The sequence below is a fragment of the Musca autumnalis genome, unplaced genomic scaffold, assembly GCF_047663935.1.
Source record: "Musca autumnalis isolate F117 unplaced genomic scaffold, ASM4766393v1 scaffold_3, whole genome shotgun sequence".
Taxonomy (NCBI): Eukaryota; Metazoa; Arthropoda; class Insecta; order Diptera; family Muscidae; genus Musca; species Musca autumnalis.
The window spans coordinates 36,333,935-36,406,023 of NW_027411866.1; the positions used below are offsets into that span (position 1 = coordinate 36,333,935).

A 72,089-nucleotide genomic window follows, 5' to 3' on the forward strand; every position below is an offset into this window, starting at 1 on the left:
GACCGAGCTGACCCCTTCGGGAAAATCAGCGAAAGTCACTGGTTGCTCTTCGAGACTCGGCTTCGTTTAGCCATTGTGTCCACTGAGGCGAACCAGGGTGACCGTCAGTTTGGTGGCGCCTTCCTTCACAAGGGAGTTAAAGTCATTAAATGTCTCAACAGGAGCTCGCAAGAGTACCTTAAGAAGACAGTTAATGGCTTTGATGAACTTTGGGAGGGGGCAAAAATTGCTGCGGTGTCTATAACGGAGATTCCGTCCAGGAAGGTATTCCCAGCATGGGTTCCCCCACCTACCGTGGATAAGGAACTTCTGCTGAGGATGCTGGAGCTCCAGAACCCCGGTCTCCTTACTAAGTACTGGACTGTAATGAGTCTCACCCCTTGTAAGGAGAATGGAGGGATGGACATTAAGATGGCGGTAGACTCCTCAGGAGAGGAGTACCTTAAGATTCGTGAGGGAAAACTGAACTTCGGTTCAGGATGGGTTCGGTTCCGACTGAGTCCACCTCGCGGAAGTCAGTAGGAGTAGGCAGGCGGCAGGTGCTACGCATTTTGCAGATTAATCTGCATCATTGTAAAGCAGCTGCCGCCGAACTACTCCTGTCCCTCACGAACTCAGAGGTAGACATTGTTCTAGTCCAGGAACCTTATATATAAAAAAAAACAAATTTGAATCAAAATGTAAATATAAATGGTCTGTTCCAGAACTGCAAGAATCTACTAATTTTTACTATTTTTTCCGATAACATAAAGGAAAAAGTGTTATCGTAGTAAAAAATAGTAGCTTCTTGCAGGTTCTGGAACAGAGCAAAAGCATTCAGAACTGTGGTAGGTCATTTTTATTACACGTTTAGAAGGAAAATAAGTATTTGATGGTAGCAAATTTCAAAGTTTCAAATTTCATGAGTGTACCCTATTACATTTTGAAAGCCAAATTTACAAAAAAAAAAGTAAAAATACAAATTAAATTAAAATACGGATATGATTTAAGGGGTTGTTACACTAGCCATCAATGTCATATGACCCGAAATAAAAACATTCCTTATCTGCCCACACAGGCAATGTGGAGACGTAATTTTTGCACTGCATTTTTGCTGTTGTTGATGCAAAAACTAAATGGCGTAAGGAAATCCCCATATTGCACACAGTAGGTGTGTCTTTTTACTTACTAAATGTTGCCGAAACATTTTTTTCAGCAACTTTTTCTTTATACAACTGTCAAAATCTACAACATTAGTAGGTGTATCTTTTTACTTATTAAATGTTGCTGAAACATTTTTTCAGCAACTTTTCCTGTATTAGAGGTGTCTTTTTACTTACTAAATGTTGCTGAAACATTTTTTTCAGCAACTTTTCCTTTATACAACTGTCAAAATCTGCAACATTAGTAATAATTATTACTAATTATCACGTAAAAAGACACAGCTATTAGGGGTGTCTTTTTACTTACTAAATGTTACTGAAACATTTTTTTCAGCAACTTTTCCTTTATACAACTGTCAAAATCTGCAACATTAGTAATAATTATTATAATTATTACTATTATCACGTAAAAAGACACAGCTATTCTGTAAGTTTTATCATTCAAAAGTAGTTAAAATTTCTTTTGTTATTGTAACAACTACAAAACAAACAAATGAAATTGTTATAAAATAAACAATGAGTAAAGTTGTTAAAATGTTACAGAATAGGCACCATGATGTATGCATGTAAATGATAATCAATTTTGGCGCAGGGAAAAAAGTTGTTAAAGCTAGAAATTGGAGATCTAATTACTTTGATTACGGTTTGCTCTTGCGTTTTTTTTTTTTTAAGAAAGTTCTTCATTCCATCGTAGCTACTCCAATGTTAAGACAATTCGTAAATCGAATACAAATTATGATGCTGTATATAAATGAAAATCAATTATGCCGCAGAGAAATGAAGAATTGGTTAAGGCTGTATAGATCTGGAATAGTGTTGAAGCAGTTTTTTCTTGAAAACGGTATAATTATCACGAAAAAAAGACACAGCTAGTAATAATTATTACAAGATATCACGTAAAAAGACACAGCTATTAAAGACGGTATAACGATGGAATATACCATTGACGGTTAGTGTAAACAACCCTTAAAGTCTAACTTTTAACTGGGTTCGGTAGCATCATTCTTTTATTCAGTTATATGTATTTCCAATTTTCTGTTTACATGCCCGTTTCCAGCAGTATGGCCTTTGTATAGTTGCAGCTTATTTGTTCCGTCGACGTACTCGACATTGCGTCTTCTAAAATTGCTTTTGCACAATCACAGTACTTTTCCCTTGACACTCCTTTTAGAGTCTTAAACTGTGGAATATTCCACATTGGATTCGAAATAGCTGCGTCAATGGTAACAGCCATACATACAGCTGCAAATGCTACATTATTTATATAGTTGATTGTAAGTTCATTAAAAGCCCCTTTATTAAATAATCTTGCCCAGGGCCAAGTGATTTGATCAGTTCCTGTTTCGCCCAAATATTCAAGAAACTTGTTGATTTCTTTGCAAATATTTTGAAAAATTGGCCGGCCTTGGATATGGTCATCTAAAGATTGCTTTAGGGGTTTATTATTTTTTTGCGAGGCCTTTGCTAGCCATGTTAGACAACCCAGTAACAATTTGTACAAATTTTGAGTAAACGAACACACATAATAATTGAAATGTATTGAAAACAAAAGACAATGAAGAAATAGAAAAAATGTGAACGGAAAACAAAAACAAATAGATGATTTTCATTCATAATTTTACAACTGTTTTTGCAGTTGTCGGGACGCCTACGTCATACAGGCAAGTTTTTGGATTTTGACAATCAATACATGAACTCAACTGTCCTGTCATTTGTAAACGCAGGGTAAGTGACAAAAAAAAAATGACAATGCAAAATAGGTATTCTCCTGTTTCTGTATGTCGAAAGAAGAATGTGTGCGAATGAAACACGCCCAAACTTTAGTTTTCGAAATAATTTTACCTTTGCTTTTGCTTCAAAACAAAAAACAAACTTGAAAAACACACAAGAGTTTGGAGTGTTTCATTCGCACACATTCTTCTTTCGACATACAGAAACTGGCTGTAAATACTCCAATGCAACACGCGTTGTAAAAACAACAGCCTTTTTAGCATTTTCATCGATGAATTTTATATGAGCGTGGAGCTCAAAAAATGCTATTCATTTTTAAATTCAGAGCATGTAATTTACACCAATGCTTTAGCATGTCATTTTCAGCAACATTTGGCAATGACATTATCATTACGGCGACAGTTTTAACAAGATTGGTTGTGATTTCGAGTCTCCGACTAAACAAGCTATTGTAAAGAATTAATCTTATATATTTAGAAAAATGTGTATAAATAAAAACACAAAATTCATCTCTATTGGATCGATGGAATGGGTTCAAATGCTGATGAAAAGATCGGATCTTTCACGACTTCCGTTGCATGGGTTCAAATGCTAATAGAAAGATCGGATTTTTCACGACTTCCTTCGAACCAATGCATAAGATGCAATGAAATCACGCCATCGCATAGAACCCCTTCCTTCAAATTTTTCTGGGTAGTCGTAAACATTGTACAATAAAGTAGAGTATTCCAGTAGTGGAACTAATTTTTTGACTTACCGGCAAAAATCGGTAACATTAAAATGCAAAATTATGAATGAAAAGCATGGTTTAATAAGAAATGTTAGCCAAAGCTTTCTGTCAATTTAAATTTTTTCATTCGAGTATTCCTAAAACTTCAAAACAATATACACAAACTGTGTATGTATGTGTGGTGTTTGAATAATATGTCAAACAATTTTAAAAACAATCGAATTCAATGATTTTTAAAATTATTTTTGGAACATTTGTATGGAAATAATTCGTCAGGTTATCATTGAAACAAACATTTTATCATATCCACAACTTGATTATGCGGAGAAACCGTGGCCCTTCATTCATTTTTCGCGATTTTTATAAAACGCTCAAAATTGGTGTTGTAAACAAACCCACTTGTTGCTTAAGGGTTGTTTACACCATCTATCAATGTCGTATGAGATGCCAAATTTTCTACCTGCGAATGTTGTACACATAGTGTAACCACTATGAAAATTTTCATCTATCAAAATGATTTGGCAACTCATGTGTAATTTTTTCATTTAGGGAGCGCTCTATTTGATACGTCATTCTCGTATGTAAACATAAATTTATCAGCTGTTTTCTGACATTCTCAAACAAAAAATGAAAAACAAAATCTTTTAAAAAAGAAAATGGAAAGGTATTTATATTTAAATATTCAGTAAAGTAAAAAATGGCGTTTACAATGTTATTTTTAGATAGATTGGTCGAAAGAAGCAGTCTTTGAAATGATTGTTTGGTGGCAAAAACATGAATGCCTCTATAACTCCAAACACCAATTCTACCAATTCAGTTTCCTTCAACCAAAATTAAAATTTGCGCAAAATTGCAACTCAACAATAAATGTAAATAATGACAAAAACAGCTGTTTTTATATTTTTAGGTTATGTCATACGAAAATAACACTTGCAGGTATGAACGCACAAATTGAAAATTGTATGGATGACGTCAATTTTGACAAACATAGAGAATGTCGAATGGGTGAAAGAAATGGCAGCTCATATGACATTGATAAATGGTGTAAACAGCCCTTTAATTTTGAAGTTTCAGGAATTCAGGAAAAACAAGGGTTCTATAGATTTTTTTTCATTTAAATCTACCTCTTTACTTATACCATGATGAAAAGTATAAATAAAAGTTGACAGCACTGTTGCTATCGGTAGGGCCAAGGCATATTCATATAAGGTAAATGCATGAATTACAACAACTAACAAATTTACAAAAACAACATTGTTGTTACTGAAAATTAACAGGAAAAACATAAATATATTTTGAAAATCCACTAAAATAGAACAAATTTGAATCAAAATGTAAATATAAAGCATACAGAATTGTCGTACGTCATTGTTATTACACGTTTACGGTGAAAAGAAGAATTTTATGGTAACAAATTTCGAAGTTTCAAATTTCATGAGTAGATCCTATTATATTTTGAAAACTAAATTTACAAAAAAAGTAAGAATACAGCTGATTGTCACTTCTACCTTGTATAAATATGCCTTGGGTAGGGCTAAGCAACAACTTTATTTTGATTGTAAACTTATACCCCATTTATATATAACCGGATTTAACAAACCGACTGGGTTTTAAATGTCAATTCCATTGCTTATATTTCAAACAAATCCTCATAAAGAAGGTTAACCCTGCAAAAAGCTCTAATATAAACAGCATATAACCGAAAATTTTCGTTAATTGCCATTGTGTGCCGGAAGGTTTTTTAAATGCTTCAATCGGATTGATGGTTGTGGATACTGTTTCTTTAAACATATCATTTGGCACCACATATACTCCATTTTTAATTTTCATACCTTGTAGAACGGCATGAAACACATCATCTAAATTTGACAGGTTTTCACCGCACATGTAAAAGTATAAAAAATGCCGGCATATATTTCCTTTAGTATTCGGAAGAATGTGAAATAATCGCCACAGATAGTGCTTTTTATGCAGATTCCAACGCTGTACGCTGTATTTTTTAATTTTAATTTAAAAGAAAATTTTGTTCCCTTTCCCGAGATTGGCTCCTGTCCATAGGAGAAAGTCTCAAATTCCCGGCCGAAGGCTGGCCATTTAAAGAAACTTACGATTTTTGAAAAAAAAATTGTGCAAACTGTCGGTAAAGGAAATTTTTTCCAAAATGCCTTGTAATGGGTACTTTAAGTACCCATAAGTAAAATGCATTTATTATTTGTGTAAAACAAGAACTCAAAGAACTTTATTATATTTATTATACAAACACAAATTTATTATATAAACACAAATTTAAAAAAAAAGTTCCATTCATGGTATAAGTAAAGAGGTAGATTTAAATGAAAAAAATCTATAGAACCCTTGTTTTTCCTGAATTCCTGAAACTTCAAAATTAAGCAACAAGTGGGTTTGTTTACAACACCAATTTTGAGCGTTTTATAAAAATCGCGAAAAATGAATGAAGGGCCACGGTTTCTCCGCATAATCAAGTTGTGGATATGATAAAATGTTTGTTTCAATGATAACCTGACGAATTATTTCCATACAAATGTTCCAAAAATAATTTTAAAAATCATTGAATTCGATTGTTTTTAAAATTGTTTGACATATTATTCAAACACCACACATACATACACAGTTTGTGTATATTGTTTTGAAGTTTTAGGAATACTCGAATGACAAAATTTAAATTGACAGAAAACTTTGGCTAACCTTTTTTATTAAACCATGGTTCCATTAAATTCAATCACATTTGAGCTTACTTCCTCCGTTCTCAATTTAATCCAAGCGCATCTGATTTTGCTTCATCGTGCAAAAGATTTTTAATGTAGCCTTCCCATCACTAGTTCAGCTTTCGACAGGGACTCCAACTCCGCTCCATTAAAAATTTCCGTCTCGTGAATTACCGCAAAAACGTTCGCAACTTAATGTTTGGTTTACATTCGGCGTCTTTTCGTGATTTCGAAGGCGTTTCGTGATTTCGCGCGGAATCAAGCAAAAATTATCATGATTTCGCATAATTTATAGACATTTCCTTGTTTTGTTTACATGTGCGTTGACACCAAGGTTTACAAACAAAAACAAGTTTCAATGTGGTTTTTGTTGAGTTATATTTGTTGTAGTATTTACTTTACCTTATATTTGTTCTACCATGGCCTGCGTACATAAGCTGCGTCGCCTGGTTGCCTTGCTTGCTAAAATACATTAGGGGTTTTTTTACTTACTAAAGGGTTGTTTACACCATCTATCAATGTCGTATGAGATGCCAAATTTTCTACCTGCGAATGTTGTACACATAGTGTAACCACTATAGCTCTGTTCCTTTACGTTCAAGAATCTTCAAGTTTTACCACTTTTTACTCGAAAAGCGTTCAGTAGAATATAGGAAAGGATTCAGAATCAATTAAAAAACTCAAATTACAAGTCATATAGTAATTAAAAGTATCAAATTACATATCTTAAGTAAACAAATGGGGTAAAAAGGGTCGCAGACTCATTTATAAAGTAAACAAACAGCATACCATGAGATGGGGTGACCGTGGGAAATTCTTGGAATTCCTTATGCTGGGGGGAAGCATGTCCACTATCAACGTGGGTGGCTTCGTTTGTCCGTCCGTCTGTCCGTGAGCATGCTGGATCGTGTCCATGATCAATGTGGGTGGTCTCGTTTGTCCGTCTGTCTGTTGATTGATCTAATTATGAAGCATTGACCGTCGTTGAGGCATTGTGTTTATTGTATGTTTGTGTGTATGTCGTTTGGTTCCTTTTGCTTTGCATTGGATCAGCAGCCACGATAGCTTTATTGTATGTTTGTGTGTATGTCGTTTGGTTCTTTTGCTTTACTTTAAGTCAGAGGACAAGTGTACTGAGTATTTACTGTGTGTTTGAATATGAATTCGATCGATCTTTTCGATTTGTTTATTATTATTATTCGATGAAGGCGACAAAATCTTTAATATTGAATTGAAGGGTGGATTGAATTTTTGGTTGCTTCAAATTGATCTTTGCAATGGATTTGGATATGTATGCAAATATGATTGGGAGAGTTAAGGGGGAAAGGGAACCAATGTGTACAAATGAGAAATCGATGACCATTGTTGAGGCATAGCGTTTGTATGTATGTTATTGAGCTTCCTTTAAATTTATGCTGTGTATGTTTGCATTAAACCTACATTCAGCATTAGACAATATCGGATTTGTTTTGGTTAAATGTTATGAATCTGGGTTATTGATTTTTTTTTAAAGACGACACCCCGTCTTGTTCTTTAAACCATATATGTATGTATAGATGTATGTATGTTTGTGGTGATATTGACCTTGAAAAGGAATATGTTTAGATTATGACTTTGATTTCTTTACGTCTGTGTATGGAAAGTGACGATAGACTTATTTTAGGAGAGTGAAGGGGGAAAGGGGAATAACGAAAAAAAAGAAATCAATCTTTACAAATAAAAAATCGGCAAGAACTTTTAGTTGGCTTAACATATGTATGCTTAATGAATTCCACAACAATATTGTGAAATTCATGTTCTTTTCGATTTGTTTATTTCAAGAGTCAAACTAGGAATCGTCAAAGACTTGAATATGGAATTGTAGGGGTGATTTGGATATAAGTGGATCTTTGCAGTTGTGAAGAATGTATGACATTAATGCTACACATGAATTCGTTAGATTTTTTAGATATGTTTGTTTTGGAAGTCAAATTAAGATTCGGGTTATTGGAATATACAAATGTGGGTGCGTTTGTATGTTTTATTCTTTACAGTTATAAGGAAAGTATGGAATTATGCTGCAACACTGGTTACATTATGATTAAGGGATTTCAAGGGGGAATGCAGGGAAAGAATAGAATTAGCTTTAAGCTTTGTTTCAAGCTAGAGCGTTAACCATGAATGTTGTGTCTGTTTAAACGTTAATAACAAAAGTAGGAAGCATTGTTCTGCGACCATTCGATTGAAGCAATGATCATTGTTGAGGCATTATTATGTATGACCATCAACTTTATGTTGTTATATGTTTACATTAAAACAAAAGGAGGAATCATTGAACTTTCATTCAGTATTACTCAATATCCAATTTGGTATTATTGAATGTTCAGTATGGATTATTGGACCTTTTTTAAAGATATGAAATGTGGCTGGAACATCAAATAGAAGCAAAAGTATGCTTCAACTTGACCTTGAAATAACATTTGAAAATATGCTTATGTTGCTTTTCATCACAACATCTAAATGTCACCCCATTTCTCTGCAATTTAATACACAAATTATGAAAAACATAAATCTCACTCTTCATTCAAATTTTCGATCTATAAATGCACACCTATATTATAATAATTTTATTAGTCAGAAACATACTTTCAAACTGTTACAATATGGATTCTCAATATATACTTCCTGAAATCTTCAAGGAAAGCACATTAAGGGAGTCGAAGGATATCGAAGCAGACAATTAAGAATAATGGATGAAATTCAGGCGGAATTCTATATAACACATGGTTTGAAAACGGTCAGAAACAGAATCCTTAAGCTTTTAAAAAGGATGGAGAAAATCACAAATGCCAATAATAATTGAATTTAAATGATTATTAATAAATAAGAAACAAACAAATATATTTTTTGCATATTTTTTGGGGGGAAGAGAATGCAATGGTTTATGTATAATTGTCATCTTCTAATCTAAAATTTTGTCTCTGTGTTTAGAGAAAATGTGACAACACTATACACAGTTACTATTTCGTGTCACAGCTCGCTTTTCGCTTCAACAAATTCTTATTATAGCTCACAGTTCTCTCTCTTAGAGTTAAACAGCTTCATATTATAACTTAAGGGCTCCCTAATCTTATTCAACAGGCTCCTACTCAACCCTCATCACTTAAAATCGAACCTCTTCATACAAGGAACACATTTTGATATTTCTCAAGCATACCATTTGATTCAAATTTATGAAAGTTAAAAAAAGCAAGCAAATAAATATTAGTGTACCTCACTCAAATTGAAAATTCGAAGGAAAAGAAACTTAAACAATGCCATCTAGGGGTTGAGCTATCGATACCTAAATTATTACGAAGATGTTATAATTGCTGACTTGTGTACATAACTGTACCATATTACTCATTAAAACAAAAAAAAAAAAAAATGAAATAAAAAACAATGATATTCAGAAGACCATAGATTGCATTTATTATATATAAAACCCTATATGTATATAGTTTTGTCGTCTTGGACAGTCATTTCTTTTGATGTATTCCTTTTATATTTAATATAAACATTAAACCCCTATAAAAGTTTGGTTAGACTCGGAAACTATATTCAGTTTTCAAAATTCCTTTAAAGGAGTGAGACATTTCATCAAGAAAAGTAAGAAACCTAAAAATGGTCAGTAATATCAACGGAGAGCTAGGAGTTGAGTTCGAGAATGAAACAGAGTTCGAAAACATTTGTTGCAATATGTTAGACCATTACGAGGCAACACAAAATACACCACAACAAATTGAATTATTTGAAATGGATTATGAGTTCGAGGCTGCTTGCGTAAAAGCTGTAAATGAATTCGAGGCAAAGTATAATGAGTCTCTGCGAGTGGAAACCGATGCTGAAGGAAAGGAGAACGAAACCCGAACAAATCAATCTTTGGAGAATTCAGAAGAAGATTATCCGTATATACCAGAAGCACAAAACGTATGGGCATTGGATGAAAACGATCCATGGTTTATAGTTTAGCCGACGACACTCAAGCTTTTGATATGTATATTAGAAGTGCCTATAGCACCACTCTTTGTTTACTTCTGCATTTGTTTCTTCTTGAAAAATGTTGACATTTAAATAAATGAATAATATTGTTTGTATACAAAAATATATCTTTATTCTGGGATAATAAACAATAGAAAAGGTGAATACACATTTGTGGGACTGTAAGTTTTAATAATCTACTACTGTTAATCATGCAATTATGACCGTCTATGCAATGTTATAAAATATTAAAGATTGAACAAATGTATATGCTGTTGAGTTGGGTTCGGGTTATGTTGGGTTCAGGTTAGGTTGGGTTCAGGTTAGGTTGGGTTGGGTTCGGGTTACGTTGGGTTCGGGTTAGGTTGGGTTCGGGTTAGGTTGGGTTCGGGTTAGGTTGGGTTCGGGTTAGGTTGGATTCAGGTTAGGTTGGACTTAGATCAAGGGATACACTATTTATATTGTGACAATGTCCCACATTTAACAGTAGAACTCTAACTATGGACGAAGAAATGTTAAAACGATTGGTTCAATCCCGCAATGTTTTGAAAAGAAAATTTCAAAACATTAAAAGGGGAGAACAAGCAAGAACAACGCAATTGGAAAATACCTTCAAACCTATAACAGAAGAGTTAAACAAATTAGTTAAAACAACAAGTGAAAATGCATCCAAATACATTCCTAAAACAGAAAATATACCCGAGTATGGGAAATCATCGTTTTCCAGTATCAAGAGATATAAGGAAGATTTTAAAAACGAAATCACTGCAAACGATGAAGAGTACAAAGAAGATAATAATCAAGATGAGTCAAGCAACGATGAGGGTGGAGAAGAATCTTTTTATTCTGATCATGATGATTATGATTATGAAAACAATCTTCTTCAATTGAAAATCAATAATAATCTGGACACTGTATACGGTCCACATACAGATGTTAATGGGGAATGGAAATTTGGTGATAAACCTTTATATATAAATAATGAGAAAATTGTCGTAGGAAACCAGAATTGGGCGCTCACACCAGGCTTATTTGAACTTCTATTTCATCAAAAACCCAAAAACTACGATGAATCAGAGTTGGAGATATATAAGAAAATTTTACTCAACTCCAATGCACATAAAGTAAACTACAGCCATAATGAACGAGTGAAATCTAACAAAGGATATAAATACACCAATATAATAAAGAAGATAATCGATGGTACTCACACTGGTAAAGGCCTAATGAGAGTAAATTCCGAAAAACCTCAATATGTATATTGGAACGATCCCAATGTTCTTGTTGAACGACTAAAGCGGTTGGTGGAATCAAATCAAAATGGAAAATATGACCACACAAATGAGATGGTCTCTATAATTGAAGAACTACGAGAGGCAGATATTATATATTAATCATATTTTATATTATATCAAATGTGTACATTGCGATTACGAAATAAATGCAATCTATGGTCTTCTGAATATCATTGTGTTTTATTTCATTTTTTTGTTTTGTTTTAATTAGTAATATGGTACAGTTATGTACACAAGTCAGCATTTATAATATCTTCGTAATAATTTAGGTATCGATAGCTCAACCCCTAGATGGCATTGTTTAAGTTTCTTTTCCTTCGAATTTTCAATTTGAGTGAGGTACACTAATATTTATTTGCTTGCTTTTTTTTAACTTTCATAAATTTGAAGCAAATGGTACGTTTGATAACTATCAAAATGTGTTCCTTGTATGAAGAGGATCGATCTTAAGTGAAGAGGGTTGAGTACGAAACTGTTGAATAAGATTAGGGAGCTCTTAAGTTATAATATGAAGCTGTTTAACTCTAAGAGAGAGCTGTTGAACCAAATTAGGGATAGGGTGAGCTATAATAAGAATTTGTTGAAGCGAAAAGCGAGCTGTGGCACGAAATAGTAACTGTGTATAGTGTTGTCACATTTTCTCTAAACACAGGGACAAAATTTTAGATTAGAAGATGACAATTATACATAAACCATTGCATTCTCTTCCCCCCAAAACATATGCAACAAATATATTTGTTTGTTTCTTATTTATTAATAATCATTTAAATTCAATTATTATTGGCATTTGTGATTTTCTCCAACCTTTTTAAAAGCTTAAGGATTCTGTTTCTGTCCGTTTTCAAACCATGTGTTATATAGAATTCCGCCTGAATTTCATCCGTTATTCTTAACAAATATTTGTCTGCTTCGATATCCTTCGACTCCCTTAATGTGCTTTCCTTGAAGATTTCAGAAAGTATATATTGAGAATCCATATTGTAACAGTTTGAAAGTATGTTTCTGACTAACAAAATTATTATAATATAGGTGTGCATTTATAGATCGAAAAATTTGAATGAAGAGTGAGATTTATGTTTTTCATAATTTGTGTATTAAATTGCAGAGAAATGGGGTGACATTTAGATGTTGTGATGAAAAGCAACATAAGCATATTTTCAAATGTTATTTCAAGGCCAAGTTGAAGCATACTTTTGCTTCTATTTGGTGTTCCAGCCACATTTCATATCTTTAAAAAAGGTCCAATAATCCATAATAATAACAAAATTGGATATTGAGTAATACTGAATGAAAAATCAATGATTCCTTCTTTTGTTTTAATGTAAACATATAACAACATAAAGTTGATGGTCATACATAATAATGCCTCAACAATGATCATTGCTTCAATCGAATAGTCGCAGAACAATGCTTAAACAAAGCTAAAAGCTAATTCTATTCTTTCCCTGCATTCCCCCTTCAAATCCCTTAATCATAATGTAACCAGTGTTGCAGCATAATTCCAGACTTTCCTCATAACTGTAAAGAATAAAACATACACATGCACCCACTTTTGTATATTCCAATAACCCGAATCTTAATTTGACTTCCAAAACAAACATAACTAAAAGATCTAACGAATTCATGTGGAGCATTAATGTCATACATTCTTCACAACTGCAAAGATCCACTTATATCCAAATCACCCCTACAATTCCATATTCAAGTCTTTGACGATTCCTAGTTTGACTTTTGAAATAAACAAATCGAAAAGAACATGAATTTCACAATATTGTGGAATTCATTAAGCATACATATGTTAAGCCAACTAAAAGTTCTTGTCGATTTCTTATTTGTAAAGATTGATTTCTTTTTTTCGCTATTCCCTTTTCCCCCTTCACTCTCCTAAAATAAACCTATCTTCACTTTTCCATACACAGAGGTAAGGAAATAAACGTCATAATCTAAATATATTCATTTTCAAGGTCAATATAACCACAAATATACATACATTTATACATACATACAGGGTTTAAAGAACCAGACGTGGTGTCGTCTTTAAAAAAGTCCAATAACCTAGTTTCATAACATTTAATCAAAACAAATCCGATATTGTGTAATACTGAATGAAAGTTCAATGATTCCTCCTTTTGGTTTAATGCAAACATACACAGCATAGATTTAAAGGAAGCTGGACTGACGAACATACAAACGCTATACCTCAACAATGGTCATCGATTTCTCATTTGTACACATTGGTTCCCCTTTCCCCCTTAACTCACCCAATCATATTTGCATTCATATCCAAATCCATTGCAAAGATCAATTTGAAGCAATCAAAAATTCAATCCACCGTTCAATTAAATATTAAGATCAAACAATAACAAACAAATCGAGAAGATCGATCAAATTCATATTCAAACACAGCAGAAAGCCTCAGGCGCTTGTCGCCTTTTGCTTTCGTTAAAGGCGACAATTACGCCTGCTGATTTAAAGGAATGGATAAAGAACCAAACGACATACACACAAACATAAAATAAAGCGATCGTGGCTGTTGATCCAATGCAAAGCAAAGGAATCATACGGCATACACACAAACATACATAAAACTCATTGCCTCTTCAATGGTCACTGCTTCAATCGAAGGGCAACATTCATACAAACATATGGTTAATGCTCTAGCTAATCTTAAAGCATTCGATGCTTGCTTCCCCTTTCAACCTCTTACTCATAACAAATTGCTAGAACTTAATGCCAATACATTCCTCATAACTGCAAAGAATCAAACATACACAAGCACCCACATATGCTTTAATATCCCACACCATCCCTTCAATCCAATATTCAAGTTTTTGCTAATTCTTTACTTGACTTCTGAAATAAAAAAATCGAAAAGATCCAAATGAATTCATTTGGATTGTTTCGAATTCTGCACTCCAAGAAATTCTTGTTGGGTACAGTTTCATTCATTTTTTATTTAAACCCAACTGATGACGTCATTTATTTCATAACATTAGGAAATTAGATCAATTAACTGGCAAACCGACGGAGAGACGGACGGACAAACAGGGCCACCCACGTTGATCATGGACACGATTCAGCATGATTACGGACAGACGGAATTCCAAAAAGTTCCCACGGTCACGCGGACGGGCGGACGGACGGAATTCCAAGAATTGCCCCATGGTAACACGTGTTATTTGTTACATTACGGACAGACAGACTGAATTCCAAGAATTTCCCACGGTCACACATGCACACATATTTTCCCAGTGTACCACCACAAACGCTATGACTCAACAATGGTAATCGATTTCTCATTTGTACACATTCGTTCCCCTTTCCCCCTTAACTCCCCCAATCATATTTGCATTCATATCCAAATCCATTGACAAGCTCAATTTGAAGCAACCAAAAATTCAATCCACCCTTCAATTAAATATTAAAGACTTTGTCGCCATCATCGAATAATAATAAACAAATCGAGAAGATCGATCGAATTCATATTCAAACACTCAGTAAATACTCAGTACACTTGTCCTCTGACTTAAAGTAAAGCAAAAGAACCAAACGACATACACACAAACATATAATGAAGCTATCGTGGCTGCTGATCCAATGCAAAGCAAAAGGAACCAAACGACATACATACAAACACACAGTAGCCACCCAGGCACTTTAGCTGTTGTGACTGCTGATCCCTTTCAAAGCAAAAGAACCAAACGACATACACACAAACATACAATAAACACAATGCCTCAACGATGGTCAATGCTTCATAATTAGATCAATCAACAGACAGACGGACAAACGAGACCACCCACATTGATCATGGACACGATCCAGCATGCTCACGGACAGACGGACGGACAAACGAAGCCACCCACGTTGATAGTGGACATGCTTCCCCCCAGCATAAGGAATTCCAAGAATTTCCCACGGTCACCCCATCTCATGGTATGCTGTTTGTTTACTTTATAAATGAGTCTGCGACCCTTTTTACCCCATTTGTTTACTTAAGATATGTAATTTGATACTTTAATTACTATATGACTTGTAATTTGTATCGTGGCTGCTGATCCAATGCAAAGCAAAAGGAACCAAACGACATACACACAAACATACAATAAACACAATGCCTCAACAATGGTCAATGCTTCATAATTAGATCAATCAACAGACAGACGGACGGACAAACGAAGCCACCCACGTTGATCATGGACACGATTCAGCATGCTTACGGACAGACGGACGGACAAACGAAGCCACCCACGTTGATCATGGAACGATTCCCCCCCAGCATAAGGAATTCCAAGAATTTCCCACGGTCACCCCATTTGTTTACTTAAGATATGTAATTTGATACTTTAATTACTATATGACTTGTAATTTGAGTTTTTTAATTGATTCTGAATCCTTCTCAATACTCTACTGCGTTCCTTTACTTCAGACACCATACAATTCATATGGGAGCATTTTACAACTTTTACTACCTTTGCCGGTTTTACAATTTTCTAAAGTAAAGGAACAGACCATATGAAAATTTTCATCTATCAAAATGATTTGGCAACTCATATGTAATTTTTTCATTTAGGGAGCGCTCTATTTGATACGTCATTCTCGTATGTAAACATAAATTTATCAGCTGTTTTCTGACATTCTCAAACAAAAAATGAAAAACAAAATCTTTTAAAAAAGAAAATGGAAAGGTATTTATATTTAAATATTCAGTAAAGTAAAAAATGGCGTTTACAATGTTATTTTTAGATAGATTGGTCGAAAGAAGCAGTCTTTGAAATGATTGTTTGGTGGCAAAAACATGAATGCCTCTATAACTCCCAACACCAATTCTACCAATTCAGTTTCCTTCAACCAAAATTAAAATTTGCGCAAAATTGCAACTCAACAATAAATGTAAATAATGACAAAAACAGCTGTTTTTATATTTTTAGGTTATGTCATACGAAAATAACACTTGCCCGTATGAACGCACAAATTGAAAATTGTATGGATGACGTCAATTTTGACAAACATAGAGAATGTCGAATGGGTGAAAGAAATGGCAGCTCATATGACATTGATAGATGGTGTAAACGGCCCTTAAATGTTGCTGAAACATTTTTTTCGGCTACTTTTTCTTTATACAATTGTCAAAATGTGCAACATTAGTAATAATTATTAGAAATTATCACGTAAAAAGACACAGCTATTGCTTAAGCTGGAAACACATACAACGTTTGGGTAAAGTTTTGTGTCGTTTTGGCCGTTTTTACACTGTTGGGCATGGTGCCGAAAAATTCAAATTCATTTGAAATATATGCCGACAAACAGATAAACGCTGGACTTTGGTATCGTCGTCGCCCTGTTGTTGTTGTTTTTTTCTCGACGCCCAACGCAAAACTTTAATCAAACGTTGTATCTGTTTTCAGCTTTATTCGTGTAAACAAGAATATTAACTTTATTACACTAACCCCCATTTTTACAAGTCTTCTTTTGTTATATTTTGGATTTACCGAACAGATTTAGAGCGTTCTGCTTGGTTTAGATTTACGAAATCCACTCGATTTCAACTGTCAAATACATAGGTTAAACGTCAAATGAAATCCAGATGAGATTTCATTTGACGATTGACAGTTGAAATCGAGTGGATTTCGTAAATGTAAACTTAGCATTCCGCTTAACTTAAAGTTAAAAGTGTTGATTGTATTTCAAGGAGGATCTTCTTGGCATTAACTTTCAATGTAAAAACTATATTTTTAATGCCTTCATATTGGTTTATTTTGCGTTTTCAAATCCATCAGATAGGTTAGGTTAGGTTTAGGATGCGCAGCTGCCGTGCTGGCAGCCACTCCACTCGGAGACCTTGAGGTCCATTGTGATCATCCTGACTATTGAAGTATATATGTTGTATTTGATGAAGTGATTATAGATGCTGCTGTATGGTGAAGTGTACATAGTAGGTGATGGTGTGAAGTAGAAGTGTGATATGTTGTTTATTATTATGGATTTGTTATTTGATGTTACGTGTGGTGATGATGGTGTACAGGAGTCATGAGTTATGATGTATGTTTTGAATGGTGCATATGTTGATACAAGGCTGTTGATGATGATAAAGTGTGCGGTTGTGGATTTTATGGATGGATGATGGATAGTGTTGAAGGGAAGATTCAATGTGGACTATGGATGAGATGATATTAGATGCTGCTATGTGGTGATGTGTGAGTGCTGATGATGTTGATGTGTAGTGGAAAGTGTGATGTGATTCTTGTTATTGGCGAGGCTGCATAATGTTGCGTGACTACAGATTATGGTGTTGTGTGACTGATGGGTATATGGTGATTTGTGCATACGGTATACGGTGGTGCGTGAGTGCAGATGGTGTGATGTGTTCCTTGTTGTGAGCGATTCTGTATGATGTTGTGAGACTGCAGATTATATTCTGAACGGTGCTGTAGGCCTGCAGATGATGATGCAGGCTGTTTATGATGATATGGTGAGCTATGTGGGAGGAGATTGTGGATTAGGTGGAAAGATGGGAAGGAGGGAAGGTGAAAATGATAAGACAAAAGAGAAAAGAATAAGAAGAGTGAGTAATTGTAAAGGAGAGTAACAGATTGTTTTAAGAAGAAGAGAAAGAGATTATTTTCCTAGACTGTGTTAAGCCTGTTCTGACCCGCCCCAGAGCCACTTTAGACTCTTACAGTAAACCACCAGGATAGTAGGGTCAATAGAGGAGAAGTAAGATAGAGAGTCAATCACATGTACACCAAATAGTCTATGCCTTTTGGCCATCAGTCTAGGACATCTACATAAAAGGTGTTCGATTGTCTCCGTTTCCTCCTCATCCTCGCATAACCTACAGTACTCAATGTTATTATCATCCCACTTACATGTCAAAGATCTTATTCTACAGTGGCCAGTAATGACCCCTGTAGCTATTCTGATTTCCGACTTGCATAGTGAGAGAAGGGACGCAGTTCTACGCCCTGAGATTGCCGGCCAGATTGACTTCGACACCTTGCAACCAGGTGCGTCTTGCCAAATTCTTACGGTTTTCTCTGCATAGAACTGACTGAGTTTGCCGAGGAAGTAGCAGAGCGGTGGCCTGACATATTCCTCTACCGTAAGGTCAGGGGACTGGGAACCACGCCTTGCTAATTCGTCAACAATCTCGTTTCCTTCAACATTGCAGTGTCCTGGCACCCAACAAAGGTTTACGCTTAAATTACATGTTTTTAAGGTGGACCTACAATTTTGAACGATCCTAGATTTGATAGTATATGACCCAAGCGCCTTAAGGGCAGCCTGACTATCTACGTAGACTGTGACTGTCCTACCTGCTTGATCCGTCAGTCCTACTACCAATTCCAGGGCCTTCAATACTGCGAAGACTTCCGCTTGAAAAACACTGCAATTTGTATTGAGTTTATATGAACGCCTAATGTTCAACTCCTCACAGTACACCCCCGCTCCAGTACCTTCAGCCATCTTAGAACCATCAGTAAAGATGGAGAGGCTATCGGGTAGTGGCCTGCCATGCTCCCATTCACTTCTGTCAGGGATAGAGACCTTCGCTGCATCGAAATCCAGCGAAGGCGAAATGTAGTCAGTTACACTCCCTACGTCACTGAGTCCGATCAGACCGCTGAGCTGGTGTAAGATACTAGCATGTCCAGACCCAGAGGATCGCCAAAGATTAAGCTCCTTGAGCCTCAAGGCACTACGGGATGCTAGATACTGAACAGAAATGTCCAGTGGCTGGATGTTCAGTATTGCACTCAGTGCCGCTTGAGGGGTGCTTCTCACTGCTCCTGTAATAAGAACTGAAGCAGATCTTTGCACAGTAGCTAACCTGGACAAATTGGACTTGCTATTCAGGGCCTGCCACCAAACAAGACACCCATAGGTCAAAATGGGGCATACCACTGTCAAGAACAACCAGTGTATGATATGTGGTCTCAGACCCCAGCTCCTACCTATTGAGTTCTTGCAAGAATAGAGTGCAATTAGACCCCTCTTAGTGCGCTCCTCCGTGTTCCTTTTCCATCTAAGTTGATGGTCAAGAATCACTCCCAGGTACTTCGCCTCTGTAGAAAGATTTAGCTGCACTCCATCTAGTGTTGGTGGAACGAACTCGGCTGTCTTTCTTTTTCTAGTAAAGAGCACCAGCTCTGTCTTTGCCGGATTCACGCCAAGTCCATTGGTGTGAGCCCAGCGTGAGAGTTTGGCAAGTGCTCTTTGCATTAAATCAGACAATGTGGACAGAAATTTCCCGCTAATCAGGATGACCACATCATCCGCATAAGCAACTACCTTAGTTCCTAGATTGTCGAATTCCCTGAGTATCCCATTTATCACCAGTAGCCAGAGCAAGGGCGATAGGACTCCCCCCTGCGGTGTGCCTCTGGCGACAGATCTCCTAATGGAGCTCTCCCCAATATTTGAATTGATAAGCCTGCTTCTAAGCATGCTGTCAATCCAATCTATTAGGATAGGGGGGACACCCAGCGATTCAAGAGAGGAGTGGATCGATTCGAGTTTCACGTTGTTAAAGGCACCCTCTATATCCAGAAAGGCAGCCAAGGTGAAATTCGATTCAACCATATTCTTCTCTATATAACCCACGACACAATGTAGCGCTGTTTCTGTTGATTTCCCTTTAATATAAGCGTGTTGTGATTCGCTAATAAGGTCTCGTCTGAAGAAAGTTCTAATTTCTAAGTCTAACAACCTTTCCAAAGTCTTTAAGAGAAAGGAGGAAAGACTAATCGGCCTGTAGTCCTTCGGCAGTGAGTGACTTGGTTTCCCAGCTTTGGGAATATAGGTCACTGTTACCTCTTTCCACAGTGCCGGTATGTGCGATAGTAGTAAACAAGCCCTAAAAATCTTCTGAAGAATGGTTATCAAAACAGTCGGTGCGTTCTGAAGCATCGCTGGAATGATTCCATCAGGTCCAGGAGACTTATATGGCTGAAAAGTACTAATCGCCCATGAGATTTTGTGGTGGCTTATTAATCTATTGACAAGAGCCACTTCCCCCGGAGTGCGGGTCCTGCTTCTGTCCACACAAGGTGTACTCGAGCTGGCATCCTCACTTCCGGGGAAATGTGTTCCTGTCAACAGATCTAGAGTCTCTAGAGCGGAGTTAGTCCAGGTACCGTCATCCCGTTTGATGCTCCCAAAGGGTTTAGGGTCCTTCGAGATCACCTTACGAAATCTCGCTGCTGCATTAACCCCCTCTATGGATTCACTAAAGCTTTTCCACGAGTCTCTCTTAGCTTTCCTGATTTCACTTTTATACCGATTGAAACTCTCTCTGTAGAGGTTCCAATCGGTATCAGATTTGGTGCTGTTAGCTTTATTAAAAGCTTTCCTGCTATTTTTCCTAAGCTTTGCTAGCTCGTTGTTCCACCAGACTGGTTGAGTTCTCCTACCAGGATAAGATAATGGGCAAGACTTCTCATAACAACCCTGGAGGACACGCGTGAGATCTGCAACTTGGCCATCTATTTCCTCCGTTGTGCGTGGTTCAGGGAACTCACACAACCTCGAGGAAACGAGGGAGCTGTAGATTTCCCAGTTTGTCCTCCTTGGATTCCTATGAGGCGGTTGCCTTTTAATTCCATGGTGGACTTGAAAGTGTATCGCTCTGTGATCTGAAAAGGAGCACTCCTCCGATACCCTCCAGTCCACTATGGCTGTATCTTCCATATTTGTAAGGGTGAGATCAATAACCTCCTCCCTTACCCTATTATGGAAGGTGGCAGTGTTACCCCTATTACATACTCGTAGATTATTAGCTAAAATAAAATCGAATATGGACTCACCTCTCGCATTGGTGTCTCTACTTCCCCAGTGGAAGTGATGTGCATTTGCATCGCAGCCCATCACCAACCTGCATCTGCCCGTCGTCTCCTCCACTAGTTTGCGCACCAATCCGCTAGGTGGGTCGGGAGCCTCATACGGCATGTAGACCGAGGCCAGAACTAAAGCCCTACCGGTAACTTCGTCTAGCCTCACTACAGTCGTATCGCCATCACTGTAATTGTAGAGTTGAATAAGGTTTAGACTTTTCCTAGCTACAATACAGGTTCTTACCTTGTCTCCATTATTCGTATAGAATAATGAGAAGTGCTCATTGTTTAGTCCAGAAACCCTATTTTTATACAAATAGGGTTCCTGGACCAAACCAATATCTACTGCAGAGTCTGTGAGGGAGAGAAGGAGTTCAGCAGCCGCAGCCTTACAGTGATGCAGATTGATCTGCAGCACCCGAAGGCCATGCTGCTGAACTACCTTACTGCGACTTCGAGAGCCGGAACCGAAGTCCTCCGGACCCGAAAAACAGCACTCCCCCACAGTCTCTGATGTAGTCCGCACTCTCATCATCTATGGTGAATCGCATCACCATGCCGTCTCTCTCCTTAAAGTGCTTGAGGAGCCTCCAGCCATCCACAGAAAGGCCCCGGTTCTGCTTCCTCAGCATCTTGACTACTTCCCCTGCATCAGAGTCAGGAGGAGGCACCCACGTTGTGGCTACACTCCTCCTGGGTATCTCGTCAACAGGGACAGCAGCCAGCATGCAGCCGTCCCAGAGGTCACCAGCACCCTCTATCAACTGGATGAGGAAGTCTCTCGACTCCTCATCCTGGCAATAGAGGATTCTGATTCCCCTTTGGATAACCGCCCTGCCGAAGCCGGTCTTGCCGGCGTCAACCTCATCGGAGGTGATGGCCTTCCGGAGAAGGCGTTCCACTGCGATCCAGTGCGTATCGCTGATCCTCCCATCCAGATCAGCCTTATTGATGATTGCCACACGGAGATTCTCCGGGGCGATCACCCCTTCTAGGCTCGCTGGCTTCGGTGTCCTGTCATTTGAAGACCGTGAGGGCATCGGACTTGGGTCAGCTTTACTGGCCCTCCCAGGTTGAGCCCCTACTGTCTTCATATGACCGGTCCCCTGTGATCGCGGGTCCATTAGGTTGGTCGGTCGACGATCCACCACCCTCTTGGCAACAGGATGCGGATCCTCAGAGGACCTGACCCTCTTAACGCATTCCTGCGCAGATGTCCTTGAGTATCCGCTCTGCTTAGAGGTCGATGGTCCATCTTCCGCCACCACCCCATGGCCTTTCACAGTGCCAGCACCGCCCTTCACATCAGAAGGGTGAGGTCTAGCAGGTGACGATGGCTTAACAGTGGTCTGTTGCCCAGTCCTCTGCACAGTCGCCCCTACTAGATCCGCACCTTTCTTTACCCCGGCGGGTCCGATGGCAGCCACCGACGAGACAGTCGACATAGGCGGTACCTTTGGCGGCTGTCTAGCTTGTGGCTGCGATCTTCCCTGCGCCAACTTCGAAACGGAAGGGATCACACCAGTGTTTCCCTTGCGTTCCGTCGTTTTCGGGGCCGGTGGAGCCAACCTGCTCGATCCTACCGCGGTCGTCAAGGACGTCCGCAAAGGGCTCGAGCAGTTTGACAGCACCGGATTTGCATTTTTCCCTGTAGAGGTTGCCTTTGTCTCAGCCGCTGGGCTGGAGACTGCAGCCTCGACAGGGGTCGGAATTTGGTCGATTGGCAGGAAGATCTTTTCAATGTGAGGGTATTTCCGTTCGAAACGCCTCACAAATCGGATCTTCAGGCCAATTTCCCTAAATTCCGACTGGGTCACCTCGGAAGGGTCTTTGCCAATAAACCTCTGGCAGTAGAAGACAGCTCTACGATAGTTGTATCTATCTTTTTTCTGCCGAGATTTATTGGCTTTGGTTGAGGGAGACTTTGGAGAGGCCGTCGTCGTATCCTCCTCCAAAGCATCCTCCACCAAGGCATCTTGCCTGTTTAGGGGGGGTTTATCGGAATCGACCGACACTTCAGCCCCCGAGGGAGCCGGATCCCCGACCGTAAGGTTGGAGCTCTCCAGTGCACGAGAGAGAGTAGCGGTGGATGATTGAGATGGGATAATTGTAATATCCATCTCATCATCCTCCCAACTCTCCCAGTCCCATGGAGGGGGGCTCTCCTGACTTAGTCGGAGACTATCGCTGTCCCTCAGGAGCTCGAGCAATTCCCTGCTCTGCTTATTGATGGCGTCGTTCACACTGTCCACTGTCGTTCTATCAACGTCCCCGCCCAGGGATTGATTATTCGCACGAGGTGCAACATTGTCCGGGTTCATAGCCATGGTCGATGATGAGGGTGTATCGGAATTGGGGTTGTTTGTTTTTATATTAAATTCTTTATCCATAAGTAGATGAGTTTATGGGGGAACTGAGGACGGACATGGCATAGCCCTCCACTACCATGACTAGGGCACTGACTACTCGCTGAGGTACCCAGGTATCAGCGAGGCTCCGTTCGAATACAGTTGGTACCCTAACTGCAAACCTTGAGAACACCGATGAGCACGAGGTCGCATAACACCCCGGTGTTAGGGGATCTCACAATTACTTTGGTAGGAGATCGCTGCCAAATATATGTCACTCAATCCAGAGATACACTTTGAATTCCAGTGCACTAAATTGGTGCGTGACAGAGAGTGGATAACCTTTGGTCGATCACAGCCTCCCAGTTCAACACTACAAGAAGTCAAATGAGAAGATGTGACGTCTAGCCCCCGCATCGCTTCAAGATTGTTATCCCCGGCGGGGGAAAAAAAAAAAGAACACATATAATAATGGCCCTAATACTACCCAGCAAAAAGTTTGCCTCCAAAGAGGCAGTTAAATGATATGTACAAGTGATCTGGAAGTGCATCAAATTATGCATTTTCACTCATGATTTTTACAAGAGCGTGACTACGGAAAGAGGCACTCCATTGCACTGCATTTTAACTGACCCTTTGGCACTGCATTTTAACTGACTCTCTGGCACTGCATTTTAACTGACCCTTTGGCATTGCATTTTAACTAATCCTTTGGGGTAGAATAGGAGGCAGTCCAAAGCACGTGTTTTGATACAGGCATTCTGCGGAAATTGTACAAGCCATTACAAAATATGCCAGAACAAATAAAATGCATTTATTATTTGTGTAAAACAAAAATATTAACAACTTTATTACATTAACACAAATTATGAAAATTCTCCATTGAATTCAATCGCAAGCATGCGTGTTTCCTCCGCTTGCATTTGTTCCAAGCTGAACTGTTTTTGCTTCATTTGCTAAATGGGTTGTCTTCCCATCACCAGTTAAGATTTCGACACGTACTCCAACAGCATTTTCTTCTCGTGAGTTGCCGGAAAATTTTTCACAAATTAAATATTTTTTAAATATTAAATATTATTTATCTCTTTTTGGAAAATGTAAGCCGCTGCCTGTAGAGATGTACAATCTGATTTATGTACATGTAGGGATCTCTAACAACTGCTAATAAAATGTAGCGAACGGAGTGCCTTTTTCACGACTCCGTTTGGACTGCATCCGGATGCTGTTAAATTGTGAGGAATTGGAGTGCCTTTTTCACGACTCCGTTGAACTGCATCCGGATGTTGTTAAAATGTGACAAGTGGATGTGATTCTTTGGATTGCATCCAAATGCGATTAAAATGTGAGGACTGGAGTGCCTTTTTCACGACTCCAGTTGAACTGCATCAAAACATGCCGTGACAGAACTAGTCCACATTGCACTACTTCCAATTTATTTTGCTGGGTAATTATAAAAACTCTCCAATAAATTTGATCATAACTGATAACTTCCTCTGCTATGCTTTTTGTGACACCGCAATATCAGCTTCATCATCAAATGGTTTTTCATTTTTCCTCCAACTCCAGTTCAGATTTCCAAAAAAACTCTAACTAACTTCACTTCAAAAATAATTTGCGTCTCGTGAATTACAGCAATGTTCGTATCTTTAGTTTGTATTTCTTTATTTTTTTTTTTAACAAGTTCTTATAATTATAGACACTCTTTCTTGTGTTCAGAAAAAAAAGACTGCGACTGTAGGGATCATTTTTCAAAGTAAAGGAACAGACCAGTTGTTGGCTGATGCATCTATCTGGTAATTGTGCCATGAGCCAGATATGTACGAGATAAACGAAATGAAAGAAAGAGCCTAGTTCCAAGTTTTCTTCAAGAGAATATTTCAGTTGAACTAGTTCGTTGCTAAACAAGAAAGCTCACTGTCAATTTTGTTTATTGCTAAAAACATTTATTATTTTTTTAAGAAATATTTATAAAAATGCCTCTCTATGAGACAGCAATGCAGGAAAAGCCACCGGTCGTGCTAGATATTGGATCGGCTTATACAAAGTAAGGGAAAGCGACCGCTAACAATGACGTCATGGTGATAGTTTTAATATTTGATGATGCATCCACATACTCTCTTCTTCCACAGATTTGGATTTGCGGCAGAAGCATATCCGCGGAAAATTATACCCACAGAAGTCATCTTGTCATCGAATGGCGAGACAAAACATCTATTCGATTATGGTGACAAATTGCAGTTCTATGATCAAATGGTTGATTTTTTGCAAACCATATTTTTCAAGTGAGTCATTGTAATTTTATTAGTCTAGCAAGGATTTCCTTTTTTGTAATATACCATTATGGTTCCTTATTTTTCCAGATATTTATTGGTTAGTCCCAAGGAACGAAAAATAGTCGTGGTTGAAAATGTGTTTGGCCAAACAATTATACGTGAAACATTGGCCAAGGCATTGTTTCGACATTTTGAAGTTGCTTCTGTCTTGTATGTACCATCTCATATGATTGCCCTTTCCACGTTGGCCATACCTCACGGCGTAGTTATTGATATTGGTTATAGTGAAACAACTGTCATGCCAGTTTTTAGTGGTGTGCAGGTAATGCAAGCATTCCAAGATCAAAAATATGGAGGTCGTGCAGTCCACGAAGAAATAAAACGCATGCTGGTGGCAACTGGTGTACGTGAGGAGCTACTTAATGAAACCGTCTTGGAAGATATAAAAGTGCGTACATGTTTTGTAACAAAATTGGAGCGTGCTCAGGCTTATGTGAAAAATGAACCACCACAAGCTCCACCAAGTGTGGAATATCCCATTGGCGACGAGGCAATAATTGAAGTACCTGGAAAAGTACGCGAAACAGCATTTGAAATATTCTTTGAGGAAAACAATGATCGCGATAGTTTGCCACACCTCATTATTAAATCAATACTCAGTTGTCCAATGGACATAAGACATTCCTTGATGGAGAATATATTTGTTATCGGTGGTAGTGCAATTATAATGGGCCTATTGCCAAGACTGCAACAGGAGCTTAAACATCTCGTGCAAAATGATAAGGAATATAAGGAGAGATTGCATGGAGATGTTACATTCAAGTTTCACAAAACTATTGGTCGTCCAAATATAACTGCATGGATTGGTGGTTCTCTGTGTGGTGGAACGGATTTAGTTAATACCCGTTCTCTCACCAAAGAGACTTATATACGTTTGGATCGAGTACCAGATTGGGTGTGTTTGGATGATAATCGCACAGCAGGTTAAACCGAGTCATGAAAATATGTTTATATTGCCTCCTTAAATGAGACTTAACAGAAGAGCAAAAGTACTTGTTTTAAGGAATAGTGTAAACATGTGTATAATTATATTTATTAAAATATTTCAAGTATTTATTAAAATGTTGGAATTATTGTATTTTGTCTAAAATAAGTAAAAATTGCAAAATGTAGAACTGTAAACTAATTGTATACCTTAACTACAATCTATCCATTGGAACTTTGTGGGCTTATGTTCAGTAAAGGTGCTCCGTAAAAATGTTCTGGTTTTATGAAGGACAATCTATGGTATTCCATAACTGTTCTAATCTGTCTGCTAGGCGTCGCATTTTCAGAATATCGGAGGATTCCTATCTCCGAAACATACCTACATATGGCAGAGGATTAAATTGTGTCGTTGTGAAATGTCCACCACATTTAATCTAGTTAAGTTTATGTCGGGGTAAGGGTCAAATAGAGATTTTCCAAATTTGGTTATTGATCGATGTCTGCATATTATTGGAACTTTTGAGTTTCACATTTCGGTGTGAATTTTTCGAGTGGGTATCTTTTACGGGACTCGCTTCACTTCATGGAATATTTTATATGACATATCTTTCCATTGCACTCCCTTCATGTTGGCACCAGGCCAAATTTCATTTGTATCCTAAGCTCATCATCTTTGAGAGCTTGTAGATTCTTTTGTTTTGTCTCTTCATCGTCATTTTTATGTGTATTGAAATGCGCTCTCAAATCACTTTGTAGACGAAATCCCTGCGGACACATATTACATTTATAGACATTGTCTGCACCCAAGTGACCTCTCAAGTGTTTTATTAAATCATTTGATTGGGCAAAGGATCGAATACAATATTTACATTTATAAGGTTTTTCCCCGGTATGAGTTCGCATGTGTCTACGACATTGGTCGGCAAGGACAAATCTAAAAAAAAAAAAGATTTAAGAAAAATTTGAAAATTTTATTTTCTCGGTACATACCTCTTTTCACAAAAGTCGCATGAGAATTTCCTTTCATTTGTATGGTACATTTTATGTTTCTTCAGAAGATAGGGTTTTACAAAACCACTTCCACAAATATCACAAACGTGAGCTTTTGTTTTCGTATGCACCGCCTTGTGGGAAGCCAAATCACTAAGGCAGGGAAACTTTTTCGGACAATCTGGACATTCATAGGGACGATCGTTGCCATGTCGCAAAAAGTGTTGTTTCATATTACTTAAACTTTTAAAGGCTTTACCACATTCCGAACAAAGATAGGGCTGTTCACCGGTATGGACACGCAAATGATCTTTCAAGGAACTGGATTGATGGAAAACTAAAATGAAATTCAACCAATGATTTAAGCCAAGTAAACGAATGTTTTAGCAACTCACTCTTTTTACAAAATTCACATTCATGTTTTGCCGATTTGGAAATTTCTTTTTGCTCAGCCGGCCCTCGCATATGTATACGTAAATGACGTTTAAAACTTTTGGGTGTTTTTAATTGCCTACCACATTCACTGCACACGAACTGTTTCATATCATCGCTATGATTTTCCGTTTCACAACCATTATCATTCACATTATCAATAGCGTCTTCAAGGTCATCTTCCTCAGCCTTTTCCTTTTTACACATCCTACAAGTTTTCACAATAAAAGTCTATACAAATATTGACCAACATTTTAGAAACTGTAACAGTATTTTGTATCTTACATGTCTGTGGTATCATGTATTTGGGATTTGTTTTCCAAGGCTAAAGAATCGATTCCATCATCGTCCTTTCTTTGAACTTTTCTCATTTCTTTTATTGACTTATGCGTGATAAGATGCTTTCTAAGAGTTGCCAATGTTTTGAATGCTGAAAATAATTAAGTATGAACGAAGAGTTAAGAATAAATTAAATTTTTTAATTCCCTTACTTCTTTTACAATCTTCACACTCAAATGTTTTCTTGGGCATGTAACTTTGCTTATGTTCTTCCAAGTTTTCAGAAGTTTTTAGTTTAACGCCATACTGTTCATCAGTATCTTCTCCTACAACGTTATATTCTTTTGTGACAACATTTAAATTCGTTGCTGCATCTTCAAAAGAAGAATCCCTAGAAGAGAAAAAGTATGTATGTTAAGTAGTGCAATTAGTTCATATTTGGTTGAAAAAAGGTCTAATATTACCTTTCATCACAACTACTTGCACTCAAGACATATTGAGCATCGAATTCCTCATCTTTCTCATTTTGGTCTATTTCAGCTCCGTTTGCAGCTACAATCTGGACAGATGGATCCAAAACTTCAGTTTTCAAATCGTCAGTTTTCATCGTATTGAAAGGATCTGTAGCATCGAACTTGATGTCACTACTGACTTTGCAATGATCCTGCTGGTAATGCCGAAAGAGATCTTCCAATATTATTGCATAGTATCCATCACATTCAAAGCACTTGAGTGCGTATTCCTTGTAATTTAATGCGGGAGACAGCAGGATTTCACCACATTTAATGTATTCCAAGTATTTGGTCATCATAATGTCTAAAATGTCTCATTTACTTCCAATTCGTCGTACCAAAATTCCTTCCGAAACCTGTCACAATGGAGAGCGAAGCGAATAGTGATTGATAATAAAGATCACATATAAAGCAAAATAAACAAATTAAAAAAAAAAACAGTTTTGTTTAGAATGACAGAGAAAAGCAAAAAGTTCCAACAATCAAGTTAGATTTATACAGGTAGACGAATCTGTGAATTGTTACAACAAAAATATGTTCAAGGTACATTTAGTCTTATGTCAGACTATGAAAATTTTCACTGAAAACGTTTTGTCATTTTCTTCCAAATTTTCATTGACGTCTACACACATGTATGAAATCATATGAAAATTTTGATATTTTCATTGCTTTGCATTGGTTTGAGAGTTACGAATTTAAACACAAAGAATAATTTCAGATTACAGAACCTTGTGTACAGAGTTTCACCCCCTTCACACCTCTTGCCTATAAACTCATTTTCACGTACATGAAAATTTTCATAGTCTGGCATAAGACTTATACAAGGTAGAAGTGACAATCAGCTGTATTCTTACTTTTTTTGTAAATTTAGTTTTCAAAATGTAATAGGGTCTACTCATTTGAAACTTCGAAATTTTCTACCATAAAATCATGGCAGAACTACCAGGTAGTGGTATCACATCAGCTGATCGAATATGAAAAGTCAAATCCCTTTATAAAAAAATTATTGTTGTTGTAATTTCCCCAACAACATAAAGAAAGTTTTGACATAACATATTCAAAATTTTACGATGCCACTACCTGGGTAATTGTGCCATGCATAAAATACTGTTTTTCTTCCTAAACGTGTAATAAAAATGACCTACGGCAGTTCTGAATGCTTTATATTTACATTGTCATTCAAATTTGTTCTATTTTGGAGGATTTTCGAAATGTATTTATTTTTTCCTGAGAAAATTTTTGGAACGATCCTATTATTCAATATTTTCTTTGACAATTAATTTTCAATACCTGTAAATGTAAACAAAATAAGAAAATGTCTATAAATTATTGGAATTTAAAAACTAATATTTTTCCACATTTGATTGAATATTTTGCAAAACATGAATGAAAATTCGCTAGATGTTCAATTTGAATGTTTCCATATCATTCCACTAAATGCATAATTTCTCGCAGAAAGTAGAATTCTTGCAAAAATGTTTGGGGTCGCTGGTAATTCATTGAAAAAAGAGAAGGTTTTTCAATCGTTTCCTTTTGAAAATGTCGTATGGAATTCGACACCAACTTTACAGCTCAGTTCAGTCAGCTGGGTATTGCTGCTACCATGGTACAATTAGAAGGGTAGATGCCTCAGCCCAGCTGATCGAATCTAAAAAGTCAAGTATTAAGTATTATTTTTATTGAGTCTTCTTCTTTTCGATTACATATATATGTATTGTATTGATCGAATCTAAAACGTCAAAAAACTAGGAATTCGCCATGAAAAATCAAAACAAACATCTTTACATCTTTATTTCGAAAATTATCGTAAAATTATCTATATATCGTAGTAATTGTGTATAATACTAACAAATAAAAAATAACAAATGATTTTATCGTTGAAACATCAGAATAATAAATCTTGATAGATTATTTCAGAACCTGCAAAACTGCAGTAGTATTCCTGTTTAGTGCTAAAATTTTTTCACACAATTTTGGCCTAGTAGAACCTAGCAGCATGTTCATTGGCATCTAAATACGATAGCTGATACGTTGATTTTGACATTTCTGCTGGAGTTTTTGCAATTTCTGTCAATTTTCCGTTCCCGTATTTTTTAAAAAATCTGTATGGGAAAGCAATTCTTGACAATTCGATCTTTCTTCTAAAATTACCATTAAAAAGTACGGGAATACAATGAATTATAGCATTGTAACAAAGTATTTTAATTTTTTTTTCACAGTGTTTACAAATTTTGATACTAATGCTTGGTTTACATTCGGCCTCGTTTCGTGATTTCGAAGGCGTTTCGTGATTTTGTGCGGAATCAAGCAAAATTTATCATGATTTCGCATACAAAAATGAAATCATCTCATTTCGTGATTTCAGCGAAAACAACATCGAAATCACAGTACACATGATATACAACCTTGCTTTTGCCTAAAAAAGTACCAAAAGTTGCAACACTTTTCACGTATGACAATAAACAAGGTAGATGTGCGAACTGCTGCAACAAAAAATGTTAGTATCAAAATTTGTAAACAATGTGAAAAAATATTAAATTACTTTTGCTCTGTTTCTTTACGTTCAAGAATCTTCAAGTTTTACAACTTTTTACTCGAAAAGCGTTCCTTTACTTCAAACACAATACAATTCATATGGGAGCAGTTTTCAACTTTTACTACTTTTGCCGGTTTTACCATTTTCAGAAGTAAAGGAACAGACCATTTGTTACAATGCTATTTTTCATTGTGTTCCCGTACTTTTTTAATGGTAATTTTAGAAAATAGAGCGAATTGTCAAAAATTTGTACCCCATACAAATTTCCTAAAAAAATAAGGGAACGGAAAAATGACGGAAATTGCAAAAACTCCAGCAGAAATGTCAAAATCAACGTATCAAAATCAACGTATCAGTTATAATATTAGATACCAACCCAGCAAAAAAAATGGAAGTGGTGCAAGTTGGAGTGAGGATTTCATTACATGCATGGATGCGCTTCCAGTGGACTAATGAAAAAGGCAATCCTTTTCCTCACATTTGGATTACATCCAACAAGCACTTTTATGTATAAACGATAAAAAATTCAATTTTCATTCAACAAATGAAATTAAAGTAATACGGCGTTTATATTATAGTTTTTTTGCAGGGTTAATCTTCTTTATGAGGATTTGTTTGAAGTATATACAATGGAAATGACATTTGAAACCCAGACCCACTGGGTTAACCTTGTTATATATAAACGGCCTATAAGAATAAAATTAAAATGTCTTATTAATGGCCTGTTCCCGTACTTTACAAAGTGGTAAAAGTCGTAAACGATTTTCATACAAATTTTGTGTACGGGAACGCAAAACTCGTAAAAGTGGTAAAAATTTTAAAAATGGAGTGCTTCCTAGCTGCTTGCTGCGGAAGCAAAATGGAGTGCTTCCTAACTGCGTGCTGCGGAAGCAAAATGGAGTGCTTCCTTTCTGCGCGCTCCCTTGTAAAATTCACTGAGGAATTCATAGAAAAAGAAGCACTTCGTGACACTTGCACCAGTGATTTAACTGCTTCCGTGGATGCAAACTTTTTGCTGGGAATGAACATATGAACATGTTTGCTGCTGGTTTCTACTAGGCCAAAATTTTATGGCAGAAAACAGGAGAAGAGGGTGTTATTCGTCACTATTTTTGTTTAAAGAGAATTGCAAGTCTTGCTAGATTTCGGTGTACAGGAACGCATTTTTAGCACTAAACGGTAAAACTATTGCAAGTACTAATATTTTGCAGGTGCTGAGCAAAATTTTTATTTATCAAAATTTATTAGTATGATTTCTTAACGATAATCAATTATTATTTTTTTATTTTTTGGTACTATACACAACTAATACGATATATAGATAATTTTACGATAATTTTCGAAATAAAGTTTTAAAGTTCTATATTGTCGTATATTTTTAAAGTTTAATTCAATTTACAACAACTTGTTTGGATAATTCATGTTCGATCAGCTGCGCATATGCATCTACCTTGATCATTGTGATATGTTTGAAATCAAGAAAAAATAAGTGTAAACACCGGGGTGTATTTCAGGATTTCGTGAAATCCAGTGGATTTTGGAGCGCAAGTGTAAACTTGGCATAAAATTTGTTGTTGCAGCAATTGACAATCTACCTTTTTTATGTCCAATTTACATTAGCAACTTTTTCGTCATTTAGAGCTGTTTCGTCATTTATTTGCTAAAACAGGAAACATTTTGCGTCATATAACATACAAAATTAAATTACTATAGCTGCGTCATTTATTCTAAACAACGCACAAAAACACCATACTATTATACGCAACCCTGCTTTTTCGTCACAAAAACTACCAAAAAATGCAACTGTTTTATGATGATTTGTTTGTTTGTGTGTGTTGTAGAAAAACAAAAATACTCAAACGATGACAAAAGTGAAAATAAATGGTTAAAAAACTTGCAAAAATTATGTTTTTTTGTTTTTGGAATTAATTTAAGTTATTTGATATACATTTGTGTTGTGAAATTCCTATTTTTCTGAAAAAATATATTGTGTGCGTGTGTTTGTGTTATTGTATAAGTGTGTATGTGCGATTGTGTGCGTAAGCAAATGACGCAAAAAACAGACGTAAATAAACTTCATTTCATTCTAGGATTTCGTAAATTGCCCAGCAAAAAGTTTGCATCCGCGGATGCAGTTAAATCACTAGAACAATTGCCGCTGGAGTACATCTTTTCCTATGAATTCACCTATGAATTTTACAAGAGAGCGCGCAGCTAGGATGCACTCCATTTTGCTTCCACGGCACACAGCTAGGATGCACTCCATTTTCGATCCAAATCACAGCCTTTGATGTAGTGTTTTTGATTGAATTTAAATGCAGTCTAAAGATATTAACTTTAGCTTCGTTGCCGTACTTTTTAATAGTAAAACTCGTAAAAGAGAAAACTGCAAAAAAATTGTTTTCACACACAAGTTTTTTGAAATAGTTCGGGAACGGAAAAATGGAAAATACGTCAAAAAAAACTGGAACAAATGTCAAAGTCGGCGTATCAGCCAATCAGACGCCGGCAACCATGTTACTATTTTTTTACTCGCCCAAATTTGTCGTGTAAAAAGTTTTTAAAGAGAGCGTCATTCAGCGCCATTTTTGTTTAAAGAGAAGTGAACATTTTACGACTTTTTTGTGTACGGGAACGCTTTTTCGAGTAAAATGTGTAAAAGTCGTAAAAATTGTAAAAACTTTTTAGTTCTGGAACACAGCTTTTATTACATTAACACAAATTATAAAAACTCTCCAATAAATTTGATCGTAACTAAGTTTACTTCCTCTACTCTGCTTTTTATGACATCGAAATTGATATTGCTTCATCATCCAAATGGTTTTTCATTTTTCCTCCTACTTTAGTTCAGATTTCCAAAAAACTCCAACTCCACTTCAAAAATAATTTGCGTCTCGTGAATTACAGCAATGTTCCTAACTTTAGTTTGTATTTCTTTATTTTTATAAAACAAGTTCTTAGAATTTTAACACTCTTTCTTGTGTTCAGAAAAAAAGACTGCGACTGTAGGGATCAAAAAATTGTCTTGCTTGTCTAGGGATCTTTAAGCGATTGCTTCCAAAATGTATCGAGCGCAGTGCATTTTCATAACTCCGTGTGGACTGCATCGAAAGATGTATTGAAATCATAACTCTGCATTGCACTACTTCCAAACTTTTTTGCTGGGTGGACTTAAAGCCCTAATAAACATGTGCTTTTTTGTTTTCAAAAGCAAACGATTGAAACAGCTTCTCTTTTTTCAATGAATTACCAGCGACCCGAAACATTTTTGCAAGTATTCTACTTTCTGCAAGAAATTATGCATTTATTGGAATGATATGGAAACATTCAAATTGAAAATCTAACGAGTTTTTATTCATGTTTTTCAAAATATTCAATCAAATGTGAAAAATTGTTAGTTTTTTAAATTCCAAAAATTTATAGACATTTCCTTGTTTTGTTTACATGTACGTTGACACTAAGGTTTACAAAAAAACAAATTTCAATGAGGTTGTTGTTGAGTTGTATTTGTTGTAGTATTTACTTTACCTTATATTTGTTCTACCATGACCTTAATGCTTGGTTTACATTTAAGAAATCTAGTCGATTTCAACTGTCAATTCCTTTGTGTATACGTCAAATGAAATCTTATCTAAAATCCATTGGTTTCATTTGACGTTTAGGCAATGGAATTGACAGTTGAAATCGAGTGGATTTCGTAAATGTAAACCTGGCGTAACACCATGTGTACAAAATTCATATTTGTAAAAAGTTATGCATAAAACATACCGTGTAGAAGCTCCATTAGAGAATCGCACTACTGAAATGGATTTTGTTGTAGTTTTCGGCTAATGTATCTACCTTGTTTACAAATTTTGACATTTAAAATGTTTTGTTGTTCTAGCCATTCGCCGATTCATCTACCTGGTTTATTTTGACATGAGCTGGGCTAATGCATCTACCTTAATTGCTGTGCTAGCAATTGTTTTTGATTTTTGTGCGTTCTGGGGCTAAATAAACAAGGAGTGGGCCAAGGAGTGTGTTAGGCTATCACTGTTAGCTCCAATCTTAAAAAAAAAAACAGCTTGGCTTTTAAACTGTCACGAAGACAAGAAATTAACGAGGATATTAAAGTAACGTATAGACCAGCTAAAACCAGATGGGCTTAGTCGTATAGTCAAATCAAATTTTGTTTAAAAGGTATGAGTTTTTCAAATTTGTTATTGCTTGAATCCAGTTTTTGTCCAATTTTCGTTTTCGGATAGTTTCTTTTGTTTACATTTGGAGCAGGCAATCATTGAGGGCATGATTACAATTGGTCTGTTGGCGGTAGAGGTGCAAAAGTAGTAAGATATGTGGGCATAAGAGAATTGAAATAAAATAAATATGGGAACACCTTCCGAGTAAAAAATAACTGGAATATTCTTGCACGTAAAGGAACAGACCAAATATCATAATCTCTTTTTTGTGAAACCATTCTTCTTTTAAAACCAAACGCTAAATCTTCCAGAAACATTACTAATCCTCCTACCAAATTGGAAAAAATTCATTGGCCCATGATCATGTTTGGCATGAGGATTACCATAACGTTTAGGTTTATGTTATTTTTACGTTTATGTTATTTTTCAGATGCCACGCATTAGACAATGTTGCGTGCCAGATTGTGACTGGCGAGAGAACATGAAGACCGTATCCTTGCACGCTGTTAAACCCAAATGGAAATCTATGCTGCAAAACAGATGTCGATTGTCCGAAATTGATGTAGCATTTATTTGCTCCAAACATTTTCCCGAATCGATGGTATTTAGGGTGGGAACACGAAACATGCTGTACAGTTATGCGGTACCATCATTGCATCTACCTGAGGAACAAAGTAAATTCTTAATTTGTTCCATTTTTTCGCTATATAAGATTTTTTGTTTGCTTTACAGATGTTGATAATAACTCTGATTGTGACGACCTAGTGGTAGTGGAGGAGACAGTTAGTCCTGAGAATAATAGAGAATCTCTTGAATACGTTATAATTGAAATTCTGGATAAAGCTACGCAGTATGAAGACCCAGAGGAGATACAAAGTTCTGCGAAAGGCGAGGAATGTGATGAAAGCATTGAAGCGGTAATGTGGGAATATTGCGAATAAAGCAAAAATGTCAGCGGAATGTTAGTTTGCTAGTGTCATTTTTCGAGATTCTGCCATAAAGGGCTTAGCAAACAAATGCCGTTTCAAAAAAAGAGAAGACGAGATTTTGATATCGATGAAGAGAGAAATAGAACAAAATATTTATATAATAATATTTATATAATAATATTAAACAATATTTGATTAAACCTGTGAATATGTAAAAATACATTATACATAATTATTTATACAAAAATGCCGTCAAAATTCTTATTTGTTTACAATAACAAAAATAAAATAAAAATTGAGTCCAAATTCCCAATTAAGTAGGTCCTGAAAGTAAGGACCTCAATTTCAATTTGAGACGAAACACATTGTTGGTTTGTGAAAATACCACAGACCATTTTTAGGATAAACTGTATCAAAACATAACCTGAAGGACGGCCAAATGAAGGTCGCCACCAAATGAAGGTCGCCACATACATCCAATTAATAGTTACGATCCTTCTAAAGGACAAAATTTTGCTTTGAATCCCCATTTAACATTTTCTTTAATAATACTACCATTCCACATTTATCTTGTAAATATGCCTTTTATTTCTAATGCATTTAGCTCGGCAACATTACGGGCTCTTGTTTCTTCATCATCATTCTTATGTAATATAAAGTGTTCCTTTACCAATTTAACTGTTGCAAATCTCTGCGGGCACAATGCACATTGATAAACATTTTCACCCAAATGGAATCGTAAATGTTTGGTTAATTCATTCGACTGACAATAGGCTTTTTCACAATATTTGCATTTATATGGTTTTTCACCGGTATGGATGCGAGTGTGCCTTTGAAGTTTTTCATTTGTATTGAAGCTATTAAATAGAAAAATGATAAGGGTAATAATTTTTGGAAGTTTAATAAAATAATGTTGGTGATGGTTCTTACCGTTTTTCGCAAAACTCACAAGAGAATGCTCTTTCATTTCGATGATACATTTTATGTTGCTTCAGCACAAATGCTCGGGTAAATCCTCTACCGCAAAGATCACAAACATGTGTTCTTGACTTTTCGCGATGTACCACGGAATGTGATGATAAATCAGTCCGGGTTGTGAATGCTTTCGGACAATCGGGACAAGTAAACTGCCGTTCACTTTTGTGCCGGAACGTGTGTTGTTTTAAACTGCTCGATGTGGTAAAGCCCTTGCCACATTCGGAACAGAGGAAAGGTTTTTCGCCTATATTTAGTAGAGAAACGTTTCATAAGCCTTAAGATAAATTCATAAATTGTAGGTAAAGAGTTTTGCACTCAAATACTTTTCACCATATTCAAAATATACAATTAGGGACAGAGATTTATAAATTTGAAAGATATTAAAAAAAGTAGTCGTCAGTAAAGGACCCTTGTTTGTATGGTGACTATTCAATAAAGTAGCCCCGGCTAAACATTTTTCAAAAATGTATTTTATGGAATGAGAAGGATAATCTACTGATCCCTAATACATCTTATGTGGAGCGTTACTTTTCATTGCGAGACCAAGCGGTTTTACTCCTTTAAATCATAACTTACCACTGTGTGAACGTAAATGATCCCTCAGCATATAGGCATGTGGAAACCCTATAACAAATACAGGAATAAGTATTAATTAAAATTCTCCATAAAATTGCCATAGTCTCAGTACCTCTATCACAAATATTGCACACATACTTTCTGTCGCGATCTTCTCCAGCTTTTTTCTCATGCAATTGTAAATGTTTCTTTAATGATGCTTCGGTTTTCAATTGCTTTTTACATAGTGTGCAGGGAAACGGCTCCTGGGATTCATTCTTCTGCTTAGATTCACTGGATTTCTTGGGAGATTTTTTTGATTTCTGCTTTTTTGTCTTTTTTCTGCAAGAAAAAATTTCATAATATTCATACACCGTAAAGTTATGTAAAAACAGACTTACCTTTCGCCAAAATTACTATCACTACCACTATCCAATTCAAAATCTATACTTAAATCACTGCAGCTTTTGATAAATTCCTCTTCATTTTCGTGCAGTACATGCAGCTCTTCTTCTGTAGCCTTTTCATCATCAACGAACTGGTCCGATTGAAATGAGTTTTGATCTATAAAAACATCTTCGTCCAGTTCAGATTTCATTAACTTATCACCCTCCTCTATTGTATTTTCGAATATGTCAAAAAACGGATGTTCATCCTCTTCGTCTTCTGATTTTGTGCTCACAACTTGTTGTCCTTGCAAGAGTTCGTGCAGCTTCTGTTCTACGCTTAAACACTTTTCTCTAAAATAACTGAATTCCTTAATTTTATTTGCACACTCAAAACATATATTTTTGGGTAGTTTATCATTTTGTTGCAGTTTCAGCTGAGGTATGGAAACTTTTAATAAATCCATTAAGCTTCGTTTGTTTGGTCCTTCTTCATCAGTTGTTGTGTTGAGTGGGACCATTTCTTTTTCTTGCTTTGGATTCGATATCTCTTCCGTCTTTAGGCAGTCGGTTCCATCATACATGCACGTACGGCAAATATCCTCTATTTTAAGGGACATAATAACTCAAATGGTAACAATTTTAGGGAATAAAATATAATCAAAATAAATATGCAACTTTTTCTTAAACCGTACGGACACAAACAAAAAAGTGTAATTTATTTGAGACTTCTTCTTTTCGGTAACATTGCTGACATTCAATGTGAGTGATTAACTTATAAACTTCAAATTTAACATTCACGAAACAATAGTCCGAATTCACACGTACAAATTTTTCAATATCGTAAATTGAGTTTCAGGAATAGAGCGGGGATGTAGGAGCTCTTTCTTACCCGCCCTCTACTTGCTTTTTTTTTGGTACTTGTAATTTTTTGCATGTTGTGATATTAATAGGTCAAATGTCTTCTTCGCAACATATAAGCAAATATAAATAAAATAATTTCAAGTAAAATTTCAATGATATTACTTAAGTGTGGACCTTGACTAAGAAACTCGATCGAAGAACCCATAATTTCATGTAATTTTTTCAATGAAATGACTCTTGTGCACGGCACAATTACCCAGGTAGTGGTATCACACCAGTAGTGGGATTCTGTAACTCATTTTTGCTGTTACCGACAAAAATCGGTAAAATTACATTGCAAAATTATGACTAAAAACATAAAGAAAAGTTGGCATCACTGTTTGTGTCGGTAGAGGCTAGCGACTACTTTTTATTCGTCGTTAACTTACCGAAAAATTTCGTTAATTATCGAAATTATAAGCATTTTAATTTTACCGACAATTATCGATAACAGCAAAAATGATTTAAAGCTGGGTACACATTGTCAGTTTTGAATGTCGATATTTCGCAATTATCGATAACTGTCAAACCGTCCAGCAACTACAAAATATTTTGTGGTTGCATGATGAATGACAAAAAAGAACGGCCACACTAGCAAGCAACAACAAAGCTGTCATTCAAAACTGACAATGTGTACCCAGCTTAAGGAATCCCACTACAGCTGTTCGAATATGAAATGTCATATCCGAAATACATAAAGAAAATTTTTCATAACATATTCAAAATTTTACGATGCCACTACCTCGGTAACTGTGTCATGCTCTAGTGTATATACCATGGTACAATAATACAGGTAGCATTATCATGCCAGCTGATGGTAACATAATGTGTCAATTGCATTGAATTGATGTCAAATTTTGACATCTTATGTTGCCAACAATTGCCGATGCGGCTACCTGTGTACTTGTACCATGGTATATACCAAAGTAATTTTAGCTCTGTTCCAGAACTAAAAAGTTTTTACAATTTTTACCACTTTTACACATTTTGTGTTCCCGTACACAAAATTTATATGAAAATCGTTTACGACTTTTACAACTTTTACGACTTTTACCACTTTATAAAGTACGGGAACAGGCCATTTATGAAATTGCTGTAGTGGGGAACTCGATCTAATACCCCGTTTGCACTTAACTGGATTTAATAAACCCACTGTGTATAGTAGTTGTGTTCCTTTATAGCACGGTTACAGGTGGTTGCTTTCATTCTTCCAATTTGTTTCTTATTATGAATAAATTGTATAAAAACGTAAACAAACATTTTGACAGATTGAAGAATATTCTTTTAACACTGAGTTATTGTTGTGCTCCTTACGTGACCAGTAGTGCGATTCTCCAACTCATTTTTTGAGTTACCGACAATTGTCGGTAAAATTAAAATGCTTATAATTTCGGTAATTACCGATGTTTTTCGGTAAGATAGCGACGAATAAAAAGCTGTCGCAAAGTTCTACCGATATCAACAGTGTTTTCAACTATTATTTGAACTTTTCATTCATAGTTTTTCCTTTTAATATTACCAATTTTTGTCGGTTACTCAAAAAAAAAATAGTTAGAGAATTGCACTACTCGTAGATATACACTCCGGCTAATCTGAATAGAACCAACCAACTTTGTCTACAAATATCGGTATATCTAACGATAGAAGAGGAATTGAAAATTATTGGTCTGTTCCTTTACCCTGCGTTTAGACATGACAGGACAGTTGAGTACATGTATTGATTGTCAAAAACCCAAAACTTGCCTTTGTGACGTAGGCGTCCAGACAACTGCAAAAACAGTTGTAGAATTATGAATGAAAATCGTCGATTTCTTTTTGTTTTCCGTTCACATATTTTGTTTTTGTTCATGTTCTTTTGTTTTAAACACATTTCAATTTCTATCTCATTTATTTTTACAAAAATGTCAAAATGTTGTTAGCCCGACTGTCTGTGAAAAAATTATGGACAGCTGGGAGACAACCGACAAATGAATGTATGTGTTAGTAAATCAGAGTTGTATTTGCAGACAGTCTGTCTTGTGTAAACGCCTAGTTACTCTTAAAAGTGGTAACAGTGGCAAAAAATGGTAAAAGTGGTGAACTGTTCTCATATAAATTGTATGATTTTAAAGGGAACGCCTTTCGGCTAAAAAGTTGTAAAAACTGGTAACCTCAAGTACGTAAAGTATGTTTTTGTGGTTATGTAGTGTATATAGTAGCCGATATTTTCAATACCTAACATTATGGTGACATGACGCGTCCGATGATTGGATTTTCTTTATTTTTTGGACATGTATATATCCACAGCCAACGAAACTGCATGGAACCCATCGATTCTCATTCACTTTCCTCGGATAAAATATCAATCATTGAATTGGAAAAGCAGAAATTGGAGTTATTTTTACCATATTTCTACTGTTGCGGACTTATGGCCCCGGCACATACGGTACGTTGTGCGTCGCGTTACAACAACCACATGAAAACTTCAAGAACAAACTTGGCATCACTTACATTTTTTGCATGTGGTTGTTGTTTTTAACTCGTGACGCAACGCACAACGTACCGTATGTGCCGGGGCCATTATAAAGCTATCAAATGTAACTTCTTTGTACTTTTGTTGTAGTCTTGAAAATATTGAACCCAATTCAGTATACAATTTTGACTTTGTAAATTGTTTCTATCGATTTCTTAATAAGAATACTTTTTGGAGGTCTAAGCATCGATTTTCGTCATATTCCTAGGCCCTAATGCAATTTTTTGCCCAATATTTGTTGGCAATGGACACACACTGCCTACATTTGTAATTATAAATAGTTTTTTGAAAAACTTTTCCACATCTGACAAAGGGTTTGTGCAAATTCTTATGGTGGCTCTTCCTTGTGGAGGGAATTGACGACCTCTCACTAGCCAGCCTCTCAAAGACGAAGGGCAGGGCGTTCTATGTCTGCAACGCAGTCACCTTCAAGACTGGGAGGGCAAGAGTCGGAGAGGAGGAAGATGCCCAACCACTTAGCCGGGAGAAAAACCTACCGAGCGAAGACACAGAGGGAGACGAACCCATCAGCGCCTCCCAAGAAAACCGTCTACTTTACGACCAATGATTGAGGTCATCCAGATCAACCTCCATCGGAGCGAAACGGCAACTCATGCGCTGATGGAGAAAATGAACAAAGGTAATATACATATAGGTCTAATCCAGGAATCTTGGACAGTGAAGAACAAGGTCTCTGGATTGAACCATATAAATTATCAACTTTTCTACGCTAGTACAGGTACCCGCCCGAGGACCTGCATTATAATCCATAAAAATGTATGCTTTCTTTTCTCTCCAGAGTTGTCATCGTCGGACGCCACGGTATTGAAGCAAGGGAATGGTAATATATACCTAGCGTCTATATACCTACCGTTCGACTCCCCGACATTGCCACCTACGTCGGAATTGCAGCAGCTGGTGAGGAACATCAAGCAAACAGGTAACGAAGTACTAGTAGGTAGCGATGCTAACTCACACCACATTTCGTGTGGTAGTACTAACACTAACAAAAGGGGTCAAGCCCTTCTAGATTATTTGAATACTAACGACCTAATAACTCTTAACGTAGGAAATAAACCTACTTTTGTTAACAGAATTAGGGAGGAAGTACTAGATATAACAATATGTTCAGAAAACCTAATAAACGAGGTACATGACTGGAGGGTCTCAGATGACCACTCCTTCTCTGACCACAGGTATATTAGGTTCAAAATATCAAGGCCACCGCCAAACCCGATAACATTCCGTAACAAATCTAAAACAAACTGGACCAAGTTCGGAATTAAATTAAGGTACAGACTAGGGCAAGGAGAAGATGAGGAATGCCTAAGTAAAGAGGACATTGACAGTCAAGTCAACAAATTAGCCGAAGCCCTGTTAAAGTCTTTCGAGGATAGTTATCCCCTACGAGAAAGGAAGTCTGCCTACGAAAAACCCTGGATGACAGGGGAAATTCGTAACAAAGGCAAAGAGGTCCGTAGACTTTACAATAGGGCAAAACGAAAAAAATTAGCTGTATTCTGGGACAACTACAAATCAAAACTAAAAGAATACAACAAACTGACAAGGAACGCCAAACGTAACTTCTGGAAACTGCGAACAGGTAGATAGCGTAAACGACGTATCAAAAATTAAAAAGGACCTTCGAAATGAAGATGTACACACTCGCAGTTTGCATCGACATAGAAGGTGCTTTCAACAACGACAGCACGGAAACGCTGATCCACTCCTTAGACGAATTTCGTGTAGACAGAACGCTGAGGAACTGGATAGACGACATGCTAAGGAACAGATGGATAAGCTGCGCGCTACATGACGTAACAAGAAGAGACAAAGTAGGGCAGGAAACGCCACAGGGGGGTATTTTATCGCCGCTTCTGTGGGTCACTACCATAAATAGTCTACTAAGGTCCTTAACCAAGGAAGTATTTGAACCAGTCTGTTATGCAGACCACGTTATAATGCTTCTAAGGGGAAAGAATCCAAATCTACTTTGCAGGAGAGCCGAAGAGGCTATAAATATAGCTTACAACTGGGCTAGACCAAGAGGTCTTAATGATAACCCGCAAAGAACAAAGTTATGTCTTTTCACTAGGAAAACGAAATTGGGCTCCATCGAGGAACCAGTTTTCCTGAATAAGACATTAACTATATCTCCAACAGTTCAATATCTGGGGGTAATCCTAGATAGGAAACTCAAATGGAAAGACCATATTCAGGAAAGGGCTGCCAAAGCACACAGATGTTGGTCAACTTGTAGAAGGGCTATAGGCTCAAAATGGGGTTTTAATCCTAGAATGATACACTGGCTATATAGAAGCGTAAAAAGACCGATTCTTACTTACTTATCTGTTGTATGGTGGACAGCTATGGACAAAAAGTACAATGTGGAAACATAACAAAAAGTCCAAAGAATGTGTTGCCTAGACATTAGCGGGGCGATAAGGACTACACCAACTAGGGCTTTAGAGACAATTCTATTTGTCCACCCGATAGAAATACAGGTAATGTATGAAGCAGCCATCGCGGCTATAAGACTAAAAGCGATGAGCGAGTGGATCGAAAGAGACCACCAAACATACCACCAATGCATATTACGGTTCACAACGGGTGAATCTATAAATCAAATAGTATCGGACCGAAAACCAGAATCAAGTGAAGTAGCTCTGTGTGAAGTTCTAATACCGGACATAGATATGTGGATCGATGGAACCCTTGCACAGATTCCCGCTGGAAGCTGCGGGTTTACGGACGGGGCTGTGTTAGGGGGGAGAACGGGACTGGGTCTTTATATCGTAGACACGGAAACGAGGATCTCCCTTCGTCTGCCGGATCATAACACGATCCTCCAGGCCGAAATCCGAGCGATCACAGAATGTCTGAACTGGTTTAAAACAAATACAAGGCCACTCACAGTTAACATCCTTACGGATAGTAAAGTAGCAATTAGAGCTATAACAAGTAAGGCAACAATATCGAAAACTGTCTTAAGCGCCCCATACACTATCAAATTTTGATGTCAACATTTGTAGTAGTATGTGTAAATTTTTCAAAATATGAGAATGTGTGTGTGAATTTAATGGATTGAGGAAAATCAAAATAGTTTTGATTTTCAAAATGAAACCCAGTCAATCCGATGAATATGGTTTATTTTCAAATTGTCAAAAAGCAATTCTGGAAAATATGAATATGAAGATTTCGATTGCAGATTGAAGGCTGATTGAATGCTTTGCTACACACTTATCAAACACACACGTACGTAAAGGCCTGCGTACATAAGCTGCTCTGCCTGATTGCCTTGCTTACCTGCTTCATTTCTGACGTAATAAAAATAATAGAATAAAGACGAAATTTCGAACTGGGTTGCCATCAGTTGGAAATTGGGTTGGCCTTCTTTGTTCTTTTATTTTTTATTGAAGCAGCAAAGCAAGGCAATCAGGCAGAGCAGCTTATGTACGCAGGCCTTAAGGGGTTCATCGGCTTGGCAATCAAATTTGATAGTCTATGCCATGCTTAAGAGTGTAAAAATTCAATTAACGACTATTCCCATTATGGCTCGGTAAACATTATATGGGTACCAGGACACATAGGGATTACGGGAAACGAAGTAGCAAACTCCTTAGCAAAACAAGCCAGGGAGCTACCTACAGTAAGTCTACACAATGCCAAACCTTTAAAGGCGGCGCGTATAGAACTAAAAGCTTGGGCAAAGAATGCTCATGTATCCCTATGGAATAACCAGGAAAAGGGGAAAACTACAAAAATCCTATGGGGAAACCCAAACCAGGACAAAACAAATGACCTCCTAGTGATGAGTAAAAAGGATATCAGTAGACTGATCGGTGTCCTCACAGGGCATCTGGGACTACAAGCGCATCTGCACAGGATAGGCTGTGCAGAGAATAGTGAATGCAGGGCATGTGGCGAGGACAACGGAACGTTGGAACACTATCTCTGCCTCTGCCAGGCTTTCACAAACTTGAGAACTCAACTTATGGGAAACGACATAATTACAGGACTCGACCATATCAAGGACATCGGGTTCAAAAACTTGAGGGACTACGTCAATGGGACGGAACTCCTAAACAAACAACTTCCAAGACACATAAAATTAGAGCGCACAACAGGCCTCTTCTGGCTTAAGTGTATGCCCTTTCTTTTTAAGGACATGTGGTGATCTTGAATCACCCCTCTTTTCAACCTAACCATAGGGTGGATCTATACTGGTGAACCATTAAAACATGCTAATATTATGACATTTTTTCATAAAACGAAAAAAGTACAGTTATAACGCATATGTGAAACATGTTAGGTATTGAAAATATCGGCTACTACATACTCTACATGACCACAAATACATAATTTTCAATTCCTCTCCTATCGTTAGATATAACGGTATTTGGAGGCAAAATTGGTTGGTTCTATTCAGATGAACCTGAGTGTATATTGGTAGAATATGTATTGCTCAAGTTGAAATAAAAATATCTACCAACATCGTCTTCTCCATCTATTAAGATATTGCATTCGCATTAAAAATGTTTTAATAAAACGCGTCATTTAAGTTCTCAACTCCATACAATTTATTTTTTATGGCTATCTTAAAAATAAACTACATAGAACATCTGTCTAATGCTTGGTTTACATTTACGAAATCCACTCGATTTCAACTGTAAAATCCATAGGTTAAACGTCAAATGAAATCCAGATGAGATTTCATTTGACGTTTGAGCTATGAAATTGACAGTTGAAATCGAGTGGATTTCGTAAATGTAAACCAAGCATTAGACAATGTAGATTGAGCCATGCAATTGTTGAAATCATTGCCATGGGACTTTTGGAAACTTCCGTCCTCCAAGAATCGCAACGCTGCGCACACTTTTAAAAGTGGGGTTATTCCTGTTGATCTGTAACTTTCTTTGAAGTCATCCTTTAACGTTTCCACAACGTAAACTACGGCATCCTTTGGCAATCCAAAATACGCCTTAAACCTGAAATAATTTACTGATTATACAGATCTTTCCACATGATCATCAGCTTACAGTGCAGACGGCAAATCCAATGGATTCGACTTGTCCCTCAAATTTCTTCTAATTGATGCAATGTCCTTTACATTTTCTTCATCATCAAAAAATAATTCCACCGAACTTATCATTTTTTGGGACAGCAAATAAAGCTTGACGATCCGAAGATTCAATGGTCAGGTTATATTCCAATCTTGGGTTGTTTTCCAAATTTGCTCGAAAACTCAGCCAAAATATTAAAATATTGTCCAGAATACACAAAAGAGTTATCCAAAGCGCAATTATTTTTAAAATGTTTTTTTTTTTTTTTTTTTTTGGCGAATAGAGGTCACAAGTTTGAAAAAACACTGATCGATAACATGTTTATCGACCACCCAGTTGAGTTGACATTAATGGTACAACATTTCGTCTCAGTCGCACAGACAACTGACAACGCAACTCAAGTTTAGTGGCAATACAAGATAGACCCATTAAGTCCAAGTTACATATGCACATTAAATGATTTCGTTTTACGAAATCCTAGAATCAAATGAAGAGTATTTACATCTGTTTTTTTGCGTCATTTGCTTACGCACACAATCGCACGTACACACTTATACAATAACACAAACACACGCACACAATATATTTATTCAGAGAAATAGGAATTTCACAACACTAATGTGTATCAAATAACTTAAATTAATTCTAAAAACAAAAAATATAATATTTGCAAGTTTTTTAAACATTTATTTTCACTTTTGTCATCGTTTGAGTATTTTTGTTTTTCTACAACACACACAAACAAACAAAGACATCATAAAACAGTTGCATTTTTTGGTAGTTTATGACAAAAAAACTGGGCTGCTTATAATAGTATGATGTTTTCGTGCGTTGTTTAGAATAAATGACGCAGCTATCGTCAGCTCTGTTCCAGAACTAAAAAGTTTTTACAACTTTTACCACTTTTACACATTTTGCGTTCCCGTACACAAAATTTATATGAAAATCGTTTACGACTTTTACAACTTTTACGACTTTTACCACTTTATAAAGTACGGGAACAGGCCAGTCATTTATTTTTGTATGGTAAATGACGCAAAATGTTGCCTGTTTTAGCAAATAAATGACGAAACCGCTCCAAATGACGAAAAAGTTGCTAATGTAAATTGGACATTAGACTAGCCATAAATCCTCGACTGGATTTAATAAATCCAGTACAAATCTCATTGCATTTAGATATACATTTTGGAGGATTTAAATGGCAGTCAGCTGATTTTTGTTCATAGCAGAATTACCAATGTAGATGCATCAGCCCATCTGATCGAATATGAAACGTCAAAAGAATTTTTTGTAAATTGAATTCGTCTCAAGAAACATACGTCAAATTACAAATTTATTGTTTGATACTGAAAATGTTAGCACATCATGCTACTCATGGTAGAATAAAGTAAAGGTAGGCCACAGGTTAGCTATGCAGGTACATCTACCATTATTATTGTACCATGCCATTTGACGTTTTAAGCCATGGCTGCAGGGTGGCATTTCTCAGTGATTTTCATACCTGGCCTACCTCTCCTTTATTGTACCATGATGCTACTAATGCTAACTAAAGAGCAAATAAAAGCTTTGTTCCTTTACTTTTTTAATGGTAAGAGTGGTAAAAGAGAAAAGTATCAAAATTGTTCAAAATTGCTCTCTCATGAACATTTTTACCAGAAAAGTAAAGGAACGGAAAAATTGTAGATCCGACAGCAATGTCAAACAGAAACATAAAAAAAATCAAATTTCGTCTTTTATTTCACAGTTTTTAATTTAGTGTTGTCAGTGTTCGACTTTTTCTTCGATTTTTCGTCCATTTTGTGAAATAATCGTCAAACAAAAGTCGAAAAATCAGTTCTGCCATTTTCTACCTGCAGAATTTTTGCTGGTAGCCTGTGGTAGAAGAGAAAGCCATTTTCGCTCTCTCCCCTCTCACTCTCTTAATAATTGCTTCCAGTTTTGCCACTTTTCGGGGTTAAGGAACGCTTTGCAGGTTCAAAATTGTTAAAATGGTAACCTCAGGTAAGTAAAGGAACACAGCTAAAGAGTTATTTTATAGCAATTTTCCCATCTAAAATAAATAAACGAATTATTTTATCGTTTATAATAATAATTGTTCCACAAACATCCCAGATGGGACATCGTAAATATTAGTCTTGATTGATTAAAATCAACTTTGTACATCAAAACAAATTTATTTTTTCCGCCTTGTTTACAAATTTTTACATTATTATTTTTAGTGTAGCAATTCACCGATGCATCTACCTTGTTTCTTGTACCAGCTTGCAACTTTTTGTATTTTCTAGCAACATGTTGCAAAAAACAGAGTTGTATACGAGGATTTATGCCAGATTTAAAACAAATCCACCCAATACGAGGATTTATTTTTGTATGGAAAATCTGGTAGATTTTGGCTGGATTTAGCAACTAAAACCTGATAATGTGCTAAATCCAGCTAATGAAGTCATATCAAAATGGGCTATAATAGTACGTTTATATATAACCGGATTTAACAAACCCACTGGGTTTCAAATGTCAATTCCTTTGTTTATACGTCAAAAAAATCCTCATAAAGGTTAAAGAAGGTAAAAAGAGACAACAAGAAACCATTTGCCGAAAATTTTGACAGTTTACATTACAAAAAAAGTTGCTTTGTTGTAGCAATTCGCCGATGTTTCTACCTAAGTAATTGTACCATGGGCTGAGGCATCTACCTTTCTAAGTCGGCTTTCACACAGTGTACTTTCGTCACGGAGACGACATCATTTCTTTCTCTCCGTTTTCGTCTCATTCGTATTTTTTTTGTAATCAGGGTTGCATTTTTGCGGGATTTTTGTGCCAATCGTACATCTTTACCTAAGCGTACTATTTATGTACCGAATGTACAAAAATGTTTTAATGAAATATGTTGAAATAGAGATTACAAAATATGTGTATATATTGATTCTGATGAAAAACATCATTGCAGGTAAGAAACATAATAAATTAGTGCAATAAAATAATTATTTTGTGTATGAATTTACATCAACAGTACTTTTTCGTACGTTTTTCACTACATTTTCCCACCCTGACAACGTCTACGAATGAACATCAAAACGGAAACTGTGAAATGGTGTCGTCAAAACGACACTGTGTGAAAGCCGACTAATTGTACCATGATACAACTTCATACGTATGTGATATCATTCCAATGTGCAAATATTCACAAATCACAAACAGGTACAATATTTGCGATATTTAACAATTATCCTTTGATTATATTAACATTTTTAATTTTATCCAAAGGGAGCACATGGAGGAGAAAAAGTCAAGTGCATATACGATATCTTCCATACAAAAATTATGTAGAACATGTACTAAAAAAATTATTCTTGCTGGATCGTCACCAACTATTGCAATGAACATTTTTGAGCGGCTAAGTGAAGGACCTGAAAGCCCAACTGTAATGAAAGTATTAAGAACATTAGAACCACAAATTAAAATCAACTTCCAAGATCATTTACCAAAAATGGAGTGTATTGCGTGTATTAAACGATTGCGAAAAACATACAGATTTTTGGAAACATACAAACAAGCCAATAAGAAGTTACTTAAATTGTGTGAAAACATTGATAAATCCGAAGCTTCATTTTCGTCGGATGATGAAGATGAAGTACAATCTATAAATGAACAAGAATCAACTTTCCAAGGGGACAATAAATTGAATATAAACGGGGAAAATGATACAGGGCAAAAACCAGATATAGAACGCACAGATGATATTAACTATGACTTGGATATAAGGTACGTAAATGTGTTGTTGTAAAATACATGTATGTATAGCTTATAACGAAAGATTGCTTATTTTAGTTTAGATGACTTAATGGAAAATAGTTATGATAACAAAGAGGGTGAAAACGATATGTTAAGAGATACATATCAGGAAACCAACAACAGTAACAATGATATGAAGTAAATATTTTTTAATTCTAATAGTTGGTCTGTTCCAGTACTGCAAGAATCTACTAATTTTTACTATTTTTCCCGATAATATAAAGGAAAAAATGTTATCGTAGTAAAAAATAGTAGCTTTTTGCAGGTTCTGGAAGAACCTATCAATTTTTACTACGACAACGAAAAAAGAATGGAAAAAATTAGTAGATTTTTAGAGTTCGGGAACAGTCCAAGTAGTATTTAAAAGTTTACCAAAAACAATTTCATTTCAGTAATGAAAACTTATTGGAAGTGATCTCCACAGGGAATGATCCTGAATCGAAGGTTATTGACAATAATGAGAATCAATTAGATGTTGTTTCAAATAAAAATCCAAGCAATGCATCCAAACAGGCTGAACCCAAACAAAAGAAAAAACATAGAAGAAAGACTAATGACTATAAGTGTGAAACGTGTGGAAAAGGTAAACATGGCTTATGAAAATTAAGATATATAAGTATTTTTTAAACTTACATTTGTTGTCTCTTTTATACGTTTGTAGTATATCCGAAAACGAAATATCACCAATACCGCTATCATCTACTCACACATCAAGGTAATGTATTTGGTTTTAAGCATTTTATACAAGGTACAAATCATTTTCTAACATGGCTCAATGATATTACCATTTTCTAAACAGTCGGCAGACCTTTTCTGTGCTCAGAATGTGGTAAAGGTTTCAAATCTAAACCCAATTTGCAAGATCATATGGCACGGCATAAGGGTGAGAAAAAGATTCCATGTCCAATTTGTCCAAAGAAATTTGTTTGTCATGCTGGACTTAATTGTCATATAAAGATACACAATAAAGTAAGATCCCACGTATGCGAAACGTGTGGGGCTTCGTTCTACAGATCTACTCTGTTGAGACATCATAAAATATCTCATACGAATGATAAACCATATCCATGTGAAGAATGTGATCAAAGGTATGTACATATGTATGTATGTATGTACAAATTTCCACAATGCAATACTTATTTTTATGATTGCGTGTTAAGGCGATGATGATCATATGATTAAATTTCGTTCTCTTTAGAGACGAGTTGAATTATTTTTTTCTTTTATTTTATTGATCCTTGATTCTTTCAAATTGTTTCTTAGTTTTCCAGATGCATCAGCGCTAAAATGTCACATGCGTAAACATACGGGTGAACAACCATATTCATGTTATTATTGCGATCGTAAGTTTTCCCAAAGTGGCAGTTGTGTGACGCACATGAAAATCCATGTTGGTGTTAATGTTCATCAATGTGAATTATGTCCAATACGATTCCCCCGGGTCAGGGATTTACGCGAGCACATTATCGAACATAAGGTAGTAACGAAATATAGCTTATCTACTTCGCTAAAATGAACAGCTATTTTTGTATTTTTATAGGATGAGGACGAAGAAACGCGCAAAAGAAATCTGGAGGCCCGAGCAATTGAAATAAATAACCTTAAAACAAAGTTTGGCCTTAAGAAAGAATTAAAGAATTACACAAAAGTATTAGATTAGATACATATGTAGCTATTTATAAAAACTAGTTATGATTTAAATCATATTGTATAGAAACATTGGTTGCCACAGTGGTGCGATAGTTAGCACATTTTCTTGCACCTTGAATGCTCGTTTTCGACATTATCAGGAATCAAAGTGTTGGCATTGTGGTTTCAAAATGTCAAATGCTTTGTTATTGTGAATAAATTGTTTGAAAACGTAAAGACATCTTGAACCATTCCAACCCAGCAAAAAAGTTTGGAAGTAGTGCAATGCAGAGTTATGATTTCAATACATCTTTCGATGCAGTCCACACGGAGTTATGAAAAATGCACTCCGCTCGATACATTTTAGAAGCACTCGCTTATAGATCCCTAGCCAAGCAAGCCAATTTTTTGATCCCTACAGTCGCAGTTTTTTTCTGAACACAAGAAAGAGTGTCTAAAACATGATGAAATAATAAGGTGGCGTAAAGCGTCCATCTGATTGGTTTCAATCTGTCAAATTTTTTGTTATTGTGAACAAATTTTATGAAAACGTAAACAAAAATTTTGACATATTGAAGAATTTTCCGACAAAAATGAGTTGTTGTGCTACTTACGTGACCTAACAGGTCACGTAGATCTTGGTCTAATATTATAAGAATTTGTTTAAAAAAATAAAGAAATACAATCGAAAGATACGAACATTGCTGTAATTCACGAGACGCAAATTATTTTTGAAGTGGAGTTTTTTTGGAAATCTGAACTGGAGTTAGAGGAAAAATGAAAAACCATTTGGATGATGAAGCAATAACAGTTGCGGTGTCACAAAAAGCAGAGGAAGCAAACTCAGTTATGATCAAATTTAATGGAGAGTTTTTATAATTTGTATTAGTGTAATAAAGTTAATATTCTTGTTTGCACGAATAAGCAATGTATTTTATTTATTTTGGGATATTTGGAATGGCTTGCATTTTATAGCATCTTTAGACTGCATTTAAATTCAATCCAAAACACTATATCAAAGGCTGTGATTTGGATCGAAAATGGAGTGCATCCTAGCTGTGTGCCGTGGAAGCAAAATGGAGTGCATCCTAGATGCGCGATCTTTTGTAAAATTCATAGGTGAATTCATAGGAAAAGTTGTACTCCCGCGGCAATTGTTCTAGTGATTTAACTGCATCCGCGGATGCAAACTTTTTGCTGGGAAACGTCAAAATTTGTTCACAACAACACACTACTGTGATTGCTTGATTACCTTATGTACGCGATTTTATCCACAATAATGCATTTTACATTTTTAATACCTGTATCAAGATCTATTTAACAGGTCACGTAAGTAGCACAACAACAACATATTTTTGGCTGAAAATTCTTCAATATGTCAAAATGTTTGTTTACGTTTTCATACAATTCATTCACAATAACAAAAAATTTGACAGATTGAAACCAATCAGCTGGTCGTTTTACGCAACCTTATTATTTCATCATGACCTATATTCATGGCACAATAATACAGGTACAACGCCAAAGACAGCTGATTTTGAGACTAGTTGTCAAAATGCATTATTGTGAATAAAATCACATACAAAAGGTAAACAAACAATTCACAGCAATGCGTTATTGTGAACAATTTTCACGTTTGATATGATTTCATGCATGGCCCAATTGGTCCTCCATCAAGAATTCAAAGAAAAGCAAAGATTTTAAATGTCAAAATTCATAAACAGAGGCGAAAAAAATTTGAGGCGAATTTCTTTTCTGTCAATTCAGGTAGATACATACAAAACATTTCTGAGAAAAAGTTGTTCCGGTAGTTACTTTTGTTTGACGAAATTGAAAATACCAGCTGGATCGAACTTGAACTGCTAAAATAAGTTACTGTAAATTAAATTCTCATACAAAACACAACAAATGCTGACTTTTTACGTGTATAACATTAAGTTTATTTGTTTTCTGTTTTCGAGATACATCTACATGTTTCTGTACAGTTTGACATTTATATACCTCATAGCGAATTCAAATGACAAATGTGAATTTTGACAACTCAAATCGAAATCAACTGATTTTGCTGGAGGACCCCATGGATTTCATGTAAGACTTATGCCAGACTATTAAAATTTTCATTGAAAACGTTTTGCCATTTTCTTCCAAATTTTCATTGACGTCCACACACATATATGAAATCATATGAAAATTTTGATATATTCATTGCTTTGCATTAGTTTGAAAATTACGAATTTAAACACAAAGAATAATTTCAGATTAGAGAACCTTGTGTACAGAGTTTCACCCATGATGAAGTTATAAAGGTGGCGTAAAACGGCCAGCTGATTGGTTTAAATCTGTCAATTTTTTTGTTATTGTGAATAAATTGTATGAAAACGTAAACAAACATTTTGACATATTGAAGAATTTTTGGCCAAAATAGAGTTGTTGTTGTGCTACTTACGTGACCTGGTAAATAGATCTTGGTTTCACCCCCTTCACACCTCTTGTCTATAAACTCATTTTCACGTACATGAAAATGTTCATAGTCTGGCATAAGACATACACCTTATTCCACCATGATTGAAACCAATCGACCGGTGTCATATAGAAAAGAAATTACAACGATGGCAACGCCATCAAAATATATTGTGAATTAATGCTGCGACAATCAGCGTTGTCAGTATTGGGGATCTTTCCTCAAATTGGGGAATTTTTATTTGCAATGGGGAAAAAATGTTCGACTTGGGGAATTGGGAAAATGTTGAGGAAATCTGAAAAATATTTGGGGATTTTTGGGGAATTTCTTTTTTGTCTAATTACTTCAGATCATCTTTTAATTTCAGTACGTTAATAGTAGCAGCGCACGCGTGACGCACAAATAACATGCATCATATACTAACTGGTCGCAGCTGTAATAATTTATGACAGATTTGAAGATTTGAAGTGTTATCATGCGGCTCGACGACTGACAGCGTACCAAGACCTATTTAACAGGTCACGTAAGTAGCACAACAACAACCCTATTTTGGCCGAAAATTCTTCAATATGTCAAAATGTTTGTTTACGTTTTCATACAATTTATTCACAATAACAAAATATTTGACAGATTGAAACCAATCAGCTGGCCGTTTTACGCCACCTTATAATTTCATCATGCAGCGTACTAGAACAGTGGGTTGAATTGAAATAACATTTTCCATCATTTTTACTGATGAAGGGGACTTAACTGCAGAAATGATTACTGTATTGATGGGCAATGATTAAATTAAACTTTATTTAACATTCATGCCTCCAATTATAAAAGAGATAAATATGCTAAGTCCCGTTATTATATCCTTTTTGTAGTTAAATGTTGGCCTATATCGGACAGATAACCCGTTTTTTTATTCCTACAAGTTTGCTTTAATAATAAGTGTCAGATAAATTAAAAGGAACTTTGTGTTTCTTTTATAATTTAAAGTGCGCCCAAAAACAAGAATAATTTGAGAGCAAATTCAAATTAACCAACCCAATTTGAGTAAATTTGATGTATACAGACGGTTTTGCTTGAAATGGAATGTAAGATGTAATAGGTGTGTTCGTTTACTCAACAATTTGTACAAATTTGTACAAGTCCAGTAACTTCTTTCAATTGACTAAGGTCTTCTGCATTGTACTGTAGAGTAAACGAACAACATCCAGTAACAATTTGTACAAATTTTGAGTAAACGAACACACATAATAACAAATCCCTGGTAATTCGAACTTTATTCCTTTTTTTTTCTTAAAGTAAAGTATAACAAAAAGGGATTTTAAAGAAAAGATGTAAGAACGGGCCTTAATCTAAGTTTTCAAACCGATGCACATTGCTAATATGCATTTTTCCCTGTGCACTCGAATATTGAAACCATTTATAAAAATGAAGAAAATATTGAAAAAATATTTGCAGCAATTCACTGGGTGAACACAATTTAGCTCTATATAGAACCAGTTGTCAACACAAAAATCTCCACGATTGTTTCCGAATCGCAATTGAGATAGTTATCATTCGTAAATTGGAGATGGCATTAAATATGCTTTCCGTTCCAACAAGTGAAGGCCTGGGTACATAAGCTGCCTCGCCTGCTTACCTTGCTTGCTTCTGATAAAAGAATAAAAAAGAAAAGGGCAACCCAGTTCGAAATTTGCTCGGCATTCTTTATTCTCTTATTTTTGTTATGTCAGAAATGAAGTATTAAAGCCGGACAACTAGGCGAGGCAGCTTATGTTCACAGGCCTTAATTCTTAAGTAGAAAGAGTCTTCTATTTTGAACAATATTCGGAAATAAAATGCAGTACGAGTTACTAGAATAAATAATCAATTTTCTAACAACTCCATTTGTTGTAGAATTTTTGACCCAGCTAAAGAAATGTTACAACTCTTTCATTATACAAATTTATATAAATCCAGTGAGACTAATGATTCGGAATCACTTGAAAGTAAAGTTTTGAATATCGTTAATTTAATTCATATATAAGTGTATAGAATACTTTACAAGTTTATTGATATGAATTTTAATAGTAAAATAAAACAATTTTGATTTTTTTTAATTATTTGTAAAAAAAAATTTGGGGATTTTTTTGAGGAAATTCAATAAAATCTGGGGAATTTTGGGGAAAAGTATTGGACAAGTTGGGGAAATGAGTCTAAAAAATACTGGCAACGCTGGCGACAATGTAAGTTCTAGTTGGTAACACCAAAAACTGTCAAAATAAAGAGTAGAGTTGTATAGTTCATGAACAAACTAGTTCAATTGAAAAGAGCGTATGAACTAGATTAGTCGATATAGTTCAATAGCTCACTGAGCGCCGACCGAAAGATCTACGAAGAACGATCAACGAACAAACGATTCACAATCTAGTTCACATGTCATTCACATATGAATAAAGTGACGCCGTCTTCTGTGCTAAGTGATGCCTTCGTAATGTAATGAGTTTTGTTTATTTTTTGGATCAATGTGAAGTGTTAACCCCCATTGTAATAAAAGTAATTTCTACATAAAGAACATTTTTACATAACATATCCCAATATATCGAATCTATTACCTATTCAATAAGGCTTGTTTTGGACAGAAAAAGGGAAAAAATAAAAAGAAACAAGGCTTTTTTCGAAGTGATAATTTCTACACACACACACAACATACGAGTTTTTTGCCAGCCACTTAATTCAATTCGAATTACAATTTTTCCGAAGGAAGTTTTTTTTTGTAATCTTAATGCAAACTTAATCTTTCTCTATCTAAATATAGGGGGTTATCATGAACGGCAATTCCCGGTGAATTTTTTCATTTTCTCTTTTAAGTTGCAACGGCGGAAAGACAAACCTCACGGGGAAATTTCATGCATGATAACCCCCATAATATTTTTCTAGTATAATTATACTATTCCATTGTTTTTTCCTATTTGGTGTATATATGTGTTTTCATCAAGCGAAAGATGAAGAGCCCGTGAACGATTCTGATCCGAATGTTTGAACTGGATAGTGAACTATGAACTAGATTACTGAACTAGTTCAGTTAAAAGAACTCAGCTATTGAACTAGATCTTTCAAATGAACTAGATTGTACAACTCTAATAAAGAGCTTGTCATTGAAATTCGCCTCAAAAAAACATAAACAAGCTAAAAAATTACAAATTACTTTATAAAACATACTGAAGTGCTTAATGAAAAATTATTGATATCTAGTCAATTTTGTTTAACGAATAAGATACAGCAACAAATTGCTAAAAAATAAAGAGTAGAAGGTTGGGCAAACGGCAAACGAACGTTTGCCTTGTTTACAAATATATTGACATTTGTTATATTGACGCTTTGTTGTAGCGCAATTCGCTTCGCTGTCATAACTTTTCAATAGAAATTTATGTTGCTTTGCCTGCTGATCTGAAATAGAAAGCAAAAAAGTAAAAAAACGTAAACAACTTAATGTATTTATTGAACCAAAATTTGTTTAAATTTGTGAAAAAATAACCTAAACGTTGTTAGAAAGTTAATTCAAGTAAAATGCCTGTCTCACTGGACCGAATGTGTCGCACATGCATCTTCGATGGAACACTCGAATATGAGCCACTCATCGAACGTGAAATGGTGCCTCTGGAAACAACTATAATCGAGGAACTTAATATTAGCATTATGCAGCTATTGAAAGCATCAATACCACAACTCAAATTGGATCCAAATGCCAAACTTCCGAAAAACATTTGCCTCGATTGTGTGGGTAGAGCGAAGGAGTTCTATGTGTTTCAGCAAAGATGCTTGGAAGTGGAAAATCAATTTGATGATATTTTGGAAACAATGATAATTGCCAAATCAGAAGATGACAATGATAATGGAAATTCATTTTACTATGTTTATGAGACGGAACTTGATGAGGGCCACAATTTGGAAAATGCCGAAGAGATTGGTGTAGCAGAGGAAGTGGCAAATGTTGTGGAGGAGGAAACCTCAATGGTGCCGGCAGTGGAGGTCGTGGAAGAGACAGTTGTGGAAGAGTGTAAGGAGGAAATCGAAGAAGTTGAAGAAGAAATAGTTGTAGAAGAAGTTGAGGGCGGTGATAGTCCATTATGGACAATTTTTGATCCAGACGATGATGATCGTAATGAGGATGATTTTATTGGGTAGGTTGGAGTGGGGATTTCTTTTTTAATTTGCGTTACTCATTATGCTTTCCTTTGAATATGTAGGTCCAACAATTCAAAAGAAGATGCCAGTGAAACTACTGAAGTAGTAAGTGACCACGAAGATGAAGTTTACTTCCCCTGCACTGCTTGTGATAAGAAATTTACAACAGAAATGTCACTAAAGAAACATATGAGGGTACACAGAGAAAAGAGGCAGGGCAACGTTTGCCATATATGCAATAGAGGTAATAGGAAAAGTTGTTGTAAAAGTAAATAAACCAACAAAATTAATGTTAATACTTTATTATAGCCTTTTTGCATCCGTATCTACTGAGACATCACATGCGCGGTCACAATGGTGAGTGGAGTGGATTTGTGATAAAATTCCAATTCAAAATATTTTCTTTTAGGAGAGAAACCCTTTCTGTGTCAGGTATGTGGCAAAGCCTTTAAAACCACCAGCAATCTAAATCAACATGCAGTGCGACATCAACCTGAGAAACTTTTTGCATGTTCCGAGTGCCCGAAAAAGTTTATTGCACGCAATGATTTGATATCGCACTATGAAAAACACAAACCCCAAGAGAAGACGTTTGTGTGTGATGTGTGTGGTCATGGTTTCGCCAAGGAGTATCGTTTGAAGAGACACAAAATATTCCACACTAATGAAAGGCCTTTTGCCTGTGAGTTTTGTGATAAACGGTAAGTAATCTTGGACAATAACCAAAATCTTTTAATGGGACTAAATTTCGTTTTCCTCTTTTGTCATTGTAGATTCTTCACAAATGAGAAGAGAAATCGCCACACACGCATACACACCGGTGAGAAGCCATACAAATGCACCTTCTGCGACAAAGCCTATCGCCAATCGAATGAGCTAACCAAACATTTGCGCATGCATTTGGGTGAAAATATCTATCAATGTCAATTGTGCCCAGAAAGATTTGCAACTATCAAAACGTTGCAAGATCATTTTAGCAAACACAAAGATGACGATGAAGAGACAAGAGCTCGAAATCTAGCTGCTTTTAATGCCACCGAAATAAAGGGCATCTTCTATAAGAAAATAGAAATAGATCTCTAATGTTAAGACTACTTATAACCTACCATACATACATACATATATTAAATATTGTATTGAAGAAAAGCTAAAATAAAGTTATAAGCTATATTCCAATCCAGAATTGTTGTTGTTGATTGAGAAAGTTATTTAAAAGAAATTAAGATCTTTAAAGACCTTACTATCAGATCGACGAATGAGCCTTGCACATGATTAAAATAAAAGAACGAACTGAAGGAAATAGATAAAACAGTAATAATTGTTCATGGAGCCCAGTTCACGATAAGCTTCATTTTAATTTTGTATCGACTTACCGCAAATAACACAATAAAAATTGACATTCATTAAGTAGATGTGTAACGTTATGTTCACCTGGGTATTCTTTTACGCTACTCCACTTTTCGACTTGTCCCTTGAGTGTTTTCTACCGAAGTTTTGATATTCCTTCTTCATGAACCCGTCAGCAGGTTTTTATTCAAGCGCATTTTACACAAGATGCCCTAATAGTCTTTATAGATATTACGATTGAACAGCTGAAGAAATGAAGTCAAAACTAATCTATAAAAGACTGGACCATACTAAAATAGGGAATGATTGAACAAAAGGGGATATCTAAACGCCAACAAAAGTCGACTTTTCGATCTTTCCTTCAACTGAAATGTCGACTTTTCGCTTTTTAGCTCCATAGTCCCGGTTCAGCGATTTCATTGTAATAATTTCATGAAATTAGACGTTCTTAGATCAAATTTCCACTACAGCAATTTCATAAAATTACTTTAGTATGTCCCGGTCCACACTAGAGTGATTTCCATGAAATTAGGCGTTCTTAGATTGATTCCCCCACTAGCGTAATTTCATATGGAACTCGATCTAAAAGCTCCTAATTTCATGAAAATATTTCATTGAAATCACTCAAGCGTAGACCGGGACTATGGAACGCGATCTAAGAACGCATAATTTCATGACATTTTTTCAATGAAATTAGTCTAGGGTGGACCGGGACTTATATCGAGTACCTCACACGAGTAATAGCATGAAATTACTGTAGTGGGGAACTCGATCTTATGTTTGGTTTACATTCGGCGTCTTTTCGTGATTTCGAAGGCGTTTCGTGATTTCGCGCGGAATCATGCAAAATTTATCATGATTTCGCATACAAAAATGAAATCATCTTATTTCGTGATTTCAGCGAAATCAACATCGAAATCACAGTACACATGATATACAACCTTGCTTTTGCCTTAAAAAGTACCAAAAGTTGCAACACTTTTCACGTATCACAATAAACAAGGTAGATGTGCGAATTGCTGGAACAAAATATGTTAATATCATGGTATAAGTAAAGAGGTAGATTTAAATGAAAAAAATCTATAGAACCCTTGTTTTTCTTGAATTCCTAAAACTTCAAAATAAAAGCAACAAGTGGGTTTGTTTACAATCCATTTTTTGAGCATTTTATAAAAAACGCGAAAAATGAAAGAAGAGTTAAGTTTTCTCCACATAATCGAGTTGTGAATATGATAAACTGATTGTTTCAATGCAAATCTCACCAATTTCTTCCATACAAATGGTCTAAAAACAATTTTAAAAATCATTGAATTCGATTGTTTTTAAAATTGTTTGGCATATTATTCAAACACCACACACACATACACAGTTTGGTTATATTGTTTTGAAGTTTCAGGAATACTCGAATAAAAAAAATTAAATTGACATAAAGCTTTGGCTAACCTTTCTTATTAAACCATGGTTAATATCAAAATTTGTAGACAACGTGAAAAAATGTTAAATTACATTGTTACAATGCTAGTTTTTATTGTGTTCCCGTACTTTTTTTAATGGTAATGTTAGAAAATAGACCGAATTGTCAAAAATTGCTTCCCCATACAAATTTCTTAAAAAATACGGGAACGAAAAAATGACGGAAATTGCAAAAACTCCAGCAAAAATGCCAAAATCAGCATATCAGCCATCGTGTTCAGATTCCAAAAAACATGCTGCTAGTTTTTACTTGGCCAAATTTTTATAGCAGAGAACAGGAGAAGAGACTTTTATTCAAAATCAAGTGCAAGTCTTGCTAGATTTCGGAGTACTGTAACGCATTTCTAGCACTAAACGGGGAAAATACTGCAAGTAGTAATATTTTGCAGTTTCTGAACACAACTTTTATGTATCAAAATTTATTACAGTAGTTTTGACTTAGCTGCCAAAACAAGTTTTGCACGCATTTTGTGGCAGCAAAGCGAATTTCGCACTTATCTTTAATATTTTTAGCTGCCAAAAAGTGGCAGTTATCCGATTCGTTCACCTGCCAAAGAATTGGCTCTTCATGTAATATGCAGCTTCAGATTTCTTGATATCCGAAAACTATTTGGAGAGGAATAGTGAAAAAATAAAAACATATAATCAAAAAGTTTATTTTGCATCAGCTGAAAGAACCAAAATGGAATTAAATAACAATTATTATCGTTATATTTGCTTCCACATCTGTCATTCAATTTCTGTTTGTATTATTGCAACAACCTGCAGGTGACACAATAAATATGCCTTGAACCTGCAGATGTGACACGAGAGAAGTCTCCCTTGTCTCTTCCGGTATGTTTGTGGAATAATTATTATTAATTATTATTAGATTCACATTGGCAGTTTTGTTGAGATGTGTATTATTTTATAGTTGTAAAATTATTCCAGTTTAATATCGGGTTTTGTTGTTTTTAAATTTTTAAAACAACAAGTTTTATTTAAAGTGGGATGTACATATTTAAAATTTATTTAATTTCGGGATAAGGCAAAGAAACTTGTTTCGTCTAACGCCACTTGGACTCATCAGTTATCTTAGTTCTTTGTATTGAAACAAAGAACTCTTCTCCAATTTTATGACTACCAGAGCTCAAGAATAAACGTAACCGATGAATTCGTTTAAATGCGAATTCATCAGAAACATTTAAAAAATCTCGTAGGCGCATATGAAATTAAGTCAATTTTAACAACATCTCACTTTTAATAAAACTTGTTGTTTTAAAAATTTAAAAACAACAAAACCCGAGATTTAGCTGGAGCTTTGTTCCTTTGCTTTTTTAATGGTAAGAGTGGTAAAAGAGAAAAGTATCAAAATTGCTCAAAATTGCTCTCTCATGAACATTTTTACCAGAAAAGTAAAGGAACGGAAAAATGGTATATCTGGCAGCAATGTCAAAAAGAAACATAAAAAAATCAATTTTCGTCTTTTATTTCACAGTTTTTAATTTAGTTTTGTCAGCTTTCGACTTTTTCTTCTGTTTATCGTCCATTTTCTTTTTCATTGTGAAATAATCGTCAAACAAAAGTCGAAAAATCAGTTCTGCCATTTTTTACCTGCAGAAATTTTGCTGGTAGCCTGTGGTAGAAGAGAAAGCCTTTTTCGCTCTCTCTCCACTCTCACTCTCTTAAAAATTGCTTCCAGTTTTGCCACTTTTCGGGGTTAAGGAACGCTTTGCAGGTTAAGAATTGTAACAAATGGGAAAAATGGTAACCTCAGGTAAGTAAAGGAACACAGCTTGGAATTATTTTACAACAATATATTAATTATTATTATAAGTTCGTAGAAAGAGTTCCCACGACTACAAAAGCCTAACTATTTTTTTCCATAATATCATAGGTTGTCTACAAATGATCAACATAAAACAGTTTTCTTCTGTACAAAAGACCCTGTGCATTAAGTTTTGGCTGGTAAATACAAATTTCTCTGTGAAAATGCGTTAATTTTTCCAAATATTATTGGTAGTTAAATAAAATTCGCACTTAGATGATTAGCAGTTAAAAGTGTAATTTGCATTGAAAATTTGACAATAATGCAAATATTTTAGTTTTTGGCAGGAAAATCAAATTCGCACTAAAACGATTGGCAGCAAAATCAAAACTACTGTATTATAATCTCTCTACGATAAAATAATTTTTTAGTTTTTAATTTCTTAGTATTATAAACAATTAATACGATATATAGATAATTTTACGATCATTTTCGAAATGATGCAGTAAAGTTCTATATTGTCGTAAATTTTTGATGATTAATTCAATTTTCAACAACTTTTTTCGAAAATTCATGTTCGATCAGCTGCGCATTTGCATCTACCTTGATTATTGTGATATGCTTGAAATCAACAAAAAAATAAGTGTAAACACCGGGGTGTATTTCAGGATTTCGTGAAATCCAGTGGATTTTAGAGCGCAAGTGTAAACTTGGCATTACTTTCCCAGCAAGAATTGTCCAGCAAGAACTTTCTCAGAGAGTAAGGGGTTTTTATTCTCTTTTGCTAGAAAATTGTAAAAAGTAAACAGACACCTTCCCAGCAAAAACCAGCAAGCAATCAGCTGACTTGCCAAAACAGAACAATTTGTCCGCCAACAAAGGAAGCAAACACGTTGTATTTTATTAAAAATAAAAAAGAAAATTAAACAAAAAAGTATTTTTCCACTTTACAAATTTGTTCTCCATAAAACAATACAATTAGACTATGCTATTTCCACAATAAAATTGTTTTTAATGATCACAAACATAAATCAACAAAAAACTTAAAACGGCTGATTGATTGTTTTCAGGAAGAAGAAGAGCTTGCAAGTGCTTGCTAGAAGAAATTTGTCCAGCAAGAATTTGCAAGCTCTCAGTGAAAGAACTGTCAAAATGTCTCTCTCGAATCGCTCTCTTTTGCTGGTTTTTTGTGTTAACAGACGACTTCCAGCAACAATTGGTACAAATTGTTACAAATTTTAGGGTAACCAGACACGCTAATGGCTGGCGCATTAAAGTTAAACATAATTTAACTGTTTTTGGACAACGCATGTCCCAACGTGTCACTAAACGGACCGTATGTGCCGAGGGCTTAACGGAGGAAGATCTAAAGGGGTGAGTACATAAGCTGCCTTGCCTGAATACCTTGCTTGCTTCTGATAAAAGAACAAAAAAGAAAAGAGCAACCCAGTTCGAAATTTGCTCGGGCTTCTTTATTCTTTTATTTTTATTATGTCAGAAATGAAGCTGGAAAGCAAGGCAATCAGGCAGCTTTAAAGCCTGGGTACATAACCGACCTCGACTGCTTGCCTTGCTTGCTTCTGATAATAGAATAAAAAAGAAAAGGACAGCTGAGTTCGCAATTTGATCAGCCTGCTTTATTCTTTTATTTTTGTTATGTCAGAAATGAAGCAGGAAAGCAAGGCAACTGGCCATTTCTAGTTTTTGAAGTTATTTTCCAAAAAATGGCCATGAAACATCATTAAAGGGCATGTCCAGAGTACGTACAAACAATCTTATGATATATAGAAAGTCCTGTATTAGCCCGGCCTTAGCAACGTTGCCCTGGTAGATAAATCAGTAGTGCGATTCTGTACCTCATTTTTCCTGTTATCGACAAAAATCGGTAAAATTAAATCGCAAAATTATAACTAAAAACATAAAGAAAAGTTGGCATTACTGTTTGTGTAGGTAGAGGCTAGCGACTACTTTTTTACTCATCGTTAACTTACCGAAAATTTTCGTTAATTATCGAATTTATAAGCATTTTAATTTTACCGACAATTATCGATAACAGCAAAAATGAGTTGCAGAATCCCACTACAGGGCATAGAACAATTTTTTTTGCACTTTTCTTTGAAAATAGTTTTCAAAATTATTGCTAGCAATGTTTTGACCAGTAGTGCGATTCTCTAACGCATTTTTTGAGTTACCGACAAAAATCGGTAAAAATAATATGCTTATAAATTCGGTGATTAACGATATTTTTCGGTAAGTTAGCGACGAATAAAAAGTAGTCGTAAAGTTCTACCGATAGTAACAGCGTTGTCAACTTTTGTTATAATTTTCATTCATAATTTTGCGTTTAAATGTTACCGATTTTTGTCGGTAACTCAAAAAATTAGTTAGAGAATCGCACTACATGTTTGCTTTTATAAAAACAAAAATCTAAACACGCTTTGTTTCCATTCAAGCCAATAATACTACAATAATACTTCATACCAAGCATTTTGATAGCGACAGTTTATTTAAGCTCTGTTCCTTTACACGCAAGAATCTTCAAGTTTTACCACTTTTTACTCGAAAAGCGTTCCTTTACCTCAGACACCATACAATTCATATGGGAGCAGTTTACAACTTTTGCTACTTTTGCCGGTTTTACCACTTTCAAAAGTAAAGGAACAGACCAAGGTAAATTTATAGAAGGTATGTGCATGAATTACAACAACTAACAAATTTACAAAAACAACATTGTTGGTATCGAAAATTAATTGTCAAAGAAAATATTGAATAATAGGGTCGTTCCAAAATTTTTCTCAGGAAAAACATAAATACATTTTGAAAATCCTCCAAAATAGAACAAATTTGAATGACAATGTAAATATAAAGCATTCAGAACTGTGGTAAGTCATTTTTACTGCAAGTTTAGGAAGAAAAAGAGTATTTTATGGAGGCAAATTTCGAAGTTCCAAATTTCATGAGTTGACCCTATTACATTTTGAAAACTAAATTTACAAAAAAAGTAAGAATACAGCTGATTGTCACTTCTACCTTCTATAAATGTACCTTGGAACAGACCATTAAACTGAGGTGTGTGTTGGCTTCTTCCACAAGAATGTTGTGTACTGGTGTCTTGCATTGACGATTATAATTTTTCTTTTGGCTAGATGTCGCCTTGGCTGGCATGCTGGCTTCTCGCGCGGCTATCGCTCGCCGGTGGGGTGGTTCTTGGCAACATCAGCTTAAAGTGCAGTACAACAAAAATAAAAAAACTCATGCCAGTCTACATAAAAAGGGTGTATTCAGAGCCCGAGGATTATGTATATGTAATTATGCACTTGCAAAAGCATCTGTAAGAAAAGTATAGTTTCGACGGATGTTATGTCGATTATAGCCCTCCCACTAGAACTGAGGTTCCACCATAGCAATAAGGTATTTTATATTGCCCCATACGTACCTCTTCAATGGATCATAACCTCCTATTCCCCAAACTATTTTTATGTTATAATTTATTACAAAAGTAATTCAGGAGCATAAATAATCATGTTGCTTAAAAATGTGTATGATGACAATCCATAAAGCAAAAAAAAAAATGGTATCTTAATTCAAAAGGCTAATAATATAATTTTATGTTACGTTTACATTATACTAGATTTATGCGAATCGTGTACACTAAAAATTTTAATTGCGTTGTACACATGCTAAATAAATCTTCACAAATGACAAAATGTTTACTGTAAACCTCGTTTACTATAAATTGAATTCTTTTAAACAAACGTGTTTAGATAATCTAGATGTTTACGATATATCTGCTTCCAGGGGCTTCAATGCTGGACTGTAGTGGTACCTTGCCTGTAGCTATTTGCGCTAGTAGTCCGTCAATGTCAAATGGGTCTGTATCGAAAGTTTATGGTACAGTTATTACATGTTAATCTATAATAAAAGCTATTTAAAACCTTTATGTTTCCTTAATTTTTTTGGTGCCACATTGTTTCCTAAGGGACGACATCAAAAGTAAAAGGGATCAAACACTCCCAAATTCACTTACCCTACCTGCCTAGAAAGAGCTCTGTCTATTTGTGTAGGTGCCTTATATCGAAAAAAAAAATCTAAGGTCAAAAGGGAAAAAGCAACAATCAGAGAAATGTCTACCCTTATACACCGCAAAAGTACTGACCTTTATTTTAGATTTGACGTCCGTCTGTGTTGAGTAGTCAAGTTTAAGTTTTTTGTGGTTGTCGTAGGTCACCGGCACAAATCTAAGGCTGAAAGTACCTCGGCACCGCGGAACGCAAGGTGCTCAACAGCAAATCCCTCGTTGTGGCAGCGGTATGTGAGCAGGAACAGTGTGGATTTTGGTGGTTTAGTTTTAAATTTGACTTTGTGAATTTGAAACTTTCTTTTTTTATACGATGTGAGTCCAAAATAATTAAACAAAAACAATAGGATTCAAGCTTTTTTTCTCTTGGTATAGATATTTTTCCGTTGTATATAGGCAACAGAAATTTGTTCTCCTTCAGGAAACCTCTTGCTGCCAGGAAATCAAAATCGAAAAAGAACTAATTTTCTTTCTTCAACTTTCCGCCAGTTATCTTTCCCCTTCTTATTTGCTGTCAATTTTCCAATTTCCCCTTTTCGTGTAAGGCAAGAGTCAGGTCATTTACAATTACCCAAAATAATGACGATTTAATGTCAATTCAGAATGTCAAATATAGGTGGAGTTATTTTGAAAATAAAAGCGCACACGACAAGAATATCAATTTTACGCCATATATGCTGATTTTCATCCAAACTATAAATTTTATACCACGCAATGCCCACAAAAATACGACATATGTAGCTTGAAAAAACTCGCAGCAAAAAAAGAATTGGAATGATACTATGAAGGCCTGCGTACATAAGCTGCCTTGCCTGCTTACCTTCCCAGCAAAATGTTCGATGCCAAAGATGCTATTCAAGAATGGGTGCAAGTGAAATGGAATGTCATTTTTTCAGCATCTTCACTCATTCTTTTTACAAGAGCGTGACCCCCAAAAGATGCAATTCATTTTCAGATCCTAAGCATGTCATCTTTACTAACTCGATGGAATGGCATCTTCAACAATTCTTTGGAATGGCATCTATACCAATCCTTTGGCATGCCATCTTAACCAATTCCCAAGAATAGCACTTTCACTAATCTTTGGCATGTCATTTTCACCAACCCTGTGGCATGTAATTTTCACGTCTTGCTCGGAAAATGGAAAATGCTGTATTGAAAAATGATTTTATTATACCCTATACCACAATGTGGAAAAGGGTATAATAAGTTTGTTTTCCCAAAAATTCATGTAACGCCGCGAAATATTCGTCGTAGACCCCTCATGTGGTATACCAAACTTCATATCTCGACGAGATAAAGCGATTTAGCGATGTGTGTCCGTCCGTCCGTCCGTCTGTCCGTCCATTAAAAATTGTAATCAAGCTAGAGGCCGCAATTATGGACCGATTGTCACGAAATTTAGTATGGAGGTCGGGTTTGGACCAGAATAGAATTGATTAGTTTTTGGCGATGATCGTGAAATGTTAAAGGGATGAAATGGACCAAAAACAAAATTTTTGCTCGATTTTGTAGCCGCTCTGTAGGTCGCAATAATAGTCCGATCGGCGCGAAATTTTAAACGTAGTTTTGGTTTGAGATGAAGAAGTAGCGTGCAAGTCAACGGTATGATCGGATAATATTTAGCGGGTTAAATTGATCAAAACTTTTGTGTGAAAATTGGTAAAATTTCTAATGCACATCTTATAACTTTATCCCAAGAAGACGCGTTTAGTGGTATAGGGTATCACATGGTCGGCCCCGTCCGACTATAGTCTGTTCTTACTTGTTTTTTTTTTATTTTATTAATTCAAAGGAGTTAATGAAATAACTATAATTTATTTATCATCATAAAGTTTACATCTATATTTGCAGTTTGTTCTCGTTGTTGTAACAGTAGTTAATATGTTTGTATTCTCATTTTTATGCCTAATCTGACTCTTGGTCTATCAGTCGTAAGAATGTGGCTATTTCGCTATTTATATGGTTTGTAACCACAAAGCTGCAAACTTAAGTTTCTTAGCAGGATTGGTAGGGCAATTGAAAAGGAGCAGTGTGTCGTGGGGGCCTGTGCTGTATGCTGGGCAGATGTTTTCCACGGTGTCATCAGTACTTGCCCTATAGGAATTTTGACGGCTGCACCATCCCGAGCGTATTGACCCAAAACTACTCTGGTTTGTCCTGACAGCTGGCGCTTCTCAGCTGCGATAGATGGTGGATGTTCTCCAAGGACCGCATTCACACGATAACTGTTTACTGCATCTGCGACTGCATTCGTGTGAAAGCTACTTAAACCTGGTTGAAAGGCTTGTTGATCTAGAGGTTCTCTCTTGTAACGTTAGACTTCTCTTTCTAGATTATGAAGACCCCCTGGCTGCCTGGGCCTGTGGTCTGAATTCTGCTATCATCGACCATGACATTCAACTCTATTGTTCCCAACTCGGCCGCCCAGGTAGTGAACAGAGAAGCCGTAGATTTATTGGCTGGTATTTGCATATTCCTCGCGTGGAAAAAATGGTAAGATCAGACAAAAAGGAGCTCAGTCTTTCACAAATGTCGTCAGGGAAGGCACCTGAGGCCAAGATAGTACAATCATTCGCATACGTTACGTTCTCAATGCCGTCTGCAGCGTTTGGAATTCAGAAGAGGTTTTCTTCACTCTACGGGTCTTGGACTTCTTGATCCTAAATTCTACGTACTACTGTCATCCACACTTAAAATTTATTATCCAACGTTTCAAACTTGGACAGTGCGTAGTCTGCTCGATGACATCAAACAACGAGGGTGCTTGACAATATCAAAGGGCTTTGCTAAATCAAGTGTCACTATCACTGTTCTATCGCACAGCTTGCTCTGAGTGAGTCTTCGGCTAATATGGAGATGGCCTTCAGCGCAGTTGTTGTGCTGCTTATGGATCCTATGCTATTGATCGGCAACTGGAAAGTTATTTCTGATGGTGGAAGAACTAAAGCCACAAGGGTCCTTGCTACGGGCGACAAAATCGGCCTGTAAGATTCAACTTTGCTGGCATTCTTTTCGGGCTTCAGTAGCTGGCCTTTTCCAGACTTTGGGAACCATGTGTTTGGCAAGCGACAGGTTGTAAATTTAAGTGAGAAACTTGACTTCCGGCTGTCCAGCTATGGCAGTCTAAACACCGCCGCTGCACCGCAACAGAGTTTACTTCGTCCACTCTCAGCCACTGATTTTGTTTCATCTTACAAAAGCTTTTCTATTATCTTCTCATCACCAGTTCAGATTTCGACATGGACTCCAACAGCACTCCTTTAAGAATTTCTAGTTCGTGAAATGTATACTCTTTTGTTTTGATGTCGCTACATGTAGGGATGTACAAATCGACTTGTTTTTTTTTGTAGTGATCTGTAAAAATGATTCAAATGCTGATGAAAAGATCGGATCTTTCACGACTTCCTTTGCATGGGTTTAAATGCTAATGAAAAGATCGGATCTTTCACGACTTCATTTGAACCAATGCAAAAGATCCAGTGAAATCATGGCATCTCATGGAACCACTTCCATAAAATTTTGCTGGGTTGCTTACTTCTGATAAAAGAATAAAAAAGAAAAGGGCAACCCAGTTCGAAATTTCCTCGGCCTTCTTTATTCTTTTTTTTTTTATTATGTCAAAAATGAAGCAGCAGAGCAGCTTATGTACGCAGGCCTTGAAACTTGAAAATGGAGTAGTATTGTTCGGAGTAGTATTGGAGTAGTATTGTTCGGCTTGAATGGCAACAATGGGTGTTGAAATTTTTTGTTTTATGAAAGCAAACATATGGTCTGTTCCATTACTTTTGAAAATGGTAAAACCGGCAAAAGTAGTAAAAGTTGAAACTGCTCCCATATGAATTGTATTGTGTCTGAAGTAAAGGAACGCTTTTCGAGCAAAAAGTGGTAAAACTTGAAGATTCTTGCACGTAAAGGAACAGAGCTATGATCACGATATTGTTAACAATGTTTCTAAAAACTATTTTCAAAGAAAAGTGCAAAAAATTGTTCTATACACTGATTTTCACCTCTATCAGGGCAACAATATTAAAGACTAGTATAATGTAGGACAAGTCGGGCTAATACAGGACTTTCTATATAT

At 35.9% G+C, this 72,089-nt stretch overlaps 4 protein-coding genes across 5 annotated transcripts; 3 read left to right on the forward strand and 1 right to left on the reverse strand.

Annotated features, from left to right (window-relative positions):
• The first annotated feature begins 25,658 nt into the window (after window positions 1–25,658).
• Window positions 25,659–27,259, forward strand: Arp10 (Actin-related protein 10). Its single transcript, XM_073978524.1, has 3 exons — window positions 25,659–25,848; window positions 25,934–26,086; window positions 26,165–27,259. Exons 1-3 carry the CDS (start codon window positions 25,778–25,780, stop codon window positions 27,063–27,065), a joined length of 1,125 nt encoding a protein of 374 aa, XP_073834625.1. The 5' UTR covers window positions 25,659–25,777; the 3' UTR covers window positions 27,066–27,259.
• LOC141398143 (uncharacterized) lies at window positions 27,134–39,698 on the reverse strand. Its single transcript, XM_073975374.1, has 11 exons — window positions 38,855–39,698; window positions 38,587–38,795; window positions 38,475–38,522; window positions 37,851–38,142; window positions 37,490–37,777; window positions 29,230–29,592; window positions 28,978–29,156; window positions 28,772–28,916; window positions 28,450–28,694; window positions 28,055–28,391; window positions 27,134–27,998 (listed from the first exon to the last, which is right to left on the reverse strand). Exons 1-11 carry the CDS (start codon window positions 39,457–39,459, stop codon window positions 27,689–27,691), a joined length of 3,021 nt encoding a protein of 1,006 aa, XP_073831475.1. The 5' UTR covers window positions 39,460–39,698; the 3' UTR covers window positions 27,134–27,688.
• Window positions 35,771–37,226, forward strand: LOC141399551 (uncharacterized). 2 transcript variants are annotated; one of them, XM_073978527.1, is made up of 3 exons: window positions 35,771–35,992; window positions 36,422–36,665; window positions 36,724–37,226. In XM_073978527.1, exons 2-3 carry the CDS (start codon window positions 36,422–36,424, stop codon window positions 36,930–36,932), a joined length of 453 nt encoding a protein of 150 aa, XP_073834628.1. In that variant the 5' UTR covers window positions 35,771–35,992; the 3' UTR covers window positions 36,933–37,226. The 2 variants fall into 2 exon arrangements, with proteins under 2 accessions (XP_073834628.1, XP_073834629.1); XM_073978528.1 differs by lacking the exon at window positions 35,771–35,992 and adding an exon at window positions 36,042–36,138.
• A 10,561-nt stretch (window positions 39,699–50,259) lies between the features above and the next one.
• LOC141398144 (uncharacterized) lies at window positions 50,260–60,540 on the forward strand. Its single transcript, XM_073975375.1, has 13 exons — window positions 50,260–50,515; window positions 50,582–51,079; window positions 51,146–51,247; window positions 51,502–51,692; window positions 51,771–51,824; window positions 51,909–52,197; window positions 52,373–52,586; window positions 52,650–52,757; window positions 58,725–59,356; window positions 59,423–59,604; window positions 59,670–59,717; window positions 59,770–60,061; window positions 60,134–60,540. Exons 1-13 carry the CDS (start codon window positions 50,487–50,489, stop codon window positions 60,441–60,443), a joined length of 2,949 nt encoding a protein of 982 aa, XP_073831476.1. The 5' UTR covers window positions 50,260–50,486; the 3' UTR covers window positions 60,444–60,540.
• Window positions 60,541–72,089: the final 11,549 nt, after the last annotated feature.

Bases quoted from the DNA above. Each gene is read 5' to 3' on its own strand.
- LOC141399551 (XM_073978527.1), top strand. From the start codon at position 36,422: ATGCCACGCATTAGACAATGTTGCGTGCCAGATTGTGACTGGCGAGAG. The intron at 36,666-36,723 runs GTAAATTCTTAA...TTTGCTTTACAG, and splicing joins GCATCTACCTGAGGAACAAA to ATGTTGATAATAACTCTGAT.
- LOC141398143 (XM_073975374.1), bottom strand. From the start codon at position 39,459: ATGTCCCTTAAAATAGAGGATATTTGCCGTACGTGCATGTATGATGGA. The intron at 38,796-38,854 runs GTAAGTCTGTTT...TTTTTCTTGCAG, and splicing joins GATAGTAATTTTGGCGAAAG to AAAAAAGACAAAAAAGCAGA. The intron at 28,917-28,977 runs GTAAGGGAATTA...AATTATTTTCAG, and splicing joins GTGTGAAGATTGTAAAAGAA to CATTCAAAACATTGGCAACT.
- LOC141398144 (XM_073975375.1), top strand. From the start codon at position 50,487: ATGTGCAAATATTCACAAATCACAAACAG. The intron at 50,516-50,581 runs GTACAATATTTG...TTTTATCCAAAG, and splicing joins TATTCACAAATCACAAACAG to GGAGCACATGGAGGAGAAAA. The intron at 59,718-59,769 runs GTGAGTGGAGTG...ATTTTCTTTTAG, and splicing joins TCACATGCGCGGTCACAATG to GAGAGAAACCCTTTCTGTGT.
- Arp10 (XM_073978524.1), top strand. From the start codon at position 25,778: ATGCCTCTCTATGAGACAGCAATGCAGGAAAAGCCACCGGTCGTGCTA. The intron at 25,849-25,933 runs GTAAGGGAAAGC...CTTCTTCCACAG, and splicing joins ATTGGATCGGCTTATACAAA to ATTTGGATTTGCGGCAGAAG. The intron at 26,087-26,164 runs GTGAGTCATTGT...TTATTTTTCCAG, and splicing joins TTGCAAACCATATTTTTCAA to ATATTTATTGGTTAGTCCCA.